At 46.6% G+C, this 71417-nt stretch overlaps 1 long non-coding RNA gene across 1 annotated transcript; it reads left to right on the plus strand.

Moving 5' to 3' along the window:
• The first annotated feature begins 28199 nt into the window (after window positions 1–28199).
• LOC132074733 (uncharacterized) lies at window positions 28200–53399 on the plus strand. Its single transcript, XR_009418644.1, has 7 exons — window positions 28200–28333; window positions 34210–34274; window positions 34896–34959; window positions 35663–35738; window positions 35857–36166; window positions 36507–36624; window positions 52954–53399. It is a non-coding gene; the product is annotated as an uncharacterized LOC132074733 (long non-coding RNA).
• The last annotated feature ends 18018 nt before the right edge of the window (window positions 53400–71417 follow it).

The following is a 71417-nucleotide window of genomic DNA, read 5'->3' on the forward strand; positions in this document are numbered from 1 at the left end:
GCCCTGCAGCCACTGCAGTCAGTGGAGGTTTAGTCCTTCATTTTCTTTGTCAATCTTGTGCAACTTTGCAAGAAAATGAAGTTCTTTGTAAGCAGGTGTGTTGTATTGCTGTTTGCCACTTTCAAAACAAGCAATCACATCTAATTTCTATATACCGTTGGCAGGAGAGAGTGTAGACATGTTCTGGCCCTGAGGGTTGCTCAAGAACACAAAGACGTTAAGTATTTCCAGAGTGGTTATTTGGTATCATCTTGAGCAATGTAATTGCCAAGTAAGATAGTATTTATGCCTTGAAACTTTTAAAATCCTGGTGCGACTGACCATAAAGAATAGGGTAAAATGTCTGTTTTTTAAATGAAAACAGCAGTGTACTTTGAGAGAGCGAGTACTGGAGGAGGAATGCCAACTGACCTCGATGGCAACCCATGCCCTGGGGCCGTTGGACAAAGCACTGCTCACAAAACCAGGCACCACCGAGGAGGCTGAGCCTGCATCCTGCTGATGCCAGAGCCAAGTGGGAGGGAAACTCACAGGGAGGAAGGGCCCACGTTTGGGAAATTCAAGAATATGCAGGAGTGGGAAGAAGATTCTTTGGGTGGTGCTGGGTTAGGGTTAATGCAATGTTGGTAATCATGAAAATCTACCACCCTCCCCTGAGCAATGACTGACACATTTTAGGTCAAGGCTTCATAAACTCAGATGTGTTTAGTGTCTTTAGTAGTTGTTTCTGTGAACAAAGTAGATTAAAAAAGGAAACCATGTTCTTTAAATACTTTTACTAGTGTTTTATTGTATTACAATGCCACTTTTGTTTAAAGGTTGTATATATGTGTGTGTACTCTTTATTCAAGTATAATATTTGGAGTTCTTCATCACTTTTGATATGCATGCATAGTGGGCCATCCTGGAAAATGTTGCAGCATTGAGCACATATTTGGGGTTTTACTGTGTGGAAAGACATACTGAGCAATGCAGCCTTTCTTCTTTCTTCTATTCTTTTAGTATAGAAGTCAGAGTTCCTGTGGCTTTGCTTCAGTAGGATTTCCCAAACCACTCTCTGATTCTGTGATTACATGACAGTTTGCAGAACAGGAATGACTGTTCTTTAGAGATTTTTTTCCTGACATATACAGAAACATTTTAAGGAAGGTAAGAGGAATAAGAACCATTAGTCATAGTTTTCTACAGGTCTGGATAATGAAAAGACTGTCAAGACACTATTAAAAAATTATTATTCCATATATGCAAATAAGAGAAGGACTGGGGGGTTTTGATATGGTTATAAGAAAATGCATGCTTAAAATACACCCAAACATGTCCTTGATTTCCATGTACCCATGCCCCCAACACGAATTAAATGCTTTAAAACCTGGTGTTGTTGGTCTGCTGAACATTTGTAAAGAATCAACAACAGTGAGGGGAATAAAGAAAATAATGAAAATATTGTAAAAGGGCAAACCTATTCATCGCACATTCCCATAAGGGTGTAACACACAAGAGAGTCTTCAGGAGATGCCATCAAAATTACTGTGTTCAGCAATTAGGACAAATGAGAACTGGAATCATTTCCAGTAGCCTTTCAGATTGTTAAAACTGAATAAAAGGATGATGAGCAGGTATATACACAAGATACAATTTAAACAGTCACATTCAATCTGTCAAGGACATAGTGAAAAAGAATTGTGTAACAGTATAGAACAATCAAAATATGTATGGAAGCAAATAAAAATATTCAGGACTCTTATGGCAAAAGAAAACAGCTGTTTCTTTAGTAAAGAGAATTAGAATATTCAGGCTTGAGTTTATTTTAAAGAAAAGTTATTTGATTGAAACACAAATTCTCTGCAATGTAAGGAGTGGGTATCTATGTATAACGAAGGAAACAGGCTGTGATCTTCACTGAAGAAGACCAGAGAAGGCACCACTAAGACCCCAAAATCAGATCTGCAGCAGCCTATCTCCAGAGAAACTTCAAAATTAAAGGGACAGGATCGAGATAAGCTGTCCTCAGGTCCAGTTCTGGCCTGCTGCAGCTTGGTGGGATTTCAAATTAAATACCTTGCAACTTCTGGAGTGGACATGACACAAAACATGGCAGGTGTGTGGAGCTAAGCTCTGCACAAATCACACACAGGACCTGGCTGCCAAACCAAACGTTTCTCCCAAAGGCTTGCTGCCCAAGCAGACAGGAATTGCACGGAGGCCTTGGCACTGGAGCCACAGTCTCTGCACAGGCATGGCAGCAGAGCTCTCTCATGGCTTGTGCCCTGGGCATGTCCCTGCTGCAGGCAGGGGGCTGCAAGGGATGCGGCTCCCTCACCACACTGGCAGAGTCTGCCTGGTTGGCAGGGATTAAAGGCCAGAATACAGAACATCCTGCTGTGGGTTTTCATGTAAAATACATTCCTGCCTGGTTATTTTAAGTGAAAGGCTCATATAGACATGAACAACACCACCACAGCACTTGAGAAAGCAACTAATCCTGAAGCAGCCACTACAGTATATCTTGCTTAGACTTCAGCATTATTTGGGTCTTTAAATCTAACTTTATTGCTCCTGTGTTTGTATTTCTGGAGATATCCTTAGTTAAATATAATTCTTTTCTAATTCAAAGATCCAGAAATGAAGAACCAAGCACTTCTCTCCAGAGTTGGTTTGGGTGCTTAGCTGTGGTCGGGATTAAATGCACAAGCAAGGCATACAAATTTCTGTGAGATAAGACGACCGACTCTGAGCATTTTGCCTTTTCCTTCCTGAGTTATTGATACAGACACAGGTGGCCATGTGTCACCCCTTCTGGGAGTGCAGAACTTGGCACCCGTGTTTATCATTCCACTGGAAGTAATGCAAGCTACTTGGACTGGCTACTGGACTAGGTAAATACAGGAAGCTATTGCACTCTGGCAGGGCATCTTACCCCCCATGAAAACTTACCTATTGCTTGTTAACCAGGCACGTAACTCAAGCAGGACAAGTTGTCTTGTAGTGAGCCATTCTGGCATCATTTTGGCACCAGAGTTGACACTGGTCTGGCATCTCTCAACTACCAATGAACATCTTACTTTGGAGTTAGATCTGGAAGATAAGCTGAATTTCTGAATGACAGCCATTTCCTTTACAAGTATCAAAGCCACAGGACACTTCCACAGAGCAGAAATCTTCCACACAGTTTCCTGGAAACCCGTGGAGTTTCTCCCATCAGCAGGGACAATTGTTTCACAGTTACTCACCAGGGGCTGAGTGAAGAAATTAGTGCACATCATCACCATTGTGGCAGAAAGTTACACTCCACTCCTAATCAGTATTACTTCTTTTCCTAGCTTTAATATAGGTACCTTGATACGGTGCACTGTTCTACGTGATGCTATGATCTACTAGTAGTTCTATTAGTTTTATACTCCACAGTAATTTTGATTAAGACCTTTTGCCTGTTATGTCTGTTCATTTGGCATAATAAATAATTCATTTTTATATAAATATATCTGATTTGCCATCATTAGAACTTGCGGAACAAAGTGCTTCCTTGAATTTAAACTGTTGCCAAAATCTGAGGCTAAAGAAGGATTTGCCTTAATTTAAACCCTTTCCTGTGAAGGAGGCTAAACACACACAGGAGTTCTTTCTGCCTCTCAGACAAACTTCCCACACAGCAAAGCTTCTTAAGTAAACGTCATCTGCAGCTCCCACTCTCCCTGTGACATGCACTATTTCAAGCTCTCACATTTGCAGTATTCATCGAGACACAGTGTGGAAATAAGTCCAATAATCTCTCCATCCCATCAGTAAACTGTTCTGCATTGAATTTCTGAAGAGCTGCATAATTGCAATTAATCTGACACAAAATACTCTAGCATAAATAACACACATCTGAGATAGTCACAATTTGTTCTCACAGCACCAGCCAGATAAAAAAACTAAAAGCTCATGCAAGATGAATTCTTTGACAGAAATGTCATTGGAGTCTGGTCAGGATAAATCAAGGAATCTTAGTTTTGTTTTTCATCGCATTTTGTTAAATGGGGATATATAAACAAAATCAGTGTTTGTGTGTGCTATGTAAATAAAGCTGATAAGGTGCTCTCACTACACTCCATAATCCCATTGAAACAACCTCATTTTCTGTTACTTTAAATTCTATTACTTTCCAAAGGAATGAAGGAGAACTAGCTCTAATATTTAATAACTGCACTAATATCTGAAAGTAGCACTAATATTTAATGACATTCTGAGTATAACATTACCCAGTGGGAAGCATTTTTGTCATCCTGGATTACTCAACAGAACAAGCAACACAGGTCTTCAATTAATCACTCCTGAGTTGTTACCTAACAGTTTCTGGTGAGATATTTATACTCTGCTTGTTACACTGAAATTGTTATGCAAATTTCTCCATTTGTAAGAGTAAAATGAACACTAGCAGCACTATCTGCTGCTAGCAGAAGCTTTCAACAGAATTTAGCAAGGCCACTCATGTTATATATTATTCAGATTGACTTTTGTACCAACAGTGACAGAATGAGCATTTCACATTACTAGGAATTTATTTAATTATACAGATTGTTATTACACATAATACATATAGATTATGCATAATGAACATATAAATAATGTCTGTAGTGTATTACAAAATATAATTAACATTACAGTAATGCAATGATATTTTTAATGGATTCAATACATTATAGATAGTAATTCTCACTGGTTATTGTACAAATACAGTTAAACCATAGCCTTTCTGGATCTTTGCTGGATAAGGGTTTATACTCAGCAGACCAAGACCACAGTGGGCTCGTTGATTTCCAGGGATATCTCCAGCTCTTTTTTGGTTTTTTTCCTCCCTAGAATTCTCTAATCCCTTCCTTTCACATGGCCCTGTGAAGCTTATGGAGTTTCTCTTTTGGCTATGACCATATTATTCATTTCTAAATGAACAAATGACAGGAGTTATCACTGTATATTAAATTAATAAGAAAACTAATTACATAATATTTTACTTCCTTTTTTTTTTTTTTTTCCTTAATAAGTTATCTCCTACTCATTTCCAATTTTTGGTCTTCTGTTTTTCATGTTACAGATCTGGTTTCAATTTTAGCAAGGTCTGCAGAATGAAAACCCATCCAAACTAGAGGCACTCACTTTGCAAATGACGAGGATCCATGAGTTATCCATGAGTCATGCCCAAGCAGTCTGACCGCTCTCTGTGCCGAACACTGGACTTTGTTAGTTTTGATCTTTGCAAGTCATTTGACACAGCCTCCCATGAAATCCCATGAAATGGTCAAAGTGGCAAGAAATGGAAACATTCCGTTAATAGAAATTAGGGAAAGACAAATTTAGAGCCAGAACAATGAGAATAAAAAACATTTCAGGTTCATCAGCTGTACTAATCTAAGGATGGCTCTATGTCGCAGTTTGCAGAGCTGCCATATGACTAGTTACAATCCTGACCTCTTCTGGTTAAGAAGCAGATGCAGAAAGAGCAGTTAAGGTCCAGAATGTCTGTTTTGAAATGTTGGGACCTAATTTCCTAGGGAGAAGAGAGCAGGGTCCTGATAAAATACTGAACTGAAATCTCCTTGCACTTCACCTCCCTGCTTTGTCTCATATTCCTGACTGCTGATGGGGTGTGCTGGCATTAGTGCATGAAGCATTTAGTCTTTACATTAAATATGATGAAGGAAGAAACGTATAGAATGCTTTATTGAGACTGAAAAGGCTGTCTAAGATTGTATGCAGACTGACAGAAAGAAACCTAATAAAAAGCAGTTTGGCTTTGAAGTAACGTCTGTAGATCAGCCTGCATGTTTCTGTGCCAGAGTTGCATTATTTATTACTCCTAACTGTTACAAAATCTTAAGAGAGATACAGAATTACATGAACAGAGAGGTAGATTTTTTTCTTCAGGTCTCCATTGAAATAAATTGAGTTGAACACAGACTTTGAAAGGACTACTGGAAAGCAAATGATGTATTTAGGGATTAAGGTGTTTTAAGTAGATGGCAAGTCAACAGCAAGCCACCAAAGCAGCATGTAGGACATCTGACCAGAGAGCACCAGCCCCAAATTCCAGGTTTGCTGCAAGGCTGTTGTCACCATGAGCAGCAGAAACATCTATAAATGGCTGGTAGCCTCTGACTAAAACTACCTTATGACTGATAGGAATCAGACACAGAAGGCATCAAACATTAGGATTTCTTCTGTGAGTTACCTGGGTTTTAAAAAGATTTGACTTTGTGGGAATTTACATTTTCTGCAAACAAGATCCCTTTTTTTTTTTTAACAGGCATGGATTAACGTTCCAGCACTGACTTCATTTCAGGGGGATTTGTGAGGTACTTTAATATATTTATTGGGATTTCCACAAGGATCCAAATGCAAGTTACAGACTTTAAAGTAAGTAAAGTCACACCTTTATCAATGACAGTTCAGGTATTTTCCCTTTCTTGGGATTTTTTTTTTGAGGGGGGAGACAAAAGTCTCCCAAGGTCCTTTTGTTTCTTATGAAGTTCCTCCTGTTAGGATATTCAGGATTTTGAAGTGCAGCATCAAATGAAGTCGCTTTTTTCTTAGGTGTCAACTAACAGAATTGTGAGACACAGCTTCTCTCTAAACAAAGCTTTGCTGCCTCCAGTGCTTTATATTCTGTTCATCCTTGGGTGGTTCCATTATTTATTACAATCCCTCTTTACATGGAAGTTAGACTGTCAGTATTTGACCCTCCCCCTTCAAAAATCTGAAACATAGCAAAATATCTGGACCCCTGTTATCTTTTGGTACTAGGAGAAATCACTGCACTGTCATTTCCATGAAGCTGAAGCAGCTCTGTTTGGAGTCAACAAAGTCCCAGGAGAAAGGAGACTTTTCCTTGTGCTAAACTTGCAGCACCACAGCTCACTGCTTTTTCTCTTTAAAATGTTCCCTTGCAAGAACCTCATCTCTTCCCCAAAATCCCTCTACTGCCTTTCATTCATGATCATAGTCAGGGCAGCAAAATCCCAGAAATTTCTGAAAGCACCAGTGACACTACTCCAGAGCACAGAGTGCTGCAAAGCCCCAATGGCAGGACAACACGAGAGCCAGGGTTACTGGGGTTACTGGGATTACTGGGATTACTGGGGTTACAGGGGTTTCAGGGTACAGGGTTACTGGGGTTACTGGGGTTACTAGGGGTACAGGTTTACTGGGGTTACTGGGGTTACTGGGGTTACTGGGGTTACAGGGTACAGGGTTACTGGGGTTACTGGGGTTACAGGGTTACTGGGGTTACAGGGTACAGGGTTACTGGGGTTACAGGGTTACTGGGGTTACTTGGGGGTACAGGGTACAGGGTACAGGGTTACTGGGGTTACTGGGGTTACTGGGGGTACAGGGTACAGGGTTACTGGGATTACTGGGGTTACTGGGGTTACTGGGGTTACTGGGGTTACAGGGTACAGGGTTACTGGGGTTACAGGGTACAGGGTTACGGGGCTACTGGGATTACTGGGATTACTGGGGTTACTGGGGTACAGGGTACAGGGTTACTGGGGTGTTACTGTAATTGGTTAGTAAGGAGTCGAAGGTTACTAATGTTAGGGGGGACTACATTCTTGGGTGATCCCTTATCACTAGGCGTTAGGGGGAGAGGAATCCTGCTGCTTTCCGTGACATCACGAGATTTTCCGAGCGCCTGCCCCTATCTACTACATCTACCCCCCCTTTTTCACAAATGAACGAAGTAGTCATATACATAGGTACTGAGATGAGGCATGAGGTTGTTGACAAAGAAAGGGGTTTGGTAAACGTGGGTAGAAAACCTTGTGACTGGCAGTGTTCCCTGGTCGAATTCACAGCAGTTGTTGCCGGCCTATGAACAGGATGTTGGCCCGTTCTAGGCGGGTCTGAATGAATGAGACTAGCTTGTTCAGCAGGCATGGTCCAAAGGTGACAGCTAAAAGTAGCATTGCCAATGGACCTGTTAGGGTAGAAATTAGGGTGGTTAGCCATGGTGATCGATTGAACCAGGACTCGAACCAACCCTGTTGGGCTTCCCTGTCTTTCTGTCTCTGAGCCAGTCTGCTTCGGAGTTCTGCCATGGAGTCTCTCACGACTCCCGTGTGGTCTGCGTAGAAGCAGCACTCCTCTTTCAAGGCAGCACACAGGCCCCCTTGCTGCATGAACAGGAGGTCCAGTCCTCTCCTGTTCTGCAAGACTACTTCTGAGAGTGAGGAGACTGACTTCTCTAGAAAGGAGATGGATTTCTCGATCCTCTGCAGGTCCTCGTCAATTGTTGCCTGCAGCTGGGACAGTCCTTGGTGCTGGGTCGCTAGGGCTGAAACACCCGTGGCCGTTCCGGCTGCTCCTAGGCCCAGCAGCATTGCGATAGTTATACCTGTTACTATTTCTCTTTTGTGGAGCCGGCTGGGATCCTCAAAAAGGTGATACACTTCTTCATCTGCGTGGTACAGGACCCTAGGAACAATCAGAACTTGGACACAAAAGTCATTAGAGTCATCGAATTTGGGAAGGAACACACAGGGACTCACTCCAGATCGCTGGCAAACCCACATCCCAGATGCGGATGGGAATACCCACTTATTGTTTTTCCCGTTGGGTTTGACAACTTCGGTTCAGACGTTGCCTTTCCGCCTAGCTAGGGTTGCATTGCCAAAGCAGCTGCCCTGGCCTGTGACTTGACTCAGGGTGATTCCTTTGCGGGGGGTGTCCCATCTACATTGGTTGGGTGCATCTGCTGTGGAGTAACTGAAGGGAGTGTTTAAAGCGACTCCTTCGTAAAAGGGGGGTTCGACATCGTAACAAAGCCAGCAGGATTCGGTTAGGTTAGGGTTGGATTCGTTCAGGGATAGGAAGGTAGCTTCTAACATACGAAGGATTGGGTCTGAGTCTGACTCGGCTGAACGGCCTATCTGAAAGGCTTCCGCATGGCCGGTCGGGATATCAGCGACCCTTGTGGGCAAGGCTTTGAGGTGGGTCGCGTTTCTCCCTTTCGGCATGCTTTTAATCACTTTGTTGGGTCCGACCGCTTGGGGTGCCGACGGTTGGAGCCTGATAATTCGCACATTCACTCTCTCTTTTGATCCTTGAAGGACTACTGTCCACGTTTTGCCTATGGCCCAGCTAGGGTGATCTGGCTGCAAAACTGTCCCTTTTCACCACATGCCCAGCACGGTCCCTTAAGTTCTCCTTGGCGTGGTGGAGCAGCTGCTGATCGGCACCTTGGCTGGGGGCAGTTTACTGCCAAGTGGCCTGCCTGGCCACACTTAAGGCATGCCATCACACTGGTTATTGCAGTGTGGACTGCTGCTTGGATGGGAGCAAGGTGTTCCTCCTTTGCCACGTGTCTGATCATGTCGGCTATGTTAGCCCCAGGTGGCAGTGATCTTAAAATGTCCTTGGTGGCTGAGTTGCATTGCTGGCATAGGCAGTCTGCCAGCACGGGACCCTTAGCCTCTGAGGGTAATGAGGAGGAATCTAACGCTGCCTGAAGCCTGTCCACAAACTGAGTGAAGCTCTCACTTTCGCTCTGTCTTATGGTGGACCACGGGGCAGGGTTAGCCACTACTTTGGAAGCAGAACGAATGGCCTCTTGGGCAGCCCGGGTGGTTGTCATAACCTCATGGGCCCTTAATCCCTCAGCCTGGGCCTGGGGGATGATCATAGTGGGGTCTCTACCCATCAATCTCTGTATACTAGAGCCGTGTAGTGGTCAGGTCCCGTTACCTGGGCTAGCTCCTTTGTGCATTGATCCTCCCACTCTTGTTTAAAAACAATCATTCCTACCCCATCAAAAATCATTCTGCACGTCTGTTTGATGTCAAAGGGAAGCATGTCATCCCCCCCAAAAACGCCGTCAATAAGTGTGGTAACCATGGCAGAATTAATTCCCTTGTCTGCAATCGCTTTAATAATCACCTGTACCTCTTTTGGATTCATTGGAGAATAGGTCCTTCTTTGGTTTTCGCCTGCCCCCCCACACAGACTGGAAACACTAGCTTGGCTGAAGGGGTGTACTCGGCGCAGGCTATCTTTATTTTTCGCCAGTCTGTAAGCGGGGTCCGGTCTTTCTCTGATGACCCCTTCACCCATGCGGGAGCGCTGCAACTAGAGACCGTATATGCTGCTGCTCTCCCTCTGTTAAGGCTAGAATCGGAATTGGAGCTCCCCGACTCCCTCTCAGACTCATCCCAGCTTGAGCCTGAGTCGGAGTCGGAAGTGGAATGGCCGAGCACTTCCGGGCTGCTCTGCCTTTTTCTCGGGCTCCGACCCCGCCCCCTCCTGCGGGGGGCGGACCGTTCCCTCCCCCTGGGGTCTCCCCGCCCCTGCTGGGCGAGGTCCTTGCCTCATTCGGGCTTAATTTGAATAGAGCGCTCTGATTGGTCTCACCCCCCCCCCCCACCGCGGGGACCGCCCCCACCCCCGCTCTCCCGCGCATGCGATGTTAAGCGGGCTGACTCCATTTCCGCCCTTTTTGCCCTCTTCTCTTCCGCCCTGACCACGTGGCCAGCCGCCATCTTCGAGCCCATACGGCGGCGGAGAGATTGTATCGATCCGGGCGGTTTCTGACCGTCCCGCCGCTTCCTGCGCCTCCTCCGCCAGCCTCCCCCCAAAAACACTGCGCCCATCGCTCTGCCTCCTGCGCTGGGTCGGCAATCGGCGGGGGGGGGACGGGTAGAGGGGCCGCGGTTTTGTCGAGGGGCTCCGAGGGGGGGCTGGGATCTGGGGATCTGGCGGGCTCCGCGGGGGGGTTGGGGGGTCTCCCGGGGGTTTTGGGCTGGGGCTCGGGGGGAGGTGGGACGCGCCTAGGCCCCGCACATCCCCGTCTGCAATCTGATCACTTTCCGGGGTGGTCTGTGTTGTAGCTCCCACCCCCAACTGCGGAGTGGCTATTAAACAGCTTCTCGCAGCTTTCCAGGTTTCTTGCTCTTGTCGAGCTTTTTGCAGAGCCCGGATGACTCTGCCCCACGATTTTAGGGCTTTCCCCGAGCCTGAACACATGGTATCCTCGGCCAGGGTTTTTGTACAATTATCCCACACCTCCGGGTGTAAAATATCCACGGGGCTTTCTATAGCCCCCAGCTTAATCAATCTCGGCAATGCGAGAGTCATATCTTTAAGCTTACATTCGATTCCCCATTGTGCATGCATTTCACTGACTACCTTTGCGATTGCTTCCATGGTTCGAGGGCGTCCCCTCCGCTGCACAAGGCTAGCTGTGCAGCCGCTGTCCTCTCTCCAGGCGAATCCCCGTTCCCCGGGCACGGGTTCGATCCCAGGTTTTCGGCACCAGGTGTTGCCTTCTGATACAAGGCAAGGCGACCCAAACTCTCCAGGGCCACTCGGGCCAAGAACACATGCAGGCACCAGTATGGTGGATGGTCCAAAGGCCTTTATTGTCCCGTCTCGTCGGGTTTTATACTCGGGAAAGTTTTTTCTCTACGTCAGGGGGTCTTACCTTACTGTAATTGGTTAGTAAGGAGTCGAAGGTTACTAATGTTAGGAGGGACTACATTCTTGGGTGATCCCTTATCACTAGGCATTAGGGGGAGAGGAATCCTGCTGCTTTCCGTGACATCACGAGATTTTCCGAGCGCCTGACCCTATCTACTACACTGGGGTTACTGGGGTTACTGGGGTTACAGGGTTACTGGCGTTACTGGCGTTACTGGGGTTACAGGGTTACTGGGGTTACAGGGTACAGGGTCACTGGAGTTACTGGGGGTACAGGGTTACTGGGGTTACAGGGTTACTGGCGTTACTGGGGTTACAGGGTACAGGGTTACTGAGGTTACTGGGGTTACAGAATACAGGGTTACTGGGGTTACTGGGGTTACAGGGTACAGGGTTACTGGGGTTACAGGGTTACTGGGGTTACTGGGGTTACAGAATACAGGGTTACTGGGGTTACAGGGTACAGGGTTACTGGGGTTACTGGGGTTACAGAGTACAGGGTTACAGGGTTACTGGGGTTACAGAGTACAGGGTTACTGGGGTTACAGGGTACAGGGTTACTGGTTACCTTCCTGTAGCCTAGCTAGGAGATACTAAATGGTTCAACACAAACCATAAAGTCTTAGGCATTTTGCCACCAGTTTCCCTACAAACTGCACCAAGTTCACGCAAAATACACCAACTTCAACTTCTCTTCTGTGGTAAGGACAGGCTATCATTTCACAGTGTTGGTTTTTCTGTTGTAATTGTTGCTAAAAGCATCTGTTCATTAAGAAAAAAAATCTGCTTCAGAGAAAGAACTAGATTTATATATTGTCCTGTCAAGTATTTGTGATGAGTTTTAAAAGAATTCAGATGAGTTTAAAGGAATTAGAACAAATCTTTAAAACTGTCAAAAGACAGAGTTGGAATAAGAAGGTAAGAGAGGAGAAGAAGACTGAAGATGGACAATGCTTTTAGATATAGGGTTTTGCTTCTGGGTTGCCCTCTACAGAGTCAGGAGCAGACCCCATGATTCTTGAGAGTCCTTCCCAACTCAAGATAGTTTATGATGTAAAATAGCAGTTCACCTGGCAGTTCCCAGGACTGCATCCTCGAACAAGGTCTGTGGGCAAAAGGGCCCAGGGAAAGATAAAGGGCTCTAAAGCCAGAACAGGAGTTGAGTGTATGTCTGACCCTACCTTTCCTTGGATTTTGTATCAGCTGAGACACTGCTGGAACCCAGGAATGGCAGCTATATTTGTCCCTTTCTGTAGATTTTCTGTCTTTCTCTCTCTTCTTCTAATTAACTCTTCTCAGAGTTATGAGTAACTTAAAATAGGATAGGCTTGGCGCTGGCTAAGTTGAATGGACAAAATTAACAGCCTGTGAAGTGTTTTATGTTGATTGACTGATGCTCTAAACCTTTTGCCAAACTTGTCTGGTTTTCTGAAGTTGCCAGTAAAGTTTTTTTGTTGTTTGACTTCTTGAGAATTTCTTGTCACTATTTTTCCTGTGCATCTAACTCAGAGCATATTTAAAAAAAACCCAACAAAAACATAAGCCCTTTTAGGAGGGTCTTTGAGCCATGTTTTGTTTTGGGGCCTTACATGCTCCAGGTCCCTTTGTTGGACATGTTTGAGGCGTGTGTCATAACATCAGGGGAGGCTGAAGTGGACAGGGCTTGGACAGGAGAAAAAGCTGTGAAAGAGGTGACAAATGAAAATGGAAAATGAAACTGAAAAGTGAAAGTGAATAGTGAATGTGAAAAGTGGAAAGTGAAGGTGACAGTGAAAGTGACAGTGACAGTGACAGCGACAGCGACAGCGTAATCTCCCATGCCTGAAGAACAGATTTTTGGCCAGAGATCGCTCTTTGGAAGGGGCTGCACATCACACTGCGCGTTTGTCTGCCCTGTGGTGACCAGGAGAAGGATCAGGTACCAGACAGGCAGGACACCCCTGGCCTTCCCAAAGCACCTGTGGTGCTCTCTGCACCTGCAAGCACAAAGCTATCAGGAAACGAGGCTGCTGCATTCAGAACCATGCTGCACACCGTGCATGCAAAGCTGCAGGACAGCAGCAGCTGCACTGCTCACAGCAGGATGGGGAACAGCCACCCTGGGATGTCAAGGCAGTGTTTGAGAGGTGTGCTTGGAGCAGCTTGAATAAATGGAATCTATTTTACAGGAAAAACAAGGCAGCCATCATGTCTCTTAATAGAATGATACTCTCAAAAGCAGCAGAAAGAAAAACTTCACAAAGCCTCAAGAGCCTTATCAAAATGTGAGTGGTGGCATGTTGAAGCACCATGAAACTCAATATGAAAACCCTTTTAATCTTTCTCCCTGTTTCCATGGACAAAACAAACACTGTTTTTTCTAACAGTTTCTAAGCTTATACACTTATGGTCTCACCTGCATTAGAGAAAAGTGTTTTTAAAAATAGCATCTCCTATTGTGAAATGCACCAAAATTGATCAGGGCAATTGGTAAGTTCTCAGCCATTGTTTTGTACTTATTATGTACATAAAACATTGTAAGCCTAATTTTATACAAGAAGACTTTCTCTGCTTTCTCTCAAAGAAATACCTTGATCAAGGAAATAATTTTTTTTTTTTAAAGTTAGTTATTTAAATAATTGCTTTTTAAGGGCAACAATCTAATTGCCATTCACTCTTTAATGTATTTATAAATTCTCATGTTCTGATGATAGGTAAGAAGTTATATAAGCTCTCTAAAATGCATTTCAATATTATTTCAAAAAGCAATTTATACCACTGAAGTGTACACTTTATATTTGTCACTGAAAGATGAAAAGCAATCCCTTTTATCTCGCCCAGTCTGACAAAATAATGTGTAAACTCTGCTTTCCCCTATTTTTTAAACCGAAAGTGACCTCTTTAGTGACTTCTTTCTGGGGGACAAAAAAAGAGAGGAAGAAAAATCAGCTTTCTGCAATGCAGTAAATGCAGGTAAATCAACTGCAAAAAAGCAAGCAAATTATCCATATATGCAAATTAAAAATACAAAATGAAGGTAGGTTACTTAAGAAAAATTGTTAGATCTTGTCATCTTATAGTAATTCAATGCAGTTTGCAGTATTGGGAGTTTGGCACATGCTTTCACAACGATGTACTTTGAGCCACAATGTTTGTATTCATTTTACTCGAGGCAGTCTCATTTAAACTGTAAAATCCCTCACTGCCGTTACGATGACGTTAGAGCAGGGTGCCCCAAGCTGGATTTGCTGCCATACAGAGCAGGGTGGGTCACGGCACACCTCAGAAAGGTGCCTGCACCTGGCTCAGCAGGAGCCTGGACCAGCACATCTCCCATTTGCCAATCCTCACCAGCCTGAGACAGACAGACGGACACAGCACGGGTCAAGGGGGGATGGAGCTGCAAACAACATCCTTCCCTTTCCAGGACTACCAAAATGTAAGCACTTGGAATCTAGCCCGGATTTTGTTCAGGGAGGTTATAGATTGTTCAGAATGCATTGTAATACTTCTTTCAAAATGCTGTGGATTTTCAGAGAGTAAATGGGACTTAGGACTCAAAAACCTTTACTGGGTCCCATCAACTGGATATGCATTGAAAGATCTGTTGATCAGTCCCTAGGAAACTCATGAAAACTGCATGAAAGTTTCATGAAGCAAAATCCAATTTCCACAGTTTAACAGTAAGCAGTTAATACAAAGGTTGTTACAGAGGTAACCCAGTGCTTACAAATACAATTTTAGTTTTGATTTATACTGAGTCCCTGACAGCATTTAAAAATAAGTAGAAAATCTAAATTAATGCTGCTTATATTGGCTTAGAATACACTGCGTAAAAATCACAATAGACTTTTAAAATCTCAGGGGAAAACTTACTCTTGCTAATCTCCTATTTAATTAAACTGATCCTTTAGGCTGCAATTGGATCTGGCAGTCCAAAGCCGATTAGCCACGACTTAGACTGTGCAGGGTGCTCAGGAGGACATGATGTGGCCCTGTGGCTCTCTCAGCCCTATTTTATAGTTAGATTTGTGAAAAAAGTGAAGCTGACAACAGCGCCCAGAGCAGCCTTCTGTTTCTCTTCTCCGGAGAACAAGCATCCACCACGAGGATGAGCAGATTTGGTGGGAGCTGTGGCATGAGGGAAAGGCAGTGACTCAAGGTGCTCAAACTATGGATCTCTAATTCCTTGCTGGAGTTAAATAACTCTCAACAGAAATTCACAAACCCTGTCAGGAAAAGTCTAGATACGTTTGATTCTCAGCTAATAAAGGCTGCTGCAGATGGTGTCTTACCATCTTTTTTAGCTTAAGTGAAAACTAGACCTACTGTAAAGGTAAAAGGACTTTATCTTTTTGTTAGAAACAAGCTTAATTATTTTAAAATCTTTCCTTCAGATTATCAGCTATTAGAAAACTTAACCACAGAACAAGAAATCTCAGATGCAAAACAGAATTATGCAATGCTGAAGCACAAGTCCTTCAATATAATTTCTTTGATTTATTTTATTTTAATTTAATTTAATTTAATTTAATTTAATAATAGTCCTCTTGGGAATGAGAATATGGGCATTTTCTTGATGGTTAAGTAATCCTATCAGGGAGCTGAAGTTGTCAAAAACGATTTTTGTTTGGCCAGTTGGTCACAGCAGGACCACACTTGCTGTCCCTAGGGCCTTGCTTTCCTGAGCCTGCATTTCCAGTACAATGGAACTTCCTCCTCTCCAAACTACAGGAATGAAAGGTTTTGATACTTGTGCATGACCATCCTATGTTTAGGGTCCACTTTTCTTAGTTGATTAATTAGTAGCTTCAAATCTATTTTACTACTTTTCAGAAACTCATCCCTGTCACCACCAACATAAAATATCTGTAACACTTTGTCTCAAAGCTTCATCCCATATATCTCAGTCTCAGGCACGGACATAACATGTCTTATCAGGAATTTAGAAAGCATGGGAATATATGCCTTTCCTAAGTACTTTCATAACTTTCAGCAAGTAGTGCAGGGACTTCCTGAGACAGGTTTGGTCAAATAACTCAGGGTAACATTAAGTCCCCCAGACTGACAAAGTTGCTTGCTGTTATGACAGCCCTTATTTGTAGCATCTCCATCCAAAGACATCTCACAGGGTGCCCTGTTACCACTCAGGTATGAATGTGTTGGTGGATTTACTGCGTGTTGGGAAAAGCTTGACTGTGTCTCCTCAGAAGCCATCATGCTCCTCCACCACGCCCTGTCCCACCTCAGGCATGGCAATGGGAGAAGCAGAATCCTTCCCTTCAAACACCCGAGCTCCTGCAGAGCAGAAGGAAATCACAGACCCTAATTCGGAACACTGAGTGGGACTTACCTGAACTCTTGTGAGACAAATCATTTCTATTTGTCCTTTTCATTGTGTAGCAGTTGTATAGATATGCTTTTAGAAACCCTGATTATGTCACAACTAGCATTTTTATCCCTCTCTAAAGCCTTGATATGCACATAAAAAGACGAGCAAATGCCGCACTCAGACCAATATTGTGTTAACTTGATCAATCAGGATGCAATATTTTTGCAATAATTCTTTTTTTCTGAGGATCTTAGAAGGAGGTGACTCTTCTTCCTAGTTCTGGTGAAATCAGCTCTCACTACCTCCTTGTTTCAACTGCTGTTTACAGTGTAGTCAGAACCATCTCCTTAAACACAAAGAAAATGTTGGTTCCTTTTGTGGAGACAGGGCCATAATACAGACAGGGAACCTCATTCCAGTTATTTCCAGAAATGTTCCATAGAAGGAACTTCCTGTCCTGTTTGCAAGGGTTTAACATTGCCTGAATGCACAGAAATATTTACATCATGACCTGTCCTAGGAGTTTTAAAATGTAGGTAAATGATGCAGGTATGAAAGTTGCAGTATCCACCACACAGCACTGAGCTGTGCTCTGCACCAGATAGCTGTCCTTCCTGGCCTGTTCCTGGTGCTTCCTGGCCTGATCCTGGTGCTTCCTGGCCTACCAGAGCAGAATTATAACTGGCACAGTTATATGTCCCTTCTATATGACACACTATGTCCCTTCAGTCTGTGGTAGCAAGGACAGGGCTGTGTGCAATCTTATTGCTCAGACTCATGTTTATGCTTTCTTTCAATATTTTTACCAAAGCAAAACAAGGATTAATATGTGTTATTAATATATTTTATAGTGCTCAAATAAATGCTTGATGATAGCAGCATGTGCTGTTCTATGAGACAGTGAGCATGTTCTTAACTTCCCCTTCCCATTCCAGAAGGGAATTGAGCTGAAGCTGTCCCTCAGTTTGGAGCCAGGCACTCCTCCCATGTGTCTATGTTCATCCCTTTCCACTCCAGTTTTGCTGAGACAGTCCCAGAGGGTCTCTGCCAACGACACCCAGCCTAAGCCTGTGCTGGGCTGCACGGACAGCAGCAGCACGTGCAGGGCTGTGCAGGGCTGTGTGCATGGTCCCACATGTTCAGGAAAGGAAAGGTACTCATGTTTCCTTCTCAATGGGTCCTCTCAGGCAAGAAGGCCACTATTCCCTCTGTATGTGCTGCACACAGGGCATCAAGACAGCCCTCACTCCAGGAACAGCGATAGTCTTGGTGCTCAGAGGAGTATGTCCCTAACCCTGGTAAGGAAGTCAGAAAGCTTTGCTCTGATCCTCAATCCTTTTGATCAATCTGTATTTTATTAACAACAAATTCTTTATGCCATCCATGGGGAAAAAGAAAACAAAATTCAATTTTGTGGAGTGCTTGTTTTCAAAAAGAGGGATGGGAGTTTTGTTCATTTTTTCTTTAAATCAGCCAGTAGTAACTCCAACATGGGCTCTGTGTGCACACCAGGCCCCTCTCGGGGTGAAGCCAGAGAACCTGGGGCCGTGCCTGCAGTTGGTGTGTGCCTGAGGATAGAAAGCATGGAAGCCAAGTGTGACCACCCAACAGAGAGATCCAGCTGTGGCACAGCAGCTGCCGGTCCTGGGGGCCAGTACAAATCTGCCACTGCACAGAGACCGCGCTGGTGACAGCAGTGACGGCTTCAGGCACAGTGACCACGTTGGCCCTCATGCCACAGGCCATTGGACTGCCCACTGCTAATTGTCCCTGAACTGCAAGAGCCACATTAACCTTCCCCAGGGGCTGGTGCTGTGGGATCGGGGTGCGTGCAAGCCATGCCAGCTGCCACTGTCACCTGGGTCACCCCCTCAAAGCAAGGACAAGCAGCTGGGACAACAGCAAGGGTGACACCAGGAAGGGTGACCCCATTGCAGGACTTACAAGCTGGCCCCAGGACAGAAACAGTTTTGGCAGGTACCTATTTCCAGTAAAATAAAACTTAGCAGGCTCTGCCCGTGTGCTCTTCTTTGCTGTTCATGACTACCACTGGGAATAGGACTGCTGCATTTTTTGGCCAATGTTCTGGAATAGTTACCTTTATTTAGCACTCAGTACTCAAACATAAATGTAATCAGTAGCCTTTAAGCAGAGTGCCTTCTATTGTTCTATTGACATGTTTCCTGTGCCATACTCAGGGAAAAAAGAGCTCATTAATGACTGAAATAAACCATCAACAGGAATACTAAATAGTAATAAGCACACTCATCACACAGTCACTAAAATTTGTTCTTGCACATTGTTTGTATAGTATCTAAATAGATATATTTGTTTGCTTATTAATAGCCAGAAAACTGTCAAAAAATGTTAAGCAACTATTTATTCATTGTAAAATATGTACAGTACATTGCTTCCAGACAAATCCCTAAATGGGAATAACATAGTTTAGAAGCACCATTAATATCTTCTGCAGTTACAACCAGAGAGGAAATTTTCTTTAGAAATAGCAGCCTGCACTTGTCAGAATGTATATCTATCATCAACCAAACAAACCAAAACAAAATACACAGCAGTGCAAACTCTGAGAAAGATTTAATTTTCACATTGATGAGTGACTCCATTTCCCATTAATCTAAGCGGTTTGTCTGGCCTCTAGTAAATGCATCCTTCCATCTCCCCATAGAGAAGCTGAGTTTACACTTAAGGACTGACTACATGAAAGATGAGCCAATTATTAGACATGAAACAAGCTCTCCTGGCAGGGGAGGGAAGCAAAGCAGCACCACTCCTCTATTAGATGCCCAAGAGTGCTTTCTATTATGTTACAGCTGCATTTGATGGGCATTATTCACTTTAAGAGACTGAGAGTGCAAACATGACTCGGAGGCAGCAAGAAGGACTGACGTTGATCAAGGCAGCTCACGTTTGCTGCACAGGCAAAACCAGCAGCAGGGCACCCCACTCCCAGCATCATCTCCATGGGGCACGCACTTGCCTTTCTGGAGCAGATACCAAAACACACCGAGCATCTGTGGCATCCTTCTTGTACACAGCAGGGACAGCTTCCAGAAATCTATTTTCTCGTGTATTTTTCTGTCTGCAAGATGCAGAAACTCCATTAGCTGCTGTCACATGAGAAAGAGACTGGCTCATGTTCCAAACAATTGTTCACTTTCTGATAATAGGAATGGCTCATGGTGCCAAATTTTTCCACACCCTGTTTGGCCATGATGCAGCTGTATAGCCACCACAGGAAGTCTGAATATTCAAACAAATCAGACTGATCTTCTCAGCCTCACTGTCCAGCAAGAACAGAAAATAACATGTTTTAAAGAGAATACTAAAAGTTTGAGAAGTATCAACAGCCCAATTGCAGACTTCATTAAAGAATGGGTCAGGCACAGACCTGCTGCCTCCAAGTAAAACTTGCAACTTTTGCAAGCAGTGTCAAAAACATTATCAAACATGAATTTATATTGAGTCCCTTAATGAACAACAATCACTTTTTTAGTTTAGTAAGAATAGCTATATTGACTAGCAAATCAGGAAAGAATACGAGACTGTCAATCACACCCTTTGGTCCATATCTGTTTAGCAATTTCCTGTCCATTAGCAGAGGGGAAAAAAAAAAAAAAGAGTAGCTAACAGCTGTTTATACTCCTTAGTAAATACTACATAAAATAAACTGGTTGGAATAAATTTATCATTAGCACCCGCAAACAGTGCACTAAGGAAAGTGTTATTTTTATGGGTATTTATGCATTTTTAGAGCAGCAGATTAAAAAAAAAAAAAAAAAAGACAAAACAACAAACTCAGAGGAATAGCAGATTTGTCTTTACAAACCAGCTGTGGGTCTGATGCTAGGTAAAACTAGCACTGGGAGATAAAAGAAACAATTGGAAGGATTCCACTGAATGATGAATGGAAAAAGAGATTTGCCTTTACAAATAAACTTTAGGTTTCCGGATAAATGAAATTAAACATTGAAATATGAAAGAAACAATGGGGAAGAAGAACCCCTAAATTCCGTACGAATTAAAAATTAAAAGAGAGGGTTATATATTAGAGGGGAATCTCTGGTATCAGGTGTTCTAGGAAGTCTGAACCTCTGAAGTACCTAAAAAATGGGGAAAGAGAGAAGAGAAATGCAGCTAGGAAATTGGGATAAAAAGGGAGGCTGCATCCTCCAAAAATGTGAGAGACTCCAGGGCAATGCCCCATGGCCTCTCCCTTTATTGAAATAAACTAAAAGGACTTCTCTGTCTCCTTTTTTGGACATAAACCTCTGGTGTTTGTGGATTAATTTTCCTAACAAAACCAACATTAAATATCTTGCCTCCGACCTGTAAAGTATGAAACCTCCTGACTATTAAGTGATCCGATGGGCGGATCTCAGCCGGCAGCTGCAAGGGCTGACCAGGTGGGAAGGGGTGGCGGGCGGAATGCGATGGAGCAGCTCCGTGCGATGCGATGGAGCAGCTCCGTGAACCGGGGCAGCTCCGTGCGATGGGGCAGCTCTCCGTGCGGTGCGATGGAGCAGCTCCGTGCGATGGAGCAGCGCCGTGCGATGGGGGCAGCTCCGTGCGGTGCGATAGAGCAGCTCCGTGCGGTGCGATGGGAGCAGCTCCGTGCGATGCGATGGAGCAGCTCCGTGCGATGCGATGGGAACAGCTCCGTGCGATGGGAGCAGCTCCGTGAACCGGGGCAGCTCCGTGCGATGGAGCAGCGCCGTGAACCGGGGCAGCTCCGCGCACCAGCAGCCGCAGCCGCGCCGCCCCGGGCCGGACACCGCGCACGGACCCGGACGGGCTGGAGCCCCCTGTGGCTCGCTGGCGCACCCTGCCGGCCACAGCGCGGTACTGCAGCCGGGGCAGGGCGCATGCGCGCTGACCAGAACGGAGCCCTTGTCACGGAGTCATTAATTAAGGCGGAACGGAAACTCCGTTAATTGCCGGATTCCCCCCGTCCCGGGGATTCATCCGGAGGTAGAAACGGACACGTCATTAAAATAAATTATTCCTACTCCTCCGCCGCTTACTCTTCTCTTTAGTCAGCAACCTTCCCTCCATGTGACCAGAAAGGAAAAGGATGTTCAGGTGCGGGTTGAAATGGGCTTCCTTTCTCTTCTTAGGCCAAACGAAGGAAGCACATCCATAACCAGACGCTGTACTCGAGGTATGGCCCAACCCAGACCAAGTACAGGAGCAGAATCCCTGCCCTGGTCCTGCTGGCCACCCTGTTCCTGACACAGCCAGGCTGCCGTTGGTCACAGAGCGCTGCTGGCCCGTGTCCATCAGTGTCCATCTGCTGTCCATCTGTATCCCCAGGTCCCTTTCTGCCGGGCTGCTGCCCAGCCACTCTGCCCCCAGCCTTTAGTGCTGCACGGAGTTGTTGTGGCCAAAGTGCAGGAGCCAACACTTGGTCTTACTAAACTCCACATTGTTGGATTCAGCCCATCCACACAGGTCCAGGTCCCTCTGCAGAGCCCTCCAATACTCCTCCTCCACCACTTTGGTGTCATCTGCAATTTGCTGGTGCTTGACTCAATCCACTCATGCAGGTCGTTGGTAAGGGTATTGAACAGGACTGGGCCCAGGGGACAGCACCGGTACCTGAGCACCCACGGGCTGCAGCACCGCGCTCTGGGCCCCGCCATCCAGCCGCAGCTGTGCTCTGTGTGCACCGGGCATTAGAGCTTCCCTGTGTACTAGAGCTTCTCTGTGCATTTCTTTGAATATGCTTTTGCAGTCAGACACTATCACCGACAATCCTTGAGCCTTAACCTGTCACTGTTTCATATGAAGTCTTATTCCATGAGCTGTCCTTCACAGACACAGCAAACCGGCAGTGGGTGACATAAATGAGGTGGGAAGATCTGCTGTGGGGTCTCCCCTGTGCTGTTGGTGCCTGTCCCTGGGTAAGTCAGTTGAGCCATCCTTTGATCCAGCAGATGCTCAGTGGGGTGTACCAGTGACAGGGTGCTGACAGACTGCTCGGGCACAGGGGTCTCAGCTTTCCTGGTCTGCTGACAGGCAAGTTAAATATTAAGGCTCCAGTACATCTGCCCCCACTAAGGGCGGAGGAAATCTCTCCTTTTCACATGGCAGATGTTTTGTGTAAGTGTTGTGGGTTGGCCCAGGCCCAATGCCAGGCACCCACGAAAGCCACTCACTCACTCCTCTCTGCAGCTGGACAGAGGAGAGAAAATATAGCAAAGGGTTCATGAGTTAAGGACCAGGAGAAATTGCTTATCAAACAGCATCACAGGCAAAACAGGCTCAAATTAGAGATATTAATTGAATGTATTGCTAACAAAATCAGAGCAAGGTGAGAAGTAAAATAAAAACTTAAGTAAAATAAAAACTTAAGTAAAATAAAAACTTTCCCCCTGCCCCTCCCTCCTTCCCAGCTCTACCTCCTAGCTCAGCAGTGCAGGGCAAAAGGGAATGGGGGTTATGGTGGTTACATCATCCGTTGTTTCTCCCATGAGAGACGGTTCTCCACAAACTTCTCCAGTGTGAGTCCATCTCATGAGTACAGATCTCTGAGAGCTGCTGCAGCGTGGGTCATTCTTACACAGGGTGCAGACCTTTGAGGAAGGCAGCTCCAGCATGGGCTCCTCCAGAGGCCACAGGTGAATCTCTCCATCCCCATGACCCTCCAAAGACTGGAGGCGCACAGATGCTTTACCATGGTCCTCACCATAAGCTATGGAGGAATCTCAGCTCCAGTGCCTGGAGAGCTTCTTCTCCCTCCTTTTCCACTCTACCTTGGTGGCTGCAGAGTTGTTCCTCTCACATATTCCCACCCTGCTCTTCTCTGATTCCAATTACAACTGCGCAATAAACATTTTTGTTTCTTTTTAAATATGTTATCACTGAGGCAGGTGTCACACCATTTCTAATTGCCCAGCCTCGACCAGCAGCGCATCATCTCTTTGGAGCCTCCAGGGACTGCCAGACACGGTGGGAGCTTCCAAAAGGTCCTTGCAGAAGCCACTGTTGTAGCCTTCCCCCTTCGCCCTCACCCTTACTACCCAACCACGGGAGCCCAACACAGAAAGATACAGGGTTTTAAAATGCAAATATAACTCTTGTATTTATATAAATTACCCAATAAAGGACTTCCAAATGTAACAAAATATTATATATGAAGGAATTTAAAAGAGCTAATAGCTCTCTTAGCTCTTGCACACAAAGTCTAAGTGGATATTAACAGTGATCTAAGCAGAGCTTTCATATAAGTATGTATCTACTTATATAAGTAGAAATACTTATATTTTCGAAGTGTCAAAATACACAAGTGTAAACAGTCTAAATATGTGGTTGGTGTGTTAACAGAAGTTAAACAGATTCGTGTCAATAGATCTGTAGAAATAAATAGATATTCTGTATATTAAGTGCAAATACACATAGCCTAAATAGTAAAGTGTAAATATATCAAAGTGTATGGGGGGAAATAGCAAAACGGTTTTGGGTAAAGGTTTTGTTTCTTGCTCCATGAATCCCAGCAGATTTGCGATTCTCAGAAGATTTTCTCAGAAGCCCAAAACTGTGACATTTCTTTCTAACCCTAACCCGAGCCGCCCCTGCCCGAGCCCCTCTCTCCCCGAGCCGCCCCTGCCCGCTCCCCTCGCCCCCCGCTCCCTGCTCCCCTCGCTCCCCTCGCTCCCCGAGCCACCCCCTGCCCGAGCCCCTCTCGCCCCTCGTCCCCCGCTCCCCTCGCTCCCCGCTGCCCTCGCCCCCCGCTCCCCTCGCTCCCCTCGCTCCCTGAGCCGCCCCCTGCCCGAGCCCCTCTCTCCCCTCGCCCCCCGCTCCCCTCGCCCCCCGCTCCCCGCTCCCCTCGCTCCCCTCGCCGCCCCCTGCCCGAGCCCCTCTCTCCCCGAGCCCCCCGCCCGCCGCCGCACGGAGATGGGGCCGGGCTGCGCTCCGCCGGTTCCCCCTTCCGCAGGCAGCGGGGCGGCGGCATCGCTCCCTCCAGGAGATCATGCATCGCCCCGTGTAGGCGGGACCTGGCAGGGAGAGAACATGAAAACACAACTGAGAAAGTAATATTAAAAACGTCTATTAGAAGCATTTTCATTGCTGTCAAGTCCCTGTCACCATTGGGGTGAAGATTCTCTAGAGCGCGTCTGCTGTCAGACACGCCCCAAGGTCTCTCATCTAGGCGGAGAGAAAGAGATTTGCCCAGAGTTGCTCTGGGTGAGCAACAGTTTTTACCTGGTTATCGGTTTTGCCTCCTTTATTCTCATTGCTGCAATATTTCTTCAGACATTGTGCCCTGCATCACCACTTACAGTTCTTGTGCTGGGTAGTAAATAATTTAAATCAATGCAAATACATTGTTTCTGTAATTTATATCAATATATTTAGTTTGCTGTCCTTAATCCCACAGAACAGGGTTGCTCAGAGGTTCAAACACACAGGCCCTCTCTCACAAAACTCAACTGAGCTGACTGAAGTTACACACAGGGGATGCACTAGATCCTCTGGGTTATTATTAGGCCTTGGCAGATGATTTGATTTTGATTAGCTCAAGTGGCATTTGCAACTACCTCCAGGACAGGAGGGTGGAAAAGTTTCCTTCCTGTGGAAAAGTGCCACTGCTCGCAGCCAGGAGCTGGGGTCCGAATGCAAGATTCCGCCTCTTAAAATGGCATATATCGCAGGATTCCTCTCAGACAGAAGCAGCCAGGAACTAGAGCTCTGGTTGGCCTTGCATTCCCGAGGCCTCCTCTAAACTGCCTCCAAGACTTTAAGGGTGAAAATGTTTCCTAGCTGTTGGAAAAGAGACACCGTGCACAGCCAGGTTCTGTTTTGGGATGACTCACCATCAAGGGAGAGGGAGAGAGAACACACTCCTGCCCAGCGTGATCTCAGAATCATCTCAGAGTCCTATTTCAAAGAATAAATATATTGCCTATTTCATATGGCAAATAAGAAAAATAGATCTATTTTATCTATTTTCTATCAGCCTCCCACTAAATTCCAAACAAATCAGCAGGGAATCTACTGATATTCAAACCCAAATGCTCTCACCAGACTTTGAGAAGGATCCCCCATACTCCAGCGTCTCGGGCTAACCCAAAACCAGGACTGTGCCAAAGAGGTTTTAGTTAGTGTTGATTATGTTTTGTTTCAGTTGTAGAAGTATTTATCTTGAGGGTTTTTGGTGTGTTTTACATAAGGTTTGACACAGTGAGCAGGATTCTCGTGGGTTTTTTTTTTTTTTTTTTTTTTTTTTTTTTGTGGAAACAGAAGTATAACTTTTTCTGTAGGTTTAGATTTCGTTAGGGAGCCGAACGGAGCCGAGCCGAACGGAGCGAGGGGCTCCGAGTTCAGCCGGAGCGAGCCGAGCTCCGCCTAGCGCAGCACGCCGGGCAGGGCGAGGCGCCGGGCCGGGCTCGGGTGCAGCCGGGGCTCTGTGAGGCTTGCCCGCCTGTCCCTCTCTCTAGCCCTCCTTCCTTCTCCCCGTATTCGCCTTCTCTCGCTCCCTTTCCCCCACTCCCTCTCCCCCCACAAGCCCGGCTCCTTCCTCTCCAGTCCCTAGCCCGCTACTCCCTTCTGTTCCCCTGTCTCCCTCCTCTGTCCACCCTCCCTCTACCCCGCTCCCGGGCTTTCCCTTCCCGTCGCGCTTTCCTGCACAGCCCGACCTCCCTCGCCGCCCTTTCTCATGCCCTGCTCTCCCTCCTCTCTTCCCGTGCCCCCTTTCCCTCTTTGCCCCGCAAAAGAGCGGGGCTCGGGGTGCCGGAGAATAAAGACCCGAGGGCCGAAGCCCGGCGCCGCTCGGCCCTTGCAGGAGTCCCCGCACGGGGCCGGAGGCTCTCGGCGGATCCCCCGGTGCCGGTCGGACGCCCCGCCCGACAGCGCCGGAGCTGCGGCTTTCCCGGCACGGCGCCGAGAGCGGCCCCCGCTCGGTGCCGCGCCGTGCCCGCCCTCGGTGCCGCTCCCTCTCGCTGCCCCTGGCCCGGGAGAGCGAGGCTGGGGAGGAACCTCAACCCTTCTGGGGGCCGCCCCCCTTTCTTGCTGCAGCAGAATCCCTTTCTGCGGGGATGGACGCGTGCAAAGGGCTTGGAGGAAGCGCCGCGCTGCTGTCCGGGGCAGTCGGACTCGCTCTGTGCCTTCCTTGGGGCTCAGGGAAAGGGGATGAAGACTCGGGGCTCTGATGCCCTTGGGGCACCCCGCGGTCCCCAGGAGCGGGAGCCCCACTGCGGTGCAGGAGCAGGCGGGGGGCGGGCGAGGGGCGTCACGCTGGGGACCGTCCCCCGGAGGGACCCAAAGCTGCCCCCAAATTCACAGGGACGGGTGGGTGTAGAATGCTAAAACCTGTCAAGGTATTCGTTTTTATAGGTCTTGGTAAAGAGTAGAAATTTGTATTTAGAAATTGAAATTTGTAAATTCATTTGGGGAGAAACCCTCTCTATCCACTCATTTGTTTACAGGAACATAGGAAACTCCGACTGGAGATGGGTAGGCGTTTTGAAGGGATTGCCCTAGCGTTTTTCTCTAGGAATGGACCGAGCTGTGCCCCGAAACCATCAGAACAGCTGCAGGGGCTGGAGGCAATAGAAAGGGCTCTCTGGCACCTTTGCCTCCGTTCTCTGCCAGTCCCCAAATCGTGTCGCAGTCCCGGAAGAGGCGCTCGTCATTCAGAGAGCCAAAACAAAGATGTGTAAAATCCCAGCTCTGCCTTGTGTTTCATGTGGTTTTTTTTACTTCGTATTTATGTCATTACAGAGAGCAAGGAAAGAAGAAATGTGACTGGTTCCCACTATTGCTGTGTGAATGCTTTTTTTATAGGCGAGCGTATTTATATTCTCTTTTTCCACTCCAAGCTTGACTTTTCCCCTCCTTTTTCGAGGTCTGCTGCATTGGGTGTCCCAAGGAGGGCTGGGTTCCTCAGCAGGGGTCTTAAGAGTTGGCGCTGATTCTGCTTTTTCCGAAGGTGTATCAAAGTGTGCTAGCAGAATGACAGTTTGCAGCACTGGAAAGCTTTCCCTCAGTGCCAGCAGTGCACGTACGTGTTTGAGTTGTGGAACCAGACGGACTAAGGAAAGCCAACACCCGTAGCGGATTTCTGTTTGCTCGGTGTCTGTGAGAAGCGGGCTGTGTGCTGGACAGGGAGAGGCGCTGTTGGAGAGTGGCAGCGGCGCCAGGTGTGAGTGTGAGGATGATGGGGGCTCGGAGCAGCCCAGGTGTGAGCTGTGAGGATGGTGGGGGCTCGGAGCAGCCCAGGTGTGAGTGTGAGGATGATGGGGGCTCGGAGCAGCCCAGGTGTGAGTGTGAGGATGATGAGGGCTCGGAGCAGCCCAGGTGCGAGTGTGAGGATGACGAGGGGCCGGCTCCTGCCGGGGCCAGGCTGCTTTAGGGGGAGGCTTTGCCTCGGCTCCCTTTTGCATGGAGCTGTTCAGTGGAGGGGTTTATGGGGCGCTGCCGGCGCTGTCTCGTGGAAGGGCTGCGGGAGCTTCCCACAGGGTCGGGGGGACACCTGGATCCGCGCTTGGATCCGCGGAGCATCGCTTAAAGGAGGCGCCGAGGGACGAATCTTTGTGCCGGGGAGCAGCAGCCGAACAGGTGAGCCCGTGTGGGTTTGGAGCGGGGAATTTTCTCCTTCCCCTTTGCAATTTCATCTTGCCGGTCCCTCCCCGGTTCCCCAGGAACAAAAATGGAGCTTATGAAGACAAAAGGGATTAAGGAGAAGGAAGCAGCTCCTTTTATTGTCTGCGTTTGAACTGAGGGGATCCCTCTTGACTTGTGGTTTTAAGGGTGTTGATTGCGGGAAAAGCTGCCTTTTCCAGGCTGTTAGGGGTATCCCGGGGGTGACAGGGAATCCCTGCGTTCTATTCTAAGGGGAATGGGAAAAGTATTCTTGTGGTATTCTGGGTTTGATTTGAAGGCAGCCACCACATTTTCATCACCCTCGGGTTTAAATGGAGGGGGCAGCCCTGGTGTCCCTCCTTTTGAAGGGTTTGAACGGAGGTCGAAATCGCCCTTTCCCATCAGTCGAAGGCTTTCATTTGGGGAGCGCCCCTTCTTTTCTGCTCTCCTAGGGGGTGAAATTGGAGGGGAGAACACATTTCTTTGCCCTTGTTGAAGTGAGGTGCGCCCCGCCTGCGGCGTCGGTTTCGGGGTTGCGTTGCGGGGAGCCGCAGCTCCGGCAGCGTTTGCAGGGCTGCAATGGGGCTGTGCCGCTGCATCGGAGGGCGCTCCTCGTGCCCGCGGCCCGGCCCGGAACGTTCCCGCTCGGGAGCGCTGCCGGCACGGCCCGGGCGGCTGCCGGGGCGCACGGGGGATTCGGCGCGGCCGGGCCGGCCGAGGGCGGCGGTGGCGGAGCCGCGCCGGTGCGAGCCGAGGGGAGCCGGGCCGGGCCGGCCGAGGGCGGCGGAGGCGGCGCGGGCGCTGCTGCGCCGGCCCGGGCGGTGCCGGCCGCTCCGTCCGCTCCGGGCGCGGGGCCGGGGCGCCGCCGGTAGCCCCGGGCCCGGTGCCGGCCCCGCCGGGCAGGGGCAGCGGGCGGGGCTCCCCGGGACGGCGCCGGCCCCGCGTGCCGGAGCAGCCGCCGCAGGAGCCGCTTCCCTGCCGGGAGCCGCGCTCCGTCCGGGGCCGGCAGCGAGCGCGGGGTTCGGCCGCTCAAAGCTCGGCGGTGCCGCGGCTCGGAGGCGCTTTGGAGGCGTTGATTGCGTGGCTGTGTTCGGTTTGCAGCGGGCGTACGCTAAGGGATGCGGTGTTCTTCCCGAGCGGCACGGTTCTCGGTGCCGGTAGCAATGGTAAAGGTTTGTTTTGGATTGGCTTTTGTAGTCGGATTTTTTTTTTTTCCCAGGGTATTATGTTTAGAAGGGCGCGCAATGGTTTTTACGGGTCGTAGCGCGAAGCAGCGGTTCGCATTTTAATTCTGTTGCGGCGGCTTTTATTAGCGTGAGTGTGTAGTGTTTGTTTTGGGGGGCTTGGGGTAGCGTCGTGTCGTTCATAGCCGCGGGTTTTTAATCTCGATAATTGCATGTGTGTTTATCGTCTTCCAGGGCTTTCATTTGTTTGGTTTGTTCGATTGTAGTGTATGTTTTATGGTTACGGGTAATTTGGGGGACATTGTTTATGGTTACGTTTGTCTTTAGTCTTTGTGTTTGCTTCTAGGTGGTATTTTTATTTTGATAGCTTGAGGCACTATGGGTTTATTCAGTTGGGAATAATTTTTTTGTTGCAGATTTAAGTTTATCTGTTTTTTGGTATTATTCTTGTTGTTGGTTTCTTTATTTTCTTTTGTTGTTGTTGTCTTTTAATGTATTTGAGTATTGTTTATCAGGGTTTTTTTTGGGAACATGGGTATTTATATGGTGGGTTTTTAAAGTATTTATTTATTTGGGTAGTTAATTTCTTAGTTTTTAGTGGTTGAGATGTTTTTCCGTTTTGTTAATTCGTTCAGGTTTTAACGTTATTTTTACAGAGGATTGTTTATTCTTTGAGTTAGTGTAGAGGTAGAATTTTGGTGGTTTTTTTTTACTTTTAGTAACGTTCAGGATGAGTGGCACTGTCTTGAGTTTAGTAGATTGGTTTGACTTTTTTTAAGTACTTTTTGTAATTTGCTGTGTGTGTTTCTATAGGATTTTCTTTTATTTTGGTTCCATTTTTCTGTCGTGATGAGAATTGTTATTGTAAAGAGTGTTCTTTGTTTTTTCGCTGACACTTGTTTGGCTGTTGGAGATTTCTTGATGTTTTTGGAAGATATTGGTGGGAATTTGGTGCTGTTTGTTCTGTCATTTCATTTCGGAATTGGATTTTAAATATACAATTATGACTCTAACTCTATTGAAACAAAAGAAATAGATGTGTAGCAATGGGAATGAGCCAATTTTATTTTTATATATTCGGTCAATTTTTAAAATTTAACATGTAACTTAAGTCATTATATGTTTCAATAAGTTATTCTAATTTTAGTAGAGTATTATGTATGTTTATAGATATATGAATAGAGACTATAAATGTAAATACGACCCAAACAAAAATACAATAATATAAATGTATTGCACCTATATGCAGATATATAAAAAATTTAATAATAAATTGTAAATGTAAAATAACATAAATTGATACAGTATATAATACAAGTAATACTGTATATATCTTATTAAAAATATTTTAGGAAATCGATATAAAATAGATATAAATACGGATGTGATCTATCTATCTATATATATCTATCATTTGTTGTATATTATGATAAATATAAATATTTTTAAAAATTTAGGTAGTTTAAAATAATGAATGGTTTTGCTTTTTCTTTGCCAAAGCAGGGGTGTTAGTATAAAAATTGCAAATACAAATAATATAAAGGCAGAAATAGAAGTATAGAAATATATAGTAAACACATTAAAGATTTATATAAAAATTAGAAATATAAGGAAAAAGAAGTTGTAGCAGTAGATATGGTAAACAATTTAAAAATTAATTCCCGTATAGTTTTGAATAAGGTGCATATTATATATAGTTATTAATGTAATGCATCAATATAAACTATAAATATAAATTTGAATATAGTCATGCAAGCTATAACTATAAAAATATTTCAATATAGTGTAAAAGAAAGGTTTTTTTGTATGTATTGAGTTAGAAAGGGATTTTAATTTTAAATAATAAAAGTGTTATAGAAATAGAATTTTAAAAATATAAATATAGAATCAATACATAAAGATATTTATAAAACCACAAAAGATAAATAAATATTATTAGTAGGAATAGACATAATATAGTATAAGGAATAGTCATAATATAGTGTATAAATGACATACTGCATCCATGTCCACTATAAATATGCATGTGAATATAAATACGAAAAATAGAAATATCAAATGTATTTAAATATAATTTAAAACAACGGGGCTTGTTTGGGTCATGTCGGGTAAGAGGCGGGTTTTTGGCTCATTTATTTCAGAGCAGTTTTCGGCGGGGGTCGCCCCTGTTGTTTTTTGCCGCCTTCGCTGCCCGCAGCCCCGAGGCGCGCTGCGCCCCCGGCTGGGGCGGGCGGCAGTGCTGCCGCCTTGTGGGCAGAGCGCGGTACTGCAGCCCTGCGCCGAGAGGCCGCCACCTTGGGAGCGGCGAGTCGCGGGTGTCGCGGACTTTTCCTTGACCTTCTCGAGATGGGGGCAGAAATGGCGCGTAAATTGAAGGCCTCAGTCCGACTATCAGGGCTGCCTGCGTGTAAGACCGAAGCCGGCGCGGCCCCAGTGGGATTTTTTGTGGCGTTTTAGATGTACCCGAAAGGCGCTGTGGTCTCAGCGGCGCCGCGGGCGAGCGTATTTTGGCGGGTTTGTGACAGGCATGTGGGTTAAACGCCTCGCTGTGCCGGGGTCCTGTCACGGCCGCTTTCCCGCCCTGAGGGAGCCGAGCCGGGCCGAATAGTTCCGAAGAGCCGAAGAGCCGAGTGTGGCCGGAAATAGCCGAGTTTCCCCGAGGAGCCCTGTGGAGCCGAAAACAGCCGACTTTCACCGAAGAGCCGAGTGTGGCCGAAAACAGCCGAGTTTACACCAAGAGCCGATGATAGCCGAGTGTAGCCGACACTGGCCGCATTTAGACAATGTGCCGAATATGACCGAGTTTAGCCCAATCGTGCCGAGTTCGGCCGAGGAGCCGAACTGAAACGAGTTTAGACCAAGAGCCGAACCGAGCCGAATTCAGCCGAGTTTCATTCAACAGAACCGAACGCCGCCGCAGCGCTCTGCCTGCAGTGCGCCTGTGCAGACGGCAGGAGGCGCTGTGGCTGCAGTGCGCCGGGACAGACGACAGGGAGCGCTGGGGCTGCAGTGCGCCGGGACAGACGGCAGGGGGCGCTGTATAAAATAAGTATCAAATATCAACTATCTATCAGAAGGGATTAAAAGCTCTATGTCACGTACAGCAGTAGAAAATTTAAGGCTCCCAGGGAATAAATAGTTTTCTTTAAATCATTTTCGTTTTGGAGTTTTTTTTTTTTACTCCCAGGTATCCTGACAGTTTCTACTGCTGCTCTTTTATTCTAAAGCTAGAAAGATAAACCAAGATGAGAAATACAAGAAAGGGAAAGGGATAGGAAAGGAAAGGAAAGGAAGCAGGAGAGCAATAGGGAAGGGAAGGGTTGAAAACCAGAGTGAAAAAAGAAAAAAGAGTTGGAGGGAAAAAGAGAGGGCATTCGGGAGGAGCGGTGCTGCCTCGGGTCCTTCCCCGCCCTGGGGCGAAGGAGCCGTTTGATGCCCGGGAGGGACTGCAGCTCCCGGTGGCGGGGGACGGAGCCGTGGCTGTCAGCCCGAGACTACAACTCCCGGCAGGCCGTGCTGCCGGCGCGGCGTGTGACGCAACGGCTGACGCAGCACATGAGTGGCTGGCGTGCCAGGCGGCCGCGCGGGGCTGTGCGCGGGCAGCTGCCGGCGCCTCTCCCGCGCGGGACGGCGACGCTGGAGGGGCGAAGGCTCCGTGTGGGCGCCCGCGTGGAGCTGAGGAGCGCGGAAGGAGCGTCCGCCCGGTTCGTCGGCCTCACTCAGCGGTGCCGGGGGCGGGGGCGCTGCCGCCCGCCGATGGCGGAGGGCGAGGCGGTGCTTTGCTGCCGCGGGCCGGGAGCTGCAGGAGCCGCCCCGGGCGAGCGGCGCCGGGCGCTCCCGCGGTCCCGGTGGGGCGGCCGCCCTCGGGCTGGCGGAGGCGCAGGAGGAGCCCCCGAGCCGCAGCCGTCTCCCTCGGGCTGCTGCCGGTGCTGCGGGCGGAGGCGGCTCCGCCGCGTGTCGGGCGTTGCGAGCAGGGAGCGCTGCGATATCGGCGGCGTGACGGGGCTGCTGCCCGCGTTAGTGCTCGTGCCTCTTTCCGCCGTGGAAACGGACGGAGCGGCGCTGAGCGGCGAAGCCAGAGATGGCCGGGAGAATGCCCAGCGCGGGGAGCCGGCGGGCTGTATCCTTCGGATGGCCCAGGTGCGAGCTGCAAACTCATCCCCGCTTCCGCCCCTGCCCTCCCGAGCCCCAGGGAAAATGCTTTCCAGCATTGTCGAGCTTCTGAAAGACGAAACTTGTGATTTGACAGTAGCATCCAGAAAAGGTTTCTGTCTAGATTAGCAAATGCCTAAATTGTTCTTGGTTACATCCCACGACCGGTTTTAGGCAGTGACTTTATACTGCTTTTAGGATTTTCTTGTACAGTGGTGAGAAAAGAGGCAGGTCTGATAGTGGTTTCACTTTTTTCTACTTCACGTTCCATAAGATTCTTTTATCCAAGCACTTGTTTTAAAATTCTACTGTAGGCGTTTATGGTTCACTTTTTTTTTCTTTGCAGCACCCGTGACTTTTTTTTTTCTCTAAATCAGGAGTAAATATAGCTGAGTAAAATCACCTTGGTTTTCTTCCTTCTTTTTTTAACTGAATTGTTTTTATTAAAAATCCTATTTGAATATGTAGAAAAAGTGGGGATGTCCTGTAATATATCCTAGCTTTTCTTGTTTCCAGGGTACCCAGAAAATATGTCTCCCTTAGAGTCCCACAGAAACGTTCTCAGTGCGATCTCTATCAAGGTATGTATTTACAAGTAAGTGATCCCTTTAGATATTTGCCTGTGAATTACCTTTTCCTGTAATTGAGAGCTTGCGTTCTGTGGGTTGTATGATAAAGCTGTAAAACATGTAAAAATGGTTTTGCAAGTCTTAACCGTTGAAGGCAGCAATAAGTGGATTTAGAGCCTGTTCTTGAGCAGACAAAGGGAAAAAGTGTGACTTTGATGCTGAACTTGTCATTTTTCATTGGACTTGTCTGGAATTATTTAAGAATAGAGAGAGCTAGAAAAAGAGAGAAATAGAATTGGTTCTTGAGCCCTCCTCAAATGCTCACCATGATGCAGCGTAGAGCCGAAGGGAAGGGTGATGGAACAGAGCTCTGTGCTTTAGAAGGAAATAAATTTAAACCTGACCTCCACACAGAGTCTCACTAACTTCTGTTGTTTTAAAATACCAAATACGTTTAGGAAGTGTTGGAAGTTAGTATTTTGGGAAAGAAATGGCAGTTCCACAGAACATTCCATGGAACAGAGGCTCTGGGAACGATTCGTGTTGTAACTGCTGTCACTGCAATCAGTTGGTGGCTCAGCCTTGAAACGTGCACTTGGCCTTCTATAAAGCACTGTTTTGTTTGCCTTTCAGTGCTGTGAGTCTTGATAAATCGGAGAAGAGCCCAAGAGAAATTTTTCATCCCTTGATATAAAAGGTAGGAAGTGACTTGTTTTGGTTTGGTTCTTTTTCTTTTTCTTTTTCTTTATTATTTTCTGGAAATAAAAGTAATTAAGTATAGGTACTACTGGTTTCTTCCAGTAGCAGGTGATAATAATAGTAGTAGTACTAGTAAAAATAATAATAGACATAATAATAATAATAGTAATGTAATACTACTTAAACTGTCTTTATCCATTGGTCTGGCCATTTCAAATCAAAACTTCTAAACACAAATCAAACCGTCATCCTTGTAGAATCTTTCACAGCAGTGGGCTAAAGATCCTGGTTTTGTTGACAGGATTTATTGGTTCTGGAAGAACAAGAGGGAAGTAGAAGCGTAACTACTTCTAGCTCACAGAGCCGTCCAGTGAACAGAGCTTTGTGTTTTGGTGGGCTTGTGATGACTTTGAAATCAATTGCTCATTACAGTAAAAAAAAAATTCATGTTTTTTTGAACGTGACAGCAGAAATACCTTTAGGCACCAACTGAATAATAATAGATCACCAATTTAAGTAAAACATTCATGCTATACTATCGAAATTTAAAGGTAAATTATTATGTATTAGGTGATGGTATAAAGTGTATGTTCTCATGTGTAATGCAAAGATACATACGTACCTGAAAGTCCTTAGAGGAAACAAATTTTTATGTCTGCTGTTTGACTGTTTATCATACGATATTTGGTTTTCTTTCCCAGGGATCGGTGAATTTTAACTTTGGACTCCTCTATGCTAAGGATGCTCAGCTTACAGGTGATGAAATGTTCAGTAATGGTGAGTTTTTCACCTTCTCTTTAATTGCTGTGCTGATCTGAATAAGAGAAAAAACAAAAGCAAGAGAAAAAAGAAGGATGGTTTATTATTTTTGATGCTGTTTTGTTTGTTTCCTCAGTATTTGCTGCAGCTCTGCTCACCCAAGCTTTGGGTTCCTTCTGTCCCACTGGGAGTTGCCCAATTTGGTTGCATCTGGTGAAATTCCCCCTGAGACCTTACAGAACTAGCTCAAACTGCGTGAGAGCCATTTGCAGTTCTCTCCAGACACCTGGAGAATGGGCGACGTTTCTGAGGACCCGGCGAGCGCGCTTCTATCCAAACTCAGTCTGTGAAATTCCTGGGGAAAACCCTTCTGTGTCCTGAAGGGTTCAAACTCTGGTGAGGATCCAGTTATCAGGTGCTCACCTGGATGGTTCCAGCTCCCAAAGGTAACACTTGTACTCTTGCCCTGTGGTTTACATCTATTGTATTTTTGTTATTTTGCAAGATGTTTTGTCTTTGCAAAATATTGTGCATTTCACTCTTTGGAACCTCTCAGATGGTTCTTTGGTGCAGCACCACCCCATGGGACACTTGGCTGCTGTCCTGAAGGGGTTGGTCGCTAGAATTGTAAATCCTGGAGAGTTTATAAGTCTTCTGTCCCCAGGCAGGTATCATGCTTTGTTTACTTTAGTTCTGTTGGTTAGGCGCTGCTTCTCGTTGCAAGTATGAATTTCAAACTGCCCTGTTCTTACTTTAACTGTTTTCCTGGTTCTCTCCGTCCGGCAGGGAAAGACTCTCGTCTCCTTGTCGTCGGGCTCGGTGCTGTCCAAGAAGATGCAGAGACTAAAAAAATCCTAAGAAGCAAAATACGACTGCAGGGAAAAGAAGCTGGAGAGAACAGAAGGTGATCTTGTTATCCTTACCCTGTATTAGAAACATCCGCTGTGCTTTGGTGCTGGCAGCTGCCAGGGGCTTGTTAGCTCTTTGTAGGCAGGTGTAGGTGTTCACTTGTAGGTTTTTTCTCTGGACAAGGCAATTCAAACTTTGCTAAGCTTATATTTGCAGATTACTCTGTAGCACAGTCCAGCATGACGTTTTTGAATGTTGTAAAAATCCCATGTTACTTGGAAATTGCTAATGAAGAGAAGCTTTAGGGGAAAATAAGATTTCAGGGTTGGAAGATGTGAGAAGAATTTTGTGGGGATGTTAGACTGAAGTAAAGCACACTTGAAGCTGGACTGGCACGCTGGCAGGTCCCCTATTAAACAGTAGTGCTGAGGTTAGCCTGGGGGTTGCCCATTGTTTCTGTAGAAATCAATGTTTCCTGGTCTTCAGAGGTAAGCTGCTTTGAAAAGCTGGAAGGTCCAGCGTGCTGACAAGCCCCGTGCTTTGGATTAAAAGTAGATTTCGGAAGGGTCCTAAGCTTTTGTCTTTTCCTAGAAGTCGATGTAATCCTATCGAGGGGTTTTTAATTCTGTGTTGCCACGTCATCCATCAGAGCCCTGTTGTACTAATCATCATACAGATACAAAACAGAAAATCAGACCCTGTCCCGACCACTTAGAGCCCAGAAGACGATTTCCTCGGGCTGCCATTTGCGTGCCATCGGTACTCACCACGAATTGACCCCTGTGGCTGTGACACAGCACCTGGATGCTGACGGAAGGAGGCTGGTCGCAGAGCCTGGAGGTCCCTGTCCCACGGGGAGGGAGAGGACGAGGCAGCGTCGCCTGCAGGGAGGGTCTCGTCCCCAGAGAGCAGCCGGCGACTCCGTCCCTGCCCGGGGCTCCGGGTGCACCCTCGGGGAGGACGCCTGCCCTCAGGTTTCCCCCTGGGCACCCGGGGAGGGAACCAGGTCCATCCGTGTGGCAGCTGCAGGGCCTGCAGGCTCTGGGGCTCTGCAGCCGTGTGCCTTGTCACAGGGTGGCAGGGACGTGGCACTGCCCGGCCGCGCCGCTGGCCTCGGATCCTCGCTGCTTTCCTCCTGATCCCACGTGGATGTACCAGCAGTCTTCTGTCTTTTCTTTAAAAGTGTCCTTGGGAGACTTCAAAGAGAGGGTAATCAGTGATGTCAAAGCCGACATATTTGACCCGTTGGCACTCCAGAGAAAAGACAAAAAGCTGCTTTGCATCCTTGTGCCTGCAAGTCATTGTGGCCCAGGGAAGTGAGGAAGGCGCTGGCCGAGGTCACTGAGGCTCTGAGATGGGGGTGAGTTTGCATTCCAGTTTATTGGAATGGAGGCTCATGAGAAGTTTCCTCGGCTGTCCAAGGCACCGAGCCCCGGAGCCGAGTGAGCCTGAGCTGCTGCGTGCTTGCTGTGAGCTTTGGGGTGAGCGTGCATCGTTGCGGGCCTGGGATGGATTGAAATGCGCTGAGGAAAGCAGAGGCAGGGAGGGAGGGAAATGCTCTGTTAACTTGTGCCAATTCTTCTGTCAGACTCATCACGGCGGGACAGCGTGAGGACTGAAAGTGTGAGAAGATGTGGAGGGAAAGAGAGAACCTGACAGGAGCATCGGACGCACGAGTGCACGAATTTTGCTTTTTTGCTTGGATGTAAACTCAGGAGTTGAAAGGAATTTGGGAGTGGGAAGGGACATTTCAGAAGGAGAAGAAAAAAAAGTTGTTGTTGTTGTTGTTACAGTCCTGGCAAAAGCTTTTGTTCTAGCTAATAAAAGAAGTTAGTTTAAAAAACAAAAAGGAAAAAATGTAGTGTTTGTTTTTTACTTCGCTATGATATTCATTGGTGGTATATGGTGTATTGTTTTATTTCTTGGTACTATTAACTCTGTGTAAATTGTTTTCTGAGTGAAGCTGACTTTCTGGATGGGTTGGTTTGTATTTGAGGCAGGATTAATTTCAGTAGGATTCTTTCATAGATTTCTGATGGGTATTACCGGGATTTTGGTTTTGTTTACTGTATGTATAAACATAGAGCTTTGGTAGGGCCAGCTGGGCTGCTGGAGTTTTGGGTGTGAATTTATTAGATGGCTTTTGTTAGATGCAGTTTTTAATTTTTGAAATGTTTTTTAATGTGGTGGTCTTAAGGTGGTTTTTAAGAATTCATTGTATTGTTTTCTGTTGTTTGTAGTTGGTGTATGATAAGGGATGTGGTGTGACTTCTTGAACGCTCTGGTTTTGGTGTTCCTAAGTTGTGATTTCTTTCTGGTTCGATAGTTTTTTTTTTTTTGTTTTTATTTTTTGGGACAGGGGCATTTATATGGTGGGTTTTTATAGGCAATACGTTTTTTAATTTAGGTAGCGATATTTTTTAGTATTTTAATAGTTTAGATTTTTTATTTTCATGGTTTTAATTATTTTTTTTAATTTTTTCAAATAACTTGTATAAATTATAGGTTGTTATTTGTGCATGAGCATAAAGGTAGAGCTTTGGGGACATTTTTTAGTAATGTTCAGGGTCAGTTGTACAGTTTTGAGTCTAGTGAGTTGGTTTGATTTAATTTTTAACGGGTGTTTGTTGTTATTAGCAGTTGTGTCATTTTCAAGGTGTATTTGAGGTTTTTTGGGGTTTTTGGGATACTGGTTTAGGAGGAAGTTTATGATGAGCATGTGCAGAGGTTTTGGGCTACTCTATAGTGGGATTTAAAATTGATTTACAGTTAGGTTTATTTGAGTGTTGGTTAGGGTTCAATGACGTTGTGGGATGTTTGTTCCGTGACTGATAGAAACAGGTTTGGTTTGATGTGCTGCGACGGGACGGGCGTGTGCTGCGTGCCGGCGCTGACAAAGGTACGGTATCGCTGTGGCTCCGGTGTGTCGGGTTAGTGAACTTGTATGGTTTAATATAGGGATGAAAATAGAAATAAATATACATTTAAAAATAAATCTAAAATTAGAGTGGTAAACATAAATATAGATAACAGATACATACATGAAACTATAATACATGGTATATAATTGGAACATATTATCATATCGGTAAATGATAGTCTATTTTTTATATATATATATATACACAAAGATATATAAATATAGATTGTAAATACAAAAATATTTAAATAGAGTAAAAGTAAATTGGGGGGTTTTATTAGGTTATAGGCTGGGGTTTTAAAATAAATGATAGAAATAAAATATAAATTCAGATATACAAATATATATAGAAATACAAATATCTATACATATTTAATTTAAATAAATATAAGTAAAAAAATATATATAATACAGAAACTATATATCTCTGCTTCTATTAGAAGGTATTCTCTCTAATATATATAATATCTATGAATAAAATAAATAAAAATATCCATATAAATATCATTATAATTTTGAAAAATAAATTTACTTCCTGCATTTTAAATCTGGTTCAAATAAAGGGGTGTCCTTGGTTTTTATTTGGTTAGAGGCAGGAGTTTTATTTTAAATAATATAAGTAATATAGAAATGTGGATCTTAAGATAGAAATATATAATAAATATATAAAGAGAAATTGCTAAAGTATGACTATAAATATAAATATATGTAAGTAATATGAAGAGTTGTAGTATAGAATATAAATAACATATGTCAATATAAATTATAAATGGGAATATAAATATAAAAATATGTAAATATAGTTTAAGAGAAAGGGAATGTTTTGGCTTTTATTTAAGTAGAGGCAGGGTTTTTATTTTGAATATTATAAGTGTTCCAGAAGTAAAAATCTTGACGCAGAAATATTTAATCATTATAAAATATATGAATAAAAATATGAATAAAAATATAAATACCTACTCGCATCGGACGTAATATAGAATATAAACTTATTTATAGATTGACATTGGTAAAGATAAATGTATAAGTAAGCAATATACATTAATATACATTATAAATGCAAATATGAATATAAAAATTGAACATGAGGATAAAATCTATTTAAATATTGTTTAAAACAAAGGGTGGGGGTTTTTTTATTCTTCTTGGTTAGAGGCAGGGTTTTTATTTTAAATAATATGAATGTAGATATTATTGTTAAATATTTCTAAATATTGAGATATACAATCAAGATATATATATAAACACAAAATATAAATAAATAGAAATAATAGGAAGAGATGTAATGAAGAATTCAAATAACAGTATACATAAGTATACATTTTAAATGTAAATGTGAATATGAACCTGAAAAATAGAATTTTGAAAAATATTTAAGTACAGTTTTGAAGAAAGGGGTTCTTTTTGGCTTTAATGTGGATGGAGGCAAAGGTTTGATTTTAAATAATGCAAGTGTTACAGAAGTAAAAATCGTAAAAGAAATATATACTTATTATGTAAAAATATTTATAAAAATATACAAATAAATTTAAGTTGTAGGGATATATGCAATATGGAATAGAAATGTATTTATAAAAAGAAATGTATAAATGGACAGTGTATATCAGTATACATTGTAAATAGAAATGTGACTATTAATATGAAAAAATATTTTTAAAAATATTTAAATATTTCTTAAAAGAAATTGGTTTGGTTTTGGTTGTTTGTTTTTTTTTTTTTTTTTTTTTCTTTTTGTGTTTTGTTTTGTTTTGTTTTGTCTTTTATCCTATTAGATTACAGGCAGAGGCTTTTTTCCCTCTTCCCGGTTGTTTTGGGGCATTTATTTCAGAGCAGTTTTCGGCGGGGGTCGCCCCTGTTGTTTTTTGCCGCCTTCGCTGCCCGCAGCCCCGAGGCGCGCTGCGCCCCCGGCTGGGGCGGGCGGCAGTGCTGCCGCCTTGTGGGCAGAGCGCGGTACTGCAGCCCTGCGCCGAGAGGCCGCCACCTTGGGAGTGGCGCGTGGCCGATGTCGCGGACTTTTGGTTGACCTTCTCAACAGGGCGGCGAAAAGAGCGGGGAAGTGGAGGACCGGGTGGGTGTCATCTGGACTGCCTGCACGGAATACCGACGTCATGGCGGCCCCGACGGATTTTTCTGTGGCGTTTCATGTGTACCCGAGACATGCTGTGGGCTCAGCGGCGCCGCGGGCGGGCGTATTTCGGCGGGTTTGTGACAGGCATGTGGGTTAAATGCCTCGCTGTGCCGGGGTCCTGTCACGGCCGCTTTCCCGCCCTGAGGGAGCCGAGCCGGGCCGAATAGTTCCGAAGAGCCGAAGAGCCGAGTGTGGCCGGAAACAGCCGACTTGAACCGAAGAGCCCAGTGCGGCCGAAAATAGCCGAGTTTACGCCAAGAGCCGATGATAGCCGACTGGAACCGAGAGCCGAGTGTAGCCGACACTGGCCGCATTTAGACAATGTGCCGAATACGACCGAGTTTAGCCCAACCGTGCGGAGTTCAGCCGAGGAGCCGAACTGAAACGACTTTAGACCAAGAGCCGAACCAAGCCGAATTCAGCCGAGTTTCATTAAACAGAACCGAACGACGCCGCAGCGCTCTGCCTGCAGTGCGCCGGTGCAGACGACAGGGGGCGCTGTGCCTGCAGTGCGCCGGTGCACACGGCAGGGGGCGCTGTATAAAGTATCAAATATCAACTATCTATAAGAAGGAATAAAAGCTCTATGACACGTGCAGCAGCAGAAAATTTCAGGCTCCCAGGGAATAAATCGTTTTCTTTAAATCATTTTCGTTTTGGGTTTTTTTTTACTCCCAGGTAGCCTGAAAGTTACTGCTGCTGCTTTTTTATTCTAAAGCTAGAAAGGAAAACCAAGATTAGACATACAGGGAAAGAAAGAAAGACAGAAAAGGAAAAAAAGAAAATAAGGAAAGGAACTGAAAGGAAGAAAGAAGGAAGGACAGGGAGGAAGGAAGGAAGGCAGACAAAAAAACACCAAAAACCAGGAGGGCAAGGAGAAACCTAGGAAAAAAAAAAAAAAAAAAAAAAAAGGAAAGAAAAAAAGAACAACAAAAAACAAACCCACCGAAAAAAACTCGAGATGGGCGAGAAACCCCCCCCCAAAAGAAAAAAGAAAAACCAAGGTGGGCAAGAAAAATCCCAGATATACCACAGAAAAAGAAACAGGGGAAACAAACAAAAAAAAAACCAACAAAAAAAGAAAACAACAACAAGATGTGCAAGAAAAAACGCAGAAAAAAAAACCCAGAATGGGCAAAGAAAAGCCCAGGAAAAAAAAAAAAAAAAAACCCAAAAAAAAAACCCTAAGAAGGGCAAGGAAATAAAAACAGAAGAAATAACCCAGGAGAAAAAAAAAAAAAAAAAAAAAAAAAAAAAAAGATGGGCAAGAAAAGCCCAGAAAAAAAAAAAAAACAGAAAAGAACCCAAGATGGGCAAGAAGAAACAAAGAAAAAACCCCAAGAAATGCCAGAAAAAAATCAAGGTAAAAGGGAATAAAAGCCCCAAGAAACAAGGCAAGAAAAAGAGGCAATAAAGGCCACAAAAATTTCAAGAAGAAAACCAAGTAATGCCAGAAAAAGGTACGGAAATGGTTCTGCCAGGTGCGATCAAGGTGAGCGGGTTCAGTTTCAGGTCCAGGAGATGAACAAGTGTCAGATTAGCTTGGGGCGCTGCTCTGCAATGCAGCCGTGACAGGATTTATGTTTAAATATAGTTTAAATAAATTGGGGATTGTTTGGCTTTTATTGGGGTATAGGCTGGAGATTTCATAAAAAGTATAAAAATAGAAATCCAATTCTATCCTATATATGTTGATATCGATAAATATTTAGTATACGTAAATATAAGTAAAAGAAATATATTGTGTAAAAAGAATATATCTATTATTATATAAAAAGGTATTCTCTCCAATCTATATAATACCTATAAATATAATACATGAAAATTACAAATGTAAATGTGAATAGAATTACGACAAACAAAATTATTTTAAAAATTTTAACTGTTGTTTAAATAAAGGGGTGTCTTTGGTTTTTCTTTGGTTAGAGGCAGGGGCTTTATTTTTAATAATATAAGTACGATCGAAATGTAAATCGGCATGCAGAAATATATAATAAATATATAAAGATGTAATACTAAACTATGAATTTAAAAAGAAATAGAAAAAGAAATTTATGTAAGTAACATGAAGAGATATAATATACAATATAATTCATATTATACAGTAATATTAATTATATATATAAATGCGAATAGAAATATGAAAAATATATGATGGGGGCTCGGAGCAGCCCAGGTGTGAGTGTGAGGATGATGGGGGCTCGGAGCAGCCCAGGTGTGAGTGCGAGGATGATGGGGGCTCGGAGCAGCCCAGGTGTGAGTGCGAGGATGAGGAGGGGCCGGCTCCTGCCGGGGCCAGGCTGCTTTAGGGGGAGGCTTTGCCTCGGCTCCCTTTTGCATGGAGCTGTTCAGTGGAGGGGTTTATGGGGCGCTGCCGGCGCTGTCTCGTGGAAGGGCTGCGGGAGCTTCCCACAGGGTCGGGGGGACACCTGGATCCGCGCCTGGATCCGCGGAGCATCGCTTAAAGGAGGCGCCGAGGGACGAATCTTTGTGCCGGGGAGCAGCAGCCGAACAGGTGAGCCCGTGTGGGTTTGGAGCGGGGAATTTTCTCCTTCCCCTTTGCAATTTCATCTTGCCAGTCCCTCCCCGGTTCCCCAGGAACAAAAATGGAGCTTATGAGGACAAAAGGGATTAAGGAGAAGGAAGCAGCTCCTCTTCTCTTTTTGTCTGCGTTTGAACTGAGGGGATCCCTCTTGACTTGTGGTTTTAAGGGTGTTGATTGCGGGAAAAGCTGCCTTTTCCAGGCTGTTAGGGGTATCCCGGGGGTGACAGGGAATCCCTGCGTTCTATTCTAAGGGGAATGGGAAAAGTATTCTTGTGGTATTCTGGGTTTGATTTGAAGGCAGCCCACCCCATTTTCATCACCCTCGGGTTTAAATGGAGGGAGCAGCCCTGGTGTCCCTCCTTTTGAAGGGTTTGAACGGAGGTCGAAATCGCCCTTTCCCATCAGTCGAAGGCTTTCATTTGGGGAGCGCCCCTTCTTTTCTGCTGTCGTAGGGGGTGAAATTGGAGGGGAGAACACATTTCTTTGCCCTTGTTGAAGTGAGGTGAGCCCGCCTGCGGCGTCGGTTTCGGGGTTGCGTTGCGGGAAGCCGCAGCTCCGGCAGCGTTTGCAGGGCTGCAATGGGGCTGTGCCGCTGCATCGGGGGGCGCTCCTCGTGTCCGCGGCCCGGCCGGGAACGTTCCCGCTCGGGAGCGCTGCCGGCACGGCCCGGGCAGCTGCCGGGGCGCACGGGGGATTCGGCGCGGCCGGGCCGGCCGAGGGCGGCGGTGGCGGAGCCGCGCCGGTGCGAGCCGAGGGGAGCCGGGCCGGGCCGGCCGAGGGCGGCGGAGGCGGCGCGGGCGCTGCTGCGCCGGCCCGGGGCGGTGCCGGCCGCTCCGTCCGCTCCGGGCGCGGGGCCGGGGCGCCGCCGGTAGCCCCGGGCCCGGTGCCGGCCCCGCCGGGCAGGGGCAGCGGGCGGGGCTCCCCGGGACGGCGCCGGCCCCGCGTGCCGGAGCAGCCGCCGCAGGAGCCGCTTCCCTGCCGGGAGCCGCGCTCCGTCCGGGGCCGGCAGCGAGCGCGGGGTTCGGCCGCCCAAAGTTCGGCGGTGCCGCGGCTCGGAGGCGCTTTGGAGGCGTTGATTGCGTGGCTGTGTTCGGTTTGCAGCGGGCGTACGCTAAGGGATGCGGTGTTCTTCCCGAGCGGCACGGTTCTCGGTGCCGGTAGCAATGGTAAAGGTTTGTTTTGGATTGGCTTTTGTAGTCGGATTTTTTTTTTTTCCCAGGGTATTATGTTTAGAAGGGCGCGCAATGGTTTTTACGGGTCGTAGCGCGAAGCAGCGGTTCGCATTTTAATTCTGTTGCGGCGGCTTTTATTAGCGTGAGTGTGTAGTGTTTGTTTTGGGGGGCTTGGGGTAGCGTCGTGTCGTTCATAGCCGCGGGTTTTTAATCTCGATAATTGCATGTGTGTTTATCGTCTTCCAGGGCTTTCATTTGTTTGGTTTGTTCGATTGTAGTGTATGTTTTATGGTTACGGGTAATTTGGGGGACATTGTTTATGGTTACGTTTGTCTTTAGTCTTTGTGTTTGCTTCTAGGTGGTATTTTTATTTTGATAGCTTGAGGCACTATGGGTTTATTCAGTTGGGAATAATTTTTTTGTTGCAGATTTAGGTTTATCTGTTTTTTGGTATTATTCTTGTTGTTGGTTTCTTTATTTTCTTTTGTTGTTGTTGTTGTCTTTTAATGTATTTGAGTATTGTTTATCAGGGTTTTTTTTGGGAACATGGGTATTTATATGGTGGGTTTTTAAAGTATTTATTTATTTGGGTAGTTAATTTCTTAGTTTTTAGTGGTCGAGATGTTTTTCCATTTTGTTAATTAGTTCAGCTTTTACAGTTATTTTTACAGAGGATTGTTTATTCTTTGAGTTAGTGTAGAGGTAGATTTTTTTTTTTTTTAATTTTAGTAACGTTCAGGGTGAGTGGCACTGTCTGGAGTTAAGTAGATTGGTTTCACTTTTTTTTAGTACTTTTTGTAATTTGCTGTGTGTGTTTCTATAGGATTTTCTTTTATTTTGGTTCCATTTTTCTGTCGTGATGAGAATTGATATTGAAAAGAGTGTTCTTTGGTTTTTCGCTGACACTTGTTTGGCTGTTGGAGATTTCTTGATGTTTTTGGAAGATATTGGTGGGAATTTGGTGCTGTTTGTTCTGTCATTTCATTTCGGAATTGGATTTTAAATATACAATTATGACTCTAACTCTATTGAAACAAAAGAAATAGATGTGTAGCAATGGGAATGAGCCAATTTTATTTTTATATATTCGGTCAATTTTTAAAATTTAACATGTAACTTAAGTCATTATATGTTACAATAAGTTATTCTAATTTTAATAGAGTATTGTGTATGTTTATAGATATATGAATAGAGACTATAAATGTAAATACGACCCAAACAAAAATACAATAATATAAATGTATTGCACCTATATGCAGATATATAAAAAATTTAATAATAAATTGTAAATGTAAAATAACATAAATTGATACAGTATATAATACAAGTAATACTGTATATATCTTATTAAAAATATTTTAGGAAATCGATATAAAATAGATATAAATACGGATGTGATCTATCTATCTATATATATCTATCATTTGTTGTATATTATGATAAATATAAATATTTTTAAAAATTTAGGTAGTTTAAAATAATGAATGGTTTTGCTTTTTCTTTGCCAAAGCAGGGGTGTTAGTATAAAAATTGCAAATACAAATAATATAAAGGCAGAAATAGAAGTATAGAAATATATAGTAAACACATTAAAGATTTATATAAAAATTAGAAATATAAGGAAAAAGAAGTTGTAGCAGTAGATATGGTAAACAATTTAAAAATTAATTCCCGTATAGTTTTGAATAAGGTGCATATTATATATAGTTATTAATGTAATGCATCAATATAAACTATAAATATAAATTTGAATATAGTCATGCAAGCTATAACTATAAAAATATTTCAATGTAGTGTAAAAGAAAGGGGTTTTTTGTATGTATTGAGTTAGAAAGGGATTTTAATTTTAAATAATAAAAGTGTTATAGAAATAGAATTTAAAAAATATAAATATAGAATAAATACATAAAGATATTTATAAAACCACAAAAGATAAATAAATATTATTAGTAGGAATAGACATAATATAGTATAAGGAATAGACATAATATAGTGTATAAATGACATACTGCATCCATGTCCACTATAAATATGCATGTGAATATAAATAAGAAAAATAGAAATATCAAATGTATTTAAATATAATTTAAAACAACGGGGCTTGTTTGGGTCATGTCGGGTAAGCGGCGGGTTTTTGGCATTTATTTCAGAGCAGGTTTTGTTGGGGGTCGCCCCTGTTGCCGGCTGGGGCGGGCGGCAGTGCTGCCGCTTTGTGGGCAGAGCGCGGTACTGCAGCCCTGCGCCGAGAGGCCGCCATCTTGGGAGTGGCGAGTCGCGGGTGTCGCGGACTTTTCCTTGACCTTCTCGAGATGGGGGCAGAAATGGCGCGTAAATTGAAGGCCCCAGTCCGACTATCAGGGCTGCCTGCGTGTAAGACCGAAGCCGGCGCGGCCCCAGTGGGATTTTTTGTGGCGTTTTAGATGTACCCGAGAGGCGCTGTGGTCTCAGCGGCGCCGCGGGCGAGCGTATTTTGGCGGGTTTGTGACAGGCATGTGGGTCAAACGCCGCGCTGTGCCGGGGTCCTGTCACGGCCGCTTTCCTGCCCTGAGGGAGCCGAGCCGGGCCGAATAGTTCCGAAGAGCCGAGTGTGGCCGGAAATAGCCGAGTTTCCCCGAGGAGCCCAGTGGAGCCGAAAACAGCCGACTTTCACCGAAGAGCCGAGTGTGGCCGAAAACAGCCGAGTTTACACCAAGAGCCGATGATAGCCGAGTGTAGCCGACACTGGCCGCATTTAGACAATGTGCCGAATATGACCGAGTTTAGCCCAATCGTGCCGAGTTCGGCCGAAGAGCCGAACTGAAACGAGTTTAGACCAAGAGCCGAACCGAGCCGAATTCAGCCGAGTTTCATTCAACAGGACCGAACGCCGCCGCAGCGCTCTGCCTGCAGTGCGCCTGTGCAGACGGCAGGAGGCGCTGTGGCTGCAGTGCGCCGGGACAGACGACAGGGAGCGCTGGGGCTGCAGTGCGCCGGGACAGACGGCAGGGGGCGCTGTATAAAGTAAGTCTCAAATATCAACTATCTATCAGAAGGGATTAAAAGCTCTATGTCACGTGCAGCAGTAGAAAATTTAAGGCTCCCAGGGAATAAATAGTTTTCTTTAAATCATTTTCGTTTTGGAGTTTTTTTTTTTTTACTCCCAGGTATCCTGACAGTTTCTACTGCTGCTCTTTTATTCTAAAGCTAGAAAGATAAACCAAGATGAGAAATACAAGAAAGGGAAAGGGATAGGAAAGGAAAGGAAAGGAAGCAGGAGAGCAATAGGGAAGGGAAGGGTTGAAAACCAGAGTGAAAAAAGAAAAAAGAGTTGGAGGGAAAAAGAGAGGGCATTCGGGAGGAGCGGTGCTGCCTCGGGTCCTTCCCCGCCCTGGGGCGAAGGAGCCGTTTGATGCCCGGGAGGGACTGCAGCTCCCGGTGGCGGGGGACGGAGCCGTGGCTGTCAGCCCGAGACTACAACTCCCGGCAGGCCGTGCTGCCGGCGCGGCGTGTGACGCAACGGCTGACGCAGCACATGAGTGGCTGGCGTGCCAGGCGGCCGCGCGGGGCTGTGCGCGGGCAGCTGCCGGCGCCTCTCCCGCGCGGGACGGCGACGCTGGAGGGGCGAAGGCTCCGTGTGGGCGCCCGCGTGGAGCTGAGGAGCGCGGAAGGAGCGTCCGCCCGGTTCGTCGGCCTCACTCAGCGGTGCCGGGGGCGGGGGCGCTGCCGCCCGCCGATGGCGGAGGGCGAGGCGGTGCTTTGCTGCCGCGGGCCGGGAGCTGCAGGAGCCGCCCCGGGCGAGCGGCGCCGGGCGCTCCCGCGGTCCCGGTGGGGCGGCCGCCCTCGGGCTGGCGGAGGCGCAGGAGGAGCCCCCGAGCCGCAGCCGTCTCCCTCGGGCTGCTGCCGGTGCTGCGGGCGGAGGCGGCTCCGCCGCGTGTCGGGCGTTGCGAGCAGGGAGCGCTGCGATATCGGCGGCGTGACGGGGCTGCTGCCCGCGTTAGTGCTCGTGCCTCTTTCCGCCGTGGAAACGGACGGAGCGGCGCTGAGCGGCGAAGCCAGAGATGGCCGGGAGAATGCCCAGCGCGGGGAGCCGGCGGGCTGTATCCTTCGGATGGCCCAGGTGCGAGCTGCAAACTCATCCCCGCTTCCGCCCCTGCCCTCCCGAGCCCCAGGGAAAATGCTTTCCAGCATTGTCGAGCTTCTGAAAGACGAAACTTGTGATTTGACAGTAGCATCCAGAAAAGGTTTCTGTCTAGATTAGCAAATGCCTAAATTGTTCTTGGTTACATCCCACGACCGGTTTTAGGCAGTGACTTTATACTGCTTTTAGGATTTTCTTGTACAGTGGTGAGAAAAGAGGCAGGTCTGATAGTGGTTTCACTTTTTTCTACTTCACGTTCCATAAGATTCTTTTATCCAAGCACTTGTTTTAAAATTCTACTGTAGGCGTTTATGGTTCACTTTTTTTTTCTTTGCAGCACCCGTGACTTTTTTTTTTCTCTAAATCAGGAGTAAATATAGCTGAGTAAAATCACCTTGGTTTTCTTCCTTCTTTTTTTAACTGAATTGTTTTTATTAAAAATCCTATTTGAATATGTAGAAAAAGTGGGGATGTCCTGTAATATATCCTAGCTTTTCTTGTTTCCAGGGTACCCAGAAAATATGTCTCCCTTAGAGTCCCACAGAAACGTTCTCAGTGCGATCTCTATCAAGGTATGTATTTACAAGTAAGTGATCCCTTTAGATATTTGCCTGTGAATTACCTTTTCCTGTAATTGAGAGCTTGCGTTCTGTGGGTTGTATGATAAAGCTGTAAAACATGTAAAAATGGTTTTGCAAGTCTTAACCGTTGAAGGCAGCAATAAGTGGATTTAGAGCCTGTTCTTGAGCAGACAAAGGGAAAAAGTGTGACTTTGATGCTGAACTTGTCATTTTTCATTGGACTTGTCTGGAATTATTTAAGAATAGAGAGAGCTAGAAAAAGAGAGAAATAGAATTGGTTCTTGAGCCCTCCTCAAATGCTCACCATGATGCAGCGTAGAGCCGAAGGGAAGGGTGATGGAACAGAGCTCTGTGCTTTAGAAGGAAATAAATTTAAACCTGACCTCCACACAGAGTCTCACTAACTTCTGTTGTTTTAAAATACCAAATACGTTTAGGAAGTGTTGGAAGTTAGTATTTTGGGAAAGAAATGGCAGTTCCACAGAACATTCCATGGAACAGAGGCTCTGGGAACGATTCGTGTTGTAACTGCTGTCACTGCAATCAGTTGGTGGCTCAGCCTTGAAACGTGCACTTGGCCTTCTATAAAGCACTGTTTTGTTTGCCTTTCAGTGCTGTGAGTCTTGATAAATCGGAGAAGAGCCCAAGAGAAATTTTTCATCCCTTGATATAAAAGGTAGGAAGTGACTTGTTTTGGTTTGGTTCTTTTTCGTTATTATTTTCTGGAAATAAAAGTAATTAAGTATAGGTACTACTGGTTTGTTTCTTCCAGTAGCAGGTGATAATAATAGTAGTAGTACTAGTAAAAATAATAATAGACATAATAATAGTAATGTAATACTACTTAAACTGTCTTTATCCATTGGTCTGGCCATTTCAAATCAAAACTTCTAAGCACAAATCAAACCGTCATCCTTGTAGAATCTTTCACAGCAGTGGGCTAAAGATCCTGGTTTTGTTGACAGGATTTATTGGTTCTGGAAGAACAAGAGGGAAGTAGAAGCCTAACTACTTCTAGCTCACAGAGCCGTCCAGTGAACAGAGCTTTGTGTTTTGGTGGGCTTGTGATGACTTTGAAATCAATTGCTCATTACAGTAAAAAAAAAAATTCATGTTTTTTTGAACGTGACAGCAGAAATACCTTTAGGCACCAACTGAATAATAATAGATCACCAGTTTAAGTAAAACATTCACGCTATACTATCGAAATTTAAAGGTAAATTATTATGTATTAGGTGATGGTATAAAGTGTATGTTCTCATGTGTAATGCAAAGATACATACGTACCTGAAAGTCCTTAGAGGAAACAAATTTTTATGTCTGCTGTTTGACTGTTTGTCATACGATATTTGGTTTTATTTCCCAGGGATCGGTGAATTTTAACTTTGGACTCCTCTATGCTAAGGATGCTCAGCTTACAGGTGATGAAATGTTCAGTAATGGTGAGTTTTTCACCTTCTCTTTAATTGCTGTGCTGATCTGAATAAGAAAAAAACAAAAGCAAGAGAAAAAAGAAGGATGGTTTATTATTTTTGATGCTGTTTTGTTTGTTTCCTCAGTATTTGCTGCAGCTCTGCTCACCCAAGCTTTGGGTTCCTTCTGTCCCACTGGGAGTTGCCCAATTTGGTTGCATCTGGTGAAATTCCCCCTGAAACCTTACAGAACTAGCTCAAACTGCGTGAGAGCCATTTGCAGTTCTCTCCAGACACCTGGAGAATGGGCGACGTTTCTGAGGACCCGGCGAGCGCGCTTCTATCCAAACTCAGTCTGTGAAATTCCTGGGGAAAACCCTTCTGTGTCCTGAAGGGTTCAAACTCTGGTGAGGATCCAGTTATCAGGTGCTCACCTGGATGGTTCCAGCTCCCAAAGGTAACACTTGTACTCTTGCCCTGTGGTTTACATCTATTGTATTTTTGTTATTTTGCAAGATGTTTTGTCTTTGCAAAATATTGTGCATTTCACTCTTTGGAACCTCTCAGATGGTTCTTTGGTGCAGCACCACCCCATGGGACACTTGGCTGCTGTCCTGAAGGGGTTGGTCGCTAGAATTGTAAATCCTGGAGAGTTTATAAGTCTTCTGTCCCCAGGCAGGTATCATGCTTTGTTTACTTTAGTTCTGTTGGTTAGGCGCTGCTTCTCGTTGCAAGTATGAATTTCAAACTGCCCTGTTCTTATTTTAACTGTTTTCCTGGTTCTCTCCGTCCGGCAGGGAAAGACTCTCGTCTCCTTGTCGTCGGGCTCGGTGCTGTCCAAGAAGATGCAGAGGCTAAAAAAATCCTAAGAAGCAAAATACGACTGCAGGGAAAAGAAGCTGGAGAGAACAGGAGGTGATATTGTTATCCTTACCCTGTATTAGAAACATCCGCTGTGCTTTGATGCTGGCAGCTGCCAGGGGCTTGTTAGCTCTTTGTAGGCAGGTGTAGGTGTTCACTTGTAGGTTTTTTCTCTGGACAAGGCAATTCAAACTTTGCTAAGCTTATATTTGCAGATTACTCTGTAGCACAGTCCAGCATGACGTTTTTGAATGTTGTAAAAATACCATGTTACTTGGAAGTTGCTAATGAAGAGAAGCTTTAGGGGAAAATAAGATTTCAGGGTTGGAAGATGTGAGAAGAATTTTGTGGGGATGTTAGACTGAAGTAAAGCACACTTGAAGCTGGACTGGCACGCTGGCAGGTCCCCTATTAAACAGTGGTGCTGAGGTTAGCCTGGGGGTTGCCCATTGTTTCTGTAGAAATCAATGTTTCCTGGTCTTCAGAGGTAAGCTGCTTTGAAAAGCTGGAAGGTGCAGCATGCTGACAATCCCCGTGCTTTGGATTAAAAGTAGATTTCGGAAGGGTCCTAAGCTTTTGTCTTTTCCTAGAAGTCGATGTAATCCTATCGAGGGGTTTTTAATTCTGTGTTGCCACGTCAACCATCAGAGCCCTGTTGTACTAATCATCATACAGATACAAAACAGAAAATCAGACCCTGTCCTGACCACTTAGAGCCCAGAACACGATTTCCTCAGGCTGCCATTTGCGTGCCATCGGTACTCACCACGGATGGGAGCTGGGGATTGTTGCAGCTGTTGGGAACAAACCGCTTCTCGTCACACAGAAATGGAATTGGGACGACGCCTCGGCCAGCCCCTCTCTGCCATCGTCTCCTGAATCTGCAGCAGAGCAGTTCCAGTCCATGCGGGCACGTGTAATCCAGCTCCTGATGATCTGAGCGCACGGAGCAGTGCTCAGCTGCTGTGGGGGGCTCAGGGAAGGCAGAGTGTGCATTGTCATCTTCCTGAACCTACAGACGAATCCAAGTCAGAATCCACAGTGTGGAAATCAGTCGCATATATGCTAAATAAAACTTGCAGATTATTTAAGAATTGTTGTTGCTTGTTCTTTGTTGTGCTTCAGCGCTTAGAAAACCTCCCTTTAAAATCAGTTCAATTCATCAATTGAACCTTTGTTTGCAGACCCTCAGTGAGCAGAATTTGTTGCAGACTCAGTGCACGCTGTGCTGGCCTCCTGGGAGTGTGAGGAGCTCATGTGTGCTACTTTTTGCTTTAGGACGCTCTGAGGTATTTATTCCTTTTGGGATACATGATGAGAATTCCCAAGAGAGGTAGTTATAAGGTATGACATTGGGAAAAAGCCTGTGTGGTTGGAATGTTGTTGCTGTCAAAAGTTAATTTTTTCTTAGCCAGTAGTTAGCTTTTTGCTTTATTTTTGTGGTATCAGTATTTTATTGTTAAAAAAATTCCTTCAAAATAACTTCAGTGGCTGGCCATCGGTACCTTGTTCAGATTTGCCTATTTGCTTGTAGCTAAAATGTTCACATCTTGTTTATCATTCTATTTAAGAAACTGCTGCCCAGCCAACTAATAACTGAATATCCATCTGTCTAGGACACAGGGAGAGGATTTAGGTAATGTCTTTGTTTCCAGAAAAAAGTTCCAGTGTAGTTTCTAAATAGAGGAGAAGGGGGTGAAGACTCGGGGCTCTGATGCCGTTGGGGCACCCCAAGGTCCCCAGGAGAAGGAGCCCCACTGGGGTGCAGGAGCAGGTGTGTTCTCATGTAATATTGAACAAATTATAAATATAAATATGAAAATTAATAACATGAAAATATTTTTAAAATACTTAAATAAAGCGGGTTTTCTTGATTGGTCAATAGGCAGGGTTTTGATTGTAAAAATTATAAATACAAATAATATAAAGGTAGAAATCTAAGTTTGGAAATATATAATAAATACATACAGATAAATATAAAAATTAAAAATATAAGAAAGAATTAGTTGTAGCAGTAGATGTTATACATAATTTAAATAATAATTTAAATCTATTTTAAAATTTTATATATATATCATTATTAATGTAATACATCCAAAGAAACGATAAATTAAAATATGAATGTATAATTATACAAAGTATCGATAAAAAACATTTCAATATCCTTTAAAAGAAGGGGTTTTTTTATTTATTTGGTTAGAGACGGGGTTTTTATTTGGAATAATGAAAGTATTATAGAAGTATAAAACTAAATATAGAAATTTACAGTCAATATAGAAAGATATTTGTAAAAACACGAACGAACGACGCCTCCTTCGGCCGAATGGAACGAGCTCAGCCGAACCCAGGCGAGACCGGCGGAACCTGACGGCCTCGAGCGAACCGAGGCCAGGCTTGCGAGGCTGCCTGAACGGAGCCGAGCTCAGCCGAACCGAGCCCGCTGCTCTCGTGCGCGCTAATTAGCGCGAGTGCGGTCACAGCCCAATGAGCTCCTGTGCCACCCCGCGCTCCCGGTCGTGTCCGTGCGATGGCCGGGCCGCCCGCGGGACGCGGCAGCAGGAGAGCCCCGAGCCGGGCGAGTTTAACGTGAGGCGGCGCCGCTTGCCCGCCCTCAGGGAGCCGAGCCGAGCTGAGGCGCGCCGAACGCGGAGAGAGCGGCTCCGAGTTCGGCCGAAGCGAGCCGTGCCGCGCCGAGCGCAGAGAGCGGCTCCGAGTTCGGCCGAAGAGAGCCGAGCCGCGCCGAGCGCACAGAGCGGCTCCGAGTTCGGCCGAAGCGAGCCGAGCCGCGCCGAGCGCACAGAGCGGCTCCGAGTTCGGCCGAAGCGAGCCGAGCCGCGCCGAGCGCACAGAGCGGCTCCGAGTTCGGCCGAAGAGGGCCATGCCGCGCCGAGCGCACAGAGCGGCTCCGAGTTCGGCCGAAGAGAGCCGAGCCGTGCCGAGTTGGGCCGAAGCGAGCCGAGGCGCGCCGAGCGCAGAGAGCGGCTCCGAGTTCGGCCGAAGCGAGCCGAGCCGTGCCGAAGGGTCGAGTCCAGCCGAATGCAGATGACAATGGCCGAGTTTAGCCGATTACAGCCGAGTTTAGCCGAGCAGCTGTGAGCCTTGCACGCTTGAGGTGAGCGTGCATCATTGCCGGCTTGGGATTGAGTGAAATGGCTGAGGAAACCAGCTCTGGGGGGGGAGGCAGGGAAATCCTCTCTTATCGTTTACCAATTCTTTCGTCAAACTCGTCACGGCACGACAGCGTGAAGACTGAAAGTGTAAGAAGATGTGGAGAGAAACAGAGAATCTGACAGGAGCATCGAACACACAAGTGCACGAATTTTGCTTTTTGCTTGGATGTAAACTCAGAAGTTGTAAGGAATTTGGGAAGGAGAAGGGACATTTCAGAAGGAGAAGAAGGAGAAGAAGTTGTTACAGTCCTGGGAAAAGCTTTTGTTCTAGCTAATAAAAGAAGTTAGTTTAAATTTAAAAAAAAAAAGTGGCTTCTTTTTTCTTCACTATTATATTCTTTGGTGGTATATGGTGTGTTGTTTTATTTCTTGGTGTTATTAGCTCTGTGTAAATTGTTTTTTGAGTCAAGCTAACTTTGCATGGGTTGTTTTGTATTTGAGGTAGGATCAATTTCAATCGGTTTCTTTCACAGACTTCTGATAGGTATTACTGGGATTTTGGTTTGGTTTACTGTATGCATAAACATAGAGATTTGGTAGGGCCAGCTGGGCTGCTGGAGTTTTGGGTGTGAATTTATTAGATGGCTTTTATTAAACACAGAATAATTATGTAAGGTAACAGCAAATTACCCAATTACCCAATTGATCTAGCTATGTAACCTTACCACAAAGTTTTATATCTTGCCAGTTTTCTATTCTTCTGCTCCAAGTAGTTGTTGCAAAAAAGAAAGCACTGTTACTTTTCTGAAGAGTTTTCTTCTATAACAAGCCCTTTACTGCCCTTGAATGTGAGTCAGAGGAGCCAAACAGCTGCAGCTGCCCTGAGGGCTTGGTGGGATTCGCCCCCTCCCTTTTCCTGGGTGCCATGGGAACGAGAGGCGGGCACAATCAGGGGTATATTAAGCCCAGCCGTGGCTGAGGGGCTTCATTCCCTCTCTGGGATGTGCTGGGGTGAGAGCTCTCCTCTCAGTTCAGTGAAGAGGCTTTTTCAGCCCATCTCAGCTTCTTTTCAGCAGGTGTTTCTGGGCATCTAAAGCACAGAGGCTCGGAAGATTCTGTGAAGAAAACAGCATGGAATACAGGGAGTATTTAGGTTTGTGATTTTGGGTTTTGTGTTTAGGAGTGGTAAGGTGCTTTTGTAATTTTTAGTTTTCCTCTGGTTGTTTTTTTGGTTGGATTTCTTTTGGTGGAATTTTTGGGGTTTTTTTGGGGGTTTTTGGTTGGTTTTCGTGGGTTTTTGTTTTTTGGATTTTTTGATGCTTTCTGTGGTTTTTTTTTGTTTCTGTGGGGAGTTAGGTGTTTAGGGTTTTATTGTTTTTGTGGGGTTTTCTTTGTTTCTTTTTTTTTTTTCGTTGTTTGTTTTTGGGATTTTTTTTTTTTTAATTGAGGAGTGCAACTGCCTCAAATTCCAAGCTGTGTCAAGCACAACATTTTTTTTCAGCACATTGATCATGTCACAAGAGGGATCTGCCCAGTGTCCAAGATGATGTTTGAGATTGAGGCTTCAGGTGAGTTGAGGGTTGTGACTGGGAGAGGGAGGGTGATCAGGTATCCAGTTCTTGGGAGGGGGTTTGCAGGCAGCAGGGTGAGAAAGGGTGTTTATTTGTTTATTTGAGGGCCCCCCCAACACAAGGCTGTTCAGAAGCCTAGCAGAGGCATTGCCATGTCTTACAGCACACAAGGTCATCCACTGCACTCACAGGAATGCCATTTAGCTTTGCCTTTCTCTAATCCAGGTGCCAGTCCTAATGAAGGCCACAGCCTTGGAATCAGCATGAAGCTGGAGCCTGAAGGAGCCAGGCACACTCAGGAGAGGGCAAGTAGCTGCCTTGCAGGGATTTGGCCCACATAACTCTTGACTCACACTTTGGTTTTCGTTTTCTTTATTGCAGCTGATCGAGAGGCTCACAGGCCATCACAGAGGCCTTCCGAGGCAGACTCATTTCAGGTGCAACGTGGATTCCCATCACCCATGATCCAAAAGATAAGTTGGGGGCCTTGGCCTGGAGATGAGAGAATAGTGGGTTGGGAGTTCTTGGGGTAGATTTGAAAATTGGCAGTGGTAAAAGCAATCTTCTCCAAGGGCCTCTTAGGACAGCTGAAGGGAGAGGCTCTACTTTTGATGGCAGCTTTCAGGCGGGCAGTGCAGAACAGCTCCGCTCTGTGTCATGTTGTCCGGTGTGCTGTGTTCCCTAGTGTGTCTTTGGGGTCCCTTTTGCCTTCTCCCCTCAATGCCCTCACCACAAGCATGATGTGTCGTGTTTCATGTCCCCCTGTTTGTCATGTTCTGTGTCACAGGTGTGTGCACACATCGGTGCCGGAGCTGTTCTTCCCTGCTGCATGGCCTGCTGCAATAGGACAAACCATGGGGAGTTGGAATTTGTAATGTGGGCTGTACTTGGGCTCTAGATGCTGTTCCTAGATTGACATAAGGTGTTTGCAGCTTTTGATTTACCCTGGTGGTGTTTGACATATGTTCTAACTTTCTTTCAGGTGCAGATGCATTCCACGTGTGGCAGAGGGTCAAGGTTAGGAGGTGCTGGGCCTTCTTAGGAGCGCGGTGAGTAGCAGAGTGGTGGGGTTTTGGCCGATGCGGTGCCAAGGTCAGGCACTGATGTTTGGTTCTCTTTAATCTAGCTGTCTGAGAGACACCAGCCCGGTGCCAGCAGGACCTTCCCAGGTGACGAGGTGGCCTTTCTTTGCACCTGACACAGACTGGCATCCCCAGATGTCTGAGAGATAAGTAGAGGGCTGTGACCCACAGTGGGGATGAAGGCATGGTGCTGGTTTGGGAATTACTAGGAGGGGTTTTTGAGTCCAGTTTGGAGGTGGGGGGGTGTTAATGAAGTGGCCCCTTAGGCCCCATAGAAGCCAAGTCTCACTTTTGATCACAGTGCTGAGGTGTGCAGCGGGGCAGAGCAGTCCCGGTGTGTCTCGTGTTACTTGTCTGTTGTGAATTGTGTGTTGTTTGTGTATCCCATGTCTTTTACCTTAGGGGTGCCTGTCATTAATCTTGGCATCATTGTTAGCATCTGTGATCTCTGCATTCCCTGGTCTGGCACCCAGGCCACATAACTTTTGACTGGGGAGCTCAGACAGGCATCAGACTCTCTTCTGTCTTTGGAAGCATCGCATCTGATGTCTTGTCAGGTCTTTGTCTGGGCTGTATGGACAGCTATGCCCCCACCTGGATCCATTTTGGTGGATTAGGACTTGGCGTAATATGAGGTTAGGTGCAGCATTCTGACCGTAGGATTCCTAGGCATCCATCTTTGCTGTCCTTGGAATAAATCATTCAGTTATCATCTTCTTCCTTCGGGGTTCTCTGAGCCTCATCAGCTCACCATCGGTCTCAGCTCGGTCATCTCCTTTTGCATTCTCTCAGTCCTTGCAGCCATTTTCCTGGCCAAGAGATTTCTGTCTGTGTCTTGTGCCCATTGTTTGTCACGTCCTGTCCTTTGTCACGGGTGTCAGAACACATTTGGGACGGGGCTGCTCTGCCCTGCCGCACAGCCTGGTGCGATAGGAGAAGTCTTGGATACTTAGAATTTGTAATGTGGGGTGTAGTTGGACTCTAGATGGGATTTGTAGATGGACACATCATATCTGGAGCTCTTCAGTTATCCTGCAACAGTGTGACTTTTGTCCTAACTTTTTTTTCAGATTGAGATGGATTAAATCTGTGCCAGAGGGCCCCATCCCGGGTGAGGGGGTTCCCCTGAGCAGATGAGGCCCCATTTGTCTCTGCATCAGAAGTGTTTGTGGTGACTGTGTTACAGCTCTGTTCTTTGTCTTTCTTGTAGGAAGTCAATCTGGTTGCCAGCAGTCAAGGTACACAGTGGAGAGAAGTGGTTGTTATTGTTCAGACCTCAAGCACAACAATTTTTCAGCAGATTCATCGTGTCACAAGAGGGATCCGCCCAGTGTCAAGGATGATGTTTGAGATTGAGGCTTCAGGTGAGTTGAGGATGGTGACTGGGAGAGGGAGGGTGATCAGGTATCCAGTTTAGGAGTTCTTGGGAGGGGGTTTGCAGGCAGCAGGGTGAGTAAGGGTGTTTATTTGTTTATTTGAGGGCCCCCCCACCCAAGGCTGTTCAGAAGCCTAGCAGAGGCATTGCCATGTCTTAGAGCACACAAGGTCATCCACTGCACTCACAGCAATGCCGTTTAACTTTGCCTTTCTCCAGCCCAGGTGCCACTCCTAATAAAGGCCATAGCCTTGGAATCAGCATGAAGCTGGAGCCTGAAGGAGCCAGGCACACTCAGGAGAGGGCAAGTAGCTGCCTTGCAGGGATTTGGCCCACATAACTCTTGACTCACACTTTGGTTTTCGTTTTCTTTATTGCAGCTGATCGAGAGGCTCACAGGCCATCACAGAGGCCTCCGAGGCAGACTCATTTCAGGTGCAACGTGGGTTCTCATCACCGATCATCCAAAAGATAAGTCGGGGGCCACAGCCTGGAGATGGGAGAGTATCAGGTTGGGCGTTCTTGCGCCAGATGTAAAAATTGGCAGTGGTAAAAGCAATCTTCTGCAAGGGCCTCTTAGCACAGCTGAAGGGAGAGGCTCTACTTTTGATGGCAGCTTTCAGGCGGGCAGTGCAGAACAGCTCCGGTCTCTGTCGTGTTGTCCAGTGTTCTGTGTTCCCTGGTGTGTCTTTGGGGTCCCTTTTGCCTTCTCCTCTCAATGCCCTCACCACAAGCATGATGTGTCGTGTTTCATGTCCCCCCTGTTTGCCACGTTGTGTCACGGGTGTGTGCACACGTTTGTGCTGGAGCTGTTCTTCCCTGCCGCATGGCCTGCTGCAGTAGGACAAACCATGGGGAGTGGGAATTTGTAATGAGGGCTGTACTTGGGCTCTAGATGCTGTTCCTAGATTGACATAAGGTGTTTGCAGCTTGTGAGTTACCCTGGTGGTGTTTAACATATGTTCTAACTTTCTTTCAGGTGCAGATGCATTCCCTGTGTGGCAGAGGGTCAGGGTCAGGAGGTGCCGGGCCTTCTTAGGAGCGCGGTGAGTAGCTGAGTGGTGGGGTTTTGGCCGATGCAGTGACAAGGTCAGGCACTGATGTTTGGTTCTCTTTACTCTAGCTGTCTGAGAGACACCAGCCCGGTGCCAGCAGGACCTTCCCAGCTGACGAGGTGCCCTTTCTTTGCACCTGACACAGACTGGCATCCCCAGATGTCTGAGAGATAAGAAGAGGGCTGTGACCCACAGAGGGGATGAAGGCATGGTGCTGGTTTGGGAATTACTGGGAGGGGTTTTTGATTCAGCTTTTGCGGTGGGGGGTGTTCATTAAATGACTCGTTAGGCCCCATAAAAGCCACGTCTCACTTTTGATCACATTGCTGCGGTGCTCAGGGCCGAGCAGTCCCGGTGTGTCTGGTGTCACTTGTCTATTGTGCATTATGTGTTGTTTGTGTATCCCATGTCTTTTACCGTAGGGGGGCCTGTCAGAAACCTTGGCATCATTGGTAGCATCTGTGATCTCTGCATTCTCTGGCCTGGCACCCAGGCCATAGATGCGATTCTGATACCTGTCTGAGCTCCCCAGTCAGAAGTTCTCTCTTTGGAAGCATCCAGTCAGATTTCTTTTCAGGTCTTCCTCCTAGCTGTGCGGACAGCTATGCCCCACCTGGTTCCATTGTGGGGGATTAGGACTTGTAATAATATGAGGTTAGGTACAGCATTCTGACCGTAGGATTCCTAGGCATCCATCTTTGCTGTCCTTGGAATAAATCATTCAGTTATCATCCTCTTCCTCCAGGGTTCTCTGAGCCTCATCAGCTCACCATCGGTCTCAGCTCGGTCATCTCCTTTTGCATTCTCTCAGTCCTTGCAGCCATTTCCCTGGCCAAGAGATTTCTGTTCCTGCTGTGTCCCCGTTGTCTGTCCTGTCCTGCCTGTCCTGTGTCACGGGTGTCTGCACACTTTTGGGACGGGGCTGCTCTGCCCTGCCGCACAGCCTGGTGCGATAGGAGAAGTCTTGGATACTTGGAATTTGTAATGTGGGGTGTAGTTGGACTCTAGATGGGATTTGTAGATGGACACATCATATCTGGAGCTCTTCAGTTATCCTGCAACAGTGTGACTTTTGTCCTAACTTTTTTTTCAGATTGAGATGGATTAAATCTGTGCCAGAGGGCCCCATCCCGGGTGAGGGGATTCCCCTGAGCAGGTGAGGCCCCATTTGTCTCTGCATCAGAAGTGTTTGTGGTGACTGTGTTACAGCTCTGTTCTTTGTCTTTCTTGTAGGAAGTCAATCTGGTTGCCAGCAGTCAAGGTACACAGTGGAGAGAAGTGGTTGTTATTGGTCAGACCTCAAGCACAACAATTTTTCAGCAGATTCATCGTGTCACAAGAGGGATCCGCCCAGTGTCAAGGATGATGTTTGAGACTGAGGCTTCAGGTGAGTTGAGGATGGTGACTGGGAGAGGGAGGGTGATCAGGTATCCAGTTTAGGAGTTCTTGGGAGGGGGTTTGCAGGCAGCAGGGTGAGTAAGGGTGTTTATTTGTTTATTTGAGGGCCCCCCCACCCAAGGCTGTTCAGAAGCCTAGCAGAGGCATTGCCATGTCTTAGAGCACACAAGGTCATCCACTGCACTCACAGCAATGCCGTTTAACTTTGCCTTTCTCCAGCCCAGGTGCCACTCCTAATAAAGGCCATAGCCTTGGAATCAGCATGAAGCTGGAGCCTGAAGGAGCCAGGCACACTCAGGAGAGGGCAAGTAGCTGCCTTGCAGGGATTTGGCCCACATAACTCTTGACTCACACTTTGGTTTTCGTTTTCTTTATTGCAGCTGATCGAGAGGCTCACAGGCCATCACGAGGCCCTCCGAGGCAGACTCATTTCAGGTGCAACGTGGATTCTTCTCACCGATCATCCAAAAGATAAGTCTGGGGCCTTGGCCTGGAGATGAGGGAGTAGCAGGTTGGGAGTTCTTGGGGCAGAGTTAAAAATGAGCAGAGGGAAAAGCAATCTTCTCCAAGGGCCTCTTAGGACAGCTAAAGGGAGAGGCTCTACTTTTGATGGCAGCTTTTAGGCGGGCAGTGCAGAACAGCTCTGGCCTGTGTTGTGTTTTCCGGTGTGCTGTGTTCCCTGGTGTGTCTTTGGGGTCCCTTTTCCCTTCTCCCCTCAATGCCCTCACCACAAGCATGATGTGTCGTGTTTCATGTCCCCTCTGTTTGTCACGTTCTGTGTTACGGGTGTTTGCACACGTTTGTGCCGGAGCTGTTCTGCCCTGGCGCATGGCCTGCTGCAGTAGGACAAACCATGGGGAGTGGGAATTTGTAATGAGGGCTGTACTTGGGCTCTAGATGCTGTTCCTAGATTGACATAAGGTGTTTGCAGCTTGTGAGTTGTTCTGGTGGTGTTTGACATATGTTCTAACTTTCTTTCAGGTGCAGATGCATTCCCTGTGTGGCAGAGGGTCAAGGTTAGGAGGTGCCGGGCCTTCTTAGGAGCGCGGTGAGTAGCAGAGTGGTGGGGTTTTGGCCAATGCGGTGCCAAGATCAGGCACTGATGTTTGGTTTTCTTTAATCTAGCTGTCTGAGAGACACCAGCCCGGTGCCAGCAGGACCTTCCCAGCTGACGAGGTGGCCTTTCTTTGCACCTGACACAGACTGGCATCCCAAGATGTCTGAGAGATAAGTAGAGGGCTGTGACCCACAGTGGGGATGAAGGCATGGTGCTGGTTTGGGAATTACTAGGAGGGGTTTTTGAGTCCAATTTGGAGGGGGGGTGTTCATTAAATGGCTCATTAGGCCCCATGAAAGCCAAGTCTCAGTTTTGATCACAGTGCTGAGGTGTGCAGGGCCGAGCAGTCACGGTGTGTCTCATGTCACTTGTCTGTTGTCCCTTGTGTGTTGTTTGTGTGTCTCCTGTCTTTTACCTTAGGCCTTTGAGGGCCCTATCAGTACCCCTGGCATCATTGTTAGCATCTGTGATCTCTGCATTCCCTGGTCTGGCACCCGGGCCACAGAACTTTTGACTGGGGAGCTCAGACAGGCATCAGACTCTCTTCTCTCTTTGGAAGCATCCAGTCAGATGTCTTTTCAGGTCTTCTTCTGAGCTATATGGAGAGCTGTGCCCCACCTGGATCCATTATGGTGGATTAGGACTTGCAATAATATGAGGTTAGGTGCAGCATTCTGACCGTAGGATTCCTAGGCATCCATCTTTGCTGTCCTTGGAATAAATCATTCAGTTATCATCCTCTTCCTCCAGGGTTCTCTGAGCCTCATCAGCTCACCATCGGTCTCAGCTCGGTCATCTCCTTTTGCATTCTCTCAGTCCTTGCAGCCATTTTCCTGGCCAAGAGATTTCTGTCTGTGTCTTGTGCCCATTGTTTGTCACGTCCTGTCTTGTGTCACGGGTGTCTGCACACTTTTGGGACGGGGCTGCTCTGCCCTGCCGCACAGCCTGGTGCGATAGGAGAAGTCTTGGATACTTGGAATTTGTAATGTGGGGTGTAGTTGGACTCTAGATGGGATTTGTAGATGGACACATCATATCTGGAGCTCTTCAGTTATCCTGCAACAGTGTGACTTTTGTCCTAACTTTTTTTTCAGATTGAGATGGATTAAATCTGTGCCAGAGGGCCCCATCCCGGGTGAGGGGATTCCCCTGAGCAGGTGAGGCCCCATTTGTCTCTGCATCAGAAGTGTTTGTGGTGACTGTGTTACAGCTCTGTTCTTTGTCTTTCTTGTAGGAAGTCAATCTGGTTGCCAGCAGTCAAGGTACACAGTGGAGAGAAGTGGTTGTTATTGGTCAGACCTCAAGCACAACAATTTTTCAGCAGATTCATCGTGTCACAAGAGGGATCCGCCCAGTGTCAAGGATGATGTTTGAGACTGAGGCTTCAGGTGAGTTGAGGATGGTGACTGGGAGAGGGAGGGTGATCAGGTATCCAGTTTAGGAGTTCTTGGGAGGGGGTTTGCAGGCAGCAGGGTGAGTAAGGGTGTTTATTTGTTTATTTGAGGGCCCCCCCACCCAAGGCTGTTCAGAAGCCTAGCAGAGGCATTGCCATGTCTTAGAGCACACAAGGTCATCCACTGCACTCACAGCAATGCCGTTTAACTTTGCCTTTCTCCAGCCCAGGTGCCACTCCTAATAAAGGCCATAGCCTTGGAATCAGCATGAAGCTGGAGCCTGAAGGAGCCAGGCACACTCAGGAGAGGGCAAGTAGCTGCCTTGCAGGGATTTGGCCCACATAACTCTTGACTCACACTTTGGTTTTCGTTTTCTTTATTGCAGCTGATCGAGAGGCTCACAGGCCATCACGAGGCCCTCCGAGGCAGACTCATTTCAGGTGCAACGTGGATTCTTCTCACCGATCATCCAAAAGATAAGTCTGGGGCCTTGGCCTGGAGATGAGGGAGTAGCAGGTTGGGAGTTCTTGGGGCAGAGTTAAAAATGAGCAGAGGGAAAAGCAATCTTCTCCAAGGGCCTCTTAGGACAGCTAAAGGGAGAGGCTCTACTTTTGATGGCAGCTTTTAGGCGGGCAGTGCAGAACAGCTCTGGCCTGTGTTGTGTTTTCCGGTGTGCTGTGTTCCCTGGTGTGTCTTTGGGGTCCCTTTTCCCTTCTCCCCTCAATGCCCTCACCACAAGCATGATGTGTCGTGTTTCATGTCCCCTCTGTTTGTCACGTTCTGTGTTACGGGTGTTTGCACACGTTTGTGCCGGAGCTGTTCTGCCCTGGCGCATGGCCTGCTGCAGTAGGACAAACCATGGGGAGTGGGAATTTGTAATGAGGGCTGTACTTGGGCTCTAGATGCTGTTCCTAGATTGACATAAGGTGTTTGCAGCTTGTGAGTTGTTCTGGTGGTGTTTGACATATGTTCTAACTTTCTTTCAGGTGCAGATGCATTCCCTGTGTGGCAGAGGGTCAAGGTTAGGAGGTGCCGGGCCTTCTTAGGAGCGCGGTGAGTAGCAGAGTGGTGGGGTTTTGGCCGATGCGGTGCCAAGATCAGGCACTGATGTTTGGTTTTCTTTAATCTAGCTGTCTGAGAGACACCAGCCCGGTGCCAGCAGGACCTTCCCAGCTGACGAGGTGGCCTTTCTTTGCACCTGACACAGACTGGCATCCCAAGATGTCTGAGAGATAAGTAGAGGGCTGTGACCCACAGTGGGGATGAAGGCATGGTGCTGGTTTGGGAATTACTAGGAGGGGTTTTTGAGTCCAATTTGGAGGGGGGGTGTTCATTAAATGGCTCATTAGGCCCCATGAAAGCCAAGTCTCAGTTTTGATCACAGTGCTGAGGTGTGCAGGGCCGAGCAGTCACGGTGTGTCTCATGTCACTTGTCTGTTGTCCCTTGTGTGTTGTTTGTGTGTCTCCTGTCTTTTACCTTAGGCCTTTGAGGGCCCTATCAGTACCCCTGGCATCATTGTTAGCATCTGTGATCTCTGCATTCCCTGGTCTGGCACCCGGGCCACAGAACTTTTGACTGGGGAGCTCAGACAGGCATCAGACTCTCTTCTCTCTTTGGAAGCATCCAGTCAGATGTCTTTTCAGGTCTTCTTCTGAGCTATATGGAGAGCTGTGCCCCACCTGGTTCCATTGTGGGGGATTAGGACTTGTAATAATATGAGGTTAGGTACAGCATTCTGACCGTAGGATTCCTAGGCATCCATCTTTGCTGTCCTTGGAATAAATCATTCAGTTATCATCCTCTTCCTCCAGGGTTCTCTGAGCCTCATCAGCTCACCATCGGTCTCAGCTCGGTCATCTCCTTTTGCATTCTCTCAGTCCTTGCAGCCATTTTCCTGGCCAAGAGATTTCTGTCTGTGTCTTGTGCCCATTGTTTGTCACGTCCTGTCTTGTGTCACGGGTGTCTGCACACTTTTGGGACGGGGCTGCTCTGCCCTGCCGCACAGCCTGGTGCGATAGGAGAAGTCTTGGATACTTGGAATTTGTAATGTGGGGTGTAGTTGGACTCTAGATGGGATTTGTAGATGGACACATCATATCTGGAGCTCTTCAGTTATCCTGCAACAGTGTGACTTTTGTCCTAACTTTTTTTTCAGATTGAGATGGATTAAATCTGTGCCAGAGGGCCCCATCCCGGGTGAGGGGATTCCCCTGAGCAGGTGAGGCCCCATTTGTCTCTGCATCAGAAGTGTTTGTGGTGACTGTGTTACAGCTCTGTTCTTTGTCTTTCTTGTAGGAAGTCAATCTGGTTGCCAGCAGTCAAGGTACACAGTGGAGAGAAGTGGTTGTTATTGGTCAGACCTCAAGCACAACAATTTTTCAGCAGATTCATCGTGTCACAAGAGGGATCCGCCCAGTGTCAAGGATGATGTTTGAGACTGAGGCTTCAGGTGAGTTGAGGATGGTGACTGGGAGAGGGAGGGTGATCAGGTATCCAGTTTAGGAGTTCTTGGGAGGGGGTTTGCAGGCAGCAGGGTGAGTAAGGGTGTTTATTTGTTTATTTGAGGGCCCCCCCACCCAAGGCTGTTCAGAAGCCTAGCAGAGGCATTGCCATGTCTTAGAGCACACAAGGTCATCCACTGCACTCACAGCAATGCCGTTTAACTTTGCCTTTCTCCAGCCCAGGTGCCACTCCTAATAAAGGCCATAGCCTTGGAATCAGCATGAAGCTGGAGCCTGAAGGAGCCAGGCACACTCAGGAGAGGGCAAGTAGCTGCCTTGCAGGGATTTGGCCCACATAACTCTTGACTCACACTTTGGTTTTCGTTTTCTTTATTGCAGCTGATCGAGAGGCTCACAGGCCATCACGAGGCCCTCCGAGGCAGACTCATTTCAGGTGCAACGTGGATTCTTCTCACCGATCATCCAAAAGATAAGTCTGGGGCCTTGGCCTGGAGATGAGGGAGTAGCAGGTTGGGAGTTCTTGGGGCAGAGTTAAAAATGAGCAGAGGGAAAAGCAATCTTCTCCAAGGGCCTCTTAGGACAGCTAAAGGGAGAGGCTCTACTTTTGATGGCAGCTTTTAGGCGGGCAGTGCAGAACAGCTCTGGCCTGTGTTGTGTTTTCCGGTGTGCTGTGTTCCCTGGTGTGTCTTTGGGGTCCCTTTTCCCTTCTCCCCTCAATGCCCTCACCACAAGCATGATGTGTCGTGTTTCATGTCCCCTCTGTTTGTCACGTTCTGTGTTACGGGTGTTTGCACACGTTTGTGCCGGAGCTGTTCTGCCCTGGCGCATGGCCTGCTGCAGTAGGACAAACCATGGGGAGTGGGAATTTGTAATGAGGGCTGTACTTGGGCTCTAGATGCTGTTCCTAGATTGACATAAGGTGTTTGCAGCTTGTGAGTTGTTCTGGTGGTGTTTGACATATGTTCTAACTTTCTTTCAGGTGCAGATGCATTCCCTGTGTGGCAGAGGGTCAAGGTTAGGAGGTGCCGGGCCTTCTTAGGAGCGCGGTGAGTAGCAGAGTGGTGGGGTTTTGGCCGATGCGGTGCCAAGATCAGGCACTGATGTTTGGTTTTCTTTAATCTAGCTGTCTGAGAGACACCAGCCCGGTGCCAGCAGGACCTTCCCAGCTGACGAGGTGGCCTTTCTTTGCACCTGACACAGACTGGCATCCCAAGATGTCTGAGAGATAAGTAGAGGGCTGTGACCCACAGTGGGGATGAAGGCATGGTGCTGGTTTGGGAATTACTAGGAGGGGTTTTTGAGTCCAATTTGGAGGGGGGGTGTTCATTAAATGGCTCATTAGGCCCCATGAAAGCCAAGTCTCAGTTTTGATCACAGTGCTGAGGTGTGCAGGGCCGAGCAGTCACGGTGTGTCTCATGTCACTTGTCTGTTGTCCCTTGTGTGTTGTTTGTGTGTCTCCTGTCTTTTACCTTAGGCCTTTGAGGGCCCTATCAGTACCCCTGGCATCATTGTTAGCATCTGTGATCTCTGCATTCCCTGGTCTGGCACCCGGGCCACAGAACTTTTGACTGGGGAGCTCAGACAGGCATCAGACTCTCTTCTCTCTTTGGAAGCATCCAGTCAGATGTCTTTTCAGGTCTTCTTCTGAGCTATATGGAGAGCTGTGCCCCACCTGGATCCATTATGGTGGATTAGGACTTGCAATAATATGAGGTTAGGTGCAGCATTCTGACCGTAGGATTCCTAGGCATCCATCTTTGCTGTCCTTGGAATAAATCATTCAGTTATCATCCTCTTCCTCCAGGGTTCTCTGAGCCTCATCAGCTCACCATCGGTCTCAGCTCGGTCATCTCCTTTTGCATTCTCTCAGTCCTTGCAGCCATTTTCCTGGCCAAGAGATTTCTGTCTGTGTCTTGTGCCCATTGTTTGTCACGTCCTGTCTTGTGTCACGGGTGTCTGCACACTTTTGGGACGGGGCTGCTCTGCCCTGCCGCACAGCCTGGTGCGATAGGAGAAGTCTTGGATACTTGGAATTTGTAATGTGGGGTGTAGTTGGACTCTAGATGGGATTTGTAGATGGACACATCATATCTGGAGCTCTTCAGTTATCCTGCAACAGTGTGACTTTTGTCCTAACTTTTTTTTCAGATTGAGATGGATTAAATCTGTGCCAGAGGGCCCCATCCCGGGTGAGGGGATTCCCCTGAGCAGGTGAGGCCCCATTTGTCTCTGCATCAGAAGTGTTTGTGGTGACTGTGTTACAGCTCTGTTCTTTGTCTTTCTTGTAGGAAGTCAATCTGGTTGCCAGCAGTCAAGGTACACAGTGGAGAGAAGTGGTTGTTATTGGTCAGACCTCAAGCACAACAATTTTTCAGCAGATTCATCGTGTCACAAGAGGGATCCGCCCAGTGTCAAGGATGATGTTTGAGACTGAGGCTTCAGGTGAGTTGAGGATGGTGACTGGGAGAGGGAGGGTGATCAGGTATCCAGTTTAGGAGTTCTTGGGAGGGGGTTTGCAGGCAGCAGGGTGAGTAAGGGTGTTTATTTGTTTATTTGAGGGCCCCCCCACCCAAGGCTGTTCAGAAGCCTAGCAGAGGCATTGCCATGTCTTAGAGCACACAAGGTCATCCACTGCACTCACAGCAATGCCGTTTAACTTTGCCTTTCTCCAGCCCAGGTGCCACTCCTAATAAAGGCCATAGCCTTGGAATCAGCATGAAGCTGGAGCCTGAAGGAGCCAGGCACACTCAGGAGAGGGCAAGTAGCTGCCTTGCAGGGATTTGGCCCACATAACTCTTGACTCACACTTTGGTTTTCGTTTTCTTTATTGCAGCTGATCGAGAGGCTCACAGGCCATCACAGAGGCCTCCGAGGCAGACTCATTTCAGGTGCAACGTGGGTTCTCATCACCGATCATCCAAAAGATAAGTCGGGGGCCACAGCCTGGAGATGGGAGAGTATCAGGTTGGGCGTTCTTGCGCCAGATGTAAAAATTGGCAGTGGTAAAAGCAATCTTCTGCAAGGGCCTCTTAGCACAGCTGAAGGGAGAGGCTCTACTTTTGATGGCAGCTTTCAGGCGGGCAGTGCAGAACAGCTCCGGTCTCTGTCGTGTTGTCCAGTGTTCTGTGTTCCCTGGTGTGTCTTTGGGGTCCCTTTTGCCTTCTCCCCTCAATGCCCTCACCACAAGCATGATGTGTCGTGTTTCATGTCCCCGCTGTTTGCCACGTTCTGTGTCACGGGTGTGTGCACACGTTTTTGCCGGAGCTGTTCTGCCCTGCCGCATGGCCTGCTGCAGTAGGACAAACCATGGGGAGTGGGAATTTGTAATGAGGGCTGTACTTGGGCTCTAGATGCTGTTCCTAGATTGACATAAGGTGTTTGCAGCTTGTGAGTTGTTCTGGTGGTGTTTGACATATGTTCTAACTTTCTTTCAGGTGCAGATGCATTCCCTGTGTGGCAGAGGGTCAGGGTCAGGAGGTGCCAGGCCTTCTTAGGAGCGCGGTGAGTAGCAGAGTGGTGGGGTTTTGGCCGATGCGGTGCCAAGGTCAGGCACTGATGTTTGGTTCTCTTTAATCTAGCTGTCTGAGAGACACCAGCCCGGTGCCAGCAGGACCTTCCCAGGTGACGAGGTGGCCTTTCTTTGCACCTGACACAGACTGGCATCCCCAGATGTCTGAGAGATAAGTAGAGGGCTGTGACCCACAGTGGGGATGAAGGCATGGTGCTGGTTTGGGAATTACTAGGAGGGGTTTTTGAGTCCAGTTTGGAGGTGGGGGGGTGTTAATGAAGTGGCCCCTTAGGCCCCATAGAAGCCAAGTCTCACTTTTGATCACAGTGCTGAGGTGTGCAGCGGGGCAGAGCAGTCCCGGTGTGTCTCGTGTTACTTGTCTGTTGTGAATTGTGTGTTGTTTGTGTATCCCATGTCTTTTACCTTAGGGGTGCCTGTCATTAATCTTGGCATCATTGTTAGCATCTGTGATCTCTGCATTCCCTGGTCTGGCACCCAGGCCACATAACTTTTGACTGGGGAGCTCAGACAGGCATCAGACTCTCTTCTGTCTTTGGAAGCATCGCATCTGATGTCTTGTCAGGTCTTTGTCTGGGCTGTATGGACAGCTATGCCCCCACCTGGATCCATTTTGGTGGATTAGGACTTGGCGTAATATGAGGTTAGGTGCAGCATTCTGACCGTAGGATTCCTAGGCATCCATCTTTGCAGTTCTTAGAGGAAATCATTCAGTTATCATCTTCTTCCTTCGGGGTTCTCTGAGCCTCATCAGCTCACCATCAGTTTGAACTCAGTCATCTCCTTTTGCATTCTCTCAGTCCTTGCAGCCATTTTCCTTGCTTAGAATTTTCTGTCTGTGTTGTGTCCCCGTTGTCTGTCCTGTCCTGTCCATCCTGTGTCACGGCTGTCAGCACACATTTGTGCCCGAGCTGCTCTGCCCTGCTGCATAGCCTGGTGCAATAGGAGAGGGCCCGGGGATTTGTAATGTGCAGTGTGGGGTGTAGTTGGACTCTAGATGGGATTTGTAGATGGACATAGGATATCTGGAGGTCTTCAGTTATCATTGAACCGTCTGACTGTTGTCCTAACTTTTTTTTC

Source organism: Ammospiza nelsoni, chromosome 6 (genome assembly GCF_027579445.1).
Source record: "Ammospiza nelsoni isolate bAmmNel1 chromosome 6, bAmmNel1.pri, whole genome shotgun sequence".
In the NCBI taxonomy this organism is placed as follows: Eukaryota; Metazoa; Chordata; class Aves; order Passeriformes; family Passerellidae; genus Ammospiza; species Ammospiza nelsoni.